General features: G+C 39.7%; 1 long non-coding RNA gene across 5 annotated transcripts; it reads right to left on the bottom strand.

Moving 5' to 3' along the window:
- Positions 1-13,841: 13,841 nt before the first annotated feature.
- Positions 13,842-41,831, bottom strand: LOC121968623. Of its 5 annotated transcripts, none has more exons than XR_006108252.1 (7): positions 41,671-41,831; positions 41,237-41,593; positions 40,264-41,117; positions 39,564-39,693; positions 39,367-39,397; positions 39,184-39,269; positions 35,935-35,953 (listed from the first exon to the last, which is right to left on the bottom strand). It is a non-coding gene; the product is annotated as an uncharacterized LOC121968623 (long non-coding RNA). The 5 variants fall into 5 exon arrangements; XR_006108250.1 differs by lacking the exon at positions 35,935-35,953 and adding an exon at positions 36,157-36,834; XR_006108242.1 differs by lacking the exon at positions 35,935-35,953 and adding an exon at positions 13,842-14,027 and having other exon boundaries at positions 39,184-39,397.
- Between the last annotated feature and the right edge of the window lie 30,258 nt (positions 41,832-72,089).

Genomic DNA, 72,089 nt, shown 5'->3' with positions numbered 1-72,089 from the left:
CCCGGGACATCTCGAGTCCGCTAAACCTTTAGTTAGCCTTAGTAACCGGTGAACCCAGCAGGGTCGTGCTGAAAGGAAAGGGAATCAATTATATTTATAATTGGTTTGGCCGAATTAATTACTTAGTATAAATAGGAAATTTAAGTTGGGGTTTGGTTTATTTTTAGAACTTGGTTCGGCAACCCCTCTCCAAAACCCTCACACCGACGCCAACCCCTCTCCCCTCTCCTTCTCTCGGCGCCACAACAAGGGAAGAACTAGGGTTCCATCCCTAGGGTCCCAAGGTCACTTTCCGGCGACGATTTCAGCACAAGGACGTTCCCCTCCGCGAGTAGAGCACGTGGACGCGAGCGAATCGTCGAGAAGTCGTCTCCACCGGAATTTCTAGCGATTAGATTTGTAAGAAATCTAGCACACAAGGTAAGAAACCCCTCACCTGCAGTATAAGTAGCTCTCGCGTGTTTTCTGTTATGCATTAGATTAGTTTTATTGAATTTTGTCAGCATATAGTGTGTAGTTTAACTCTTCTCACAGATTTAGGGATTAGTGAGCATCTCTAGATGGGCCGAGCACGTGTATCCTCTGTAGATAGGGGTTTAGACGCTGCTGAGTGCCTAGAGGTGGTCTCCCTGATCGAGAGGAGAGTTAGAGAGCGCCAAATGCTCGACAAAATGCCTAGCACAGCCTTATGATACAGTGGGCATTTAGTTAAATGCCATAGAACCTGTTAATTAGCATGATCAATTTTTATTTCAGCTGTTACGAGACTAGATGTCCAAATGGGTGGGCTCCCACAGTCGCCTCTAGGTTCAGACAACCTAGTTCTAGGTTCAGATAACCTAGATTCAGCAAAATAGTAGTAGCTATTTCAGTATTTTACTTTTCAGTGGCACTGTACTGGATTAGATATCCGTTGGGTTGGGCTCCCATAGTCGTCCCTAGGTTTAGCTAACCTAGTAAACCCTACTAGATTCGGAACTTGCAATCCCGGGTCTAGTTAGGGATGCGCGCACAGCAAATACAGTTGTCCGGGCCCATCAGCAGCATGTTTAGTATTTTCACTTACTATATGTATATGGTTTTCAACCTTTCACAAATTAGTTCGTGAATTCAGTACAGTCCTAGCAGTAGCTCAGTATTAGCTTGGCTCAGTTTTTAGTATCAGCTTAGTTCTTCATTGATACCATGTGATTGATATCATGTTCAGCTTTAGATATGCCATGATTGTATGCTTATATGTCATGTCATGTTTAGTTTATTCAGTATACTTAGCATATCCTTTCAAACAGCATCATTTAAAATCATATTTGCATCGTATGCATGTTTTAGTGAGGTAGATGGTTTCTTACTAAGCTCTTTAGCTTACAGATACTATTTTCCTTATACTGCAGATACAGGTAAAAGGAAAATGAACTAGTAGTGGAGGCTGGAGGTCAATGCAGATCAAGATGTGTGTGGAAGGAACTGGAATAAAGATCCTAGGGATCTAGTTTTATTTTATTATGCATTAGAACGTGTTCAGTATGCATTAGTACTTATAGCAAGCGTTACCTTATGTTTCTGTTAGTTAGCAAGAGAACAGTTTAAAACCTTGTTAGTTTTGGTTTCCATATGTTTACATGCCATGAATTAGTATTCTATGCCTTAATCATGTTTAGTATGTTAGTCATTACCTAGTAGAATGTTTCTCTTAGCTTTTATAGTATTGTGTAATGGCTTTGGCACGTATCAGTGCTGATATCAGGGGCCTGATACGAAATCAGAAACCCCTGATCGGTCGGCAGACCGATCAGGGAGTCTCTGGCACGAAATCTGCTGAATCAGAGTTTCGCTTGATCAGAACCCTGGATCGATCCATGGATCGATCGGGGGCCCCAATTGATCCATGGATCGATTGAGGGTTGATTCCTGTGAACAGAATGCAGCTGGATCGATCCGCCGATCGATCCAGACGCATTCTGTTGCGAACAGAAAGGAATTGGATCGATTCGCCGATCGATCCAATACCGGGTCGATCAGCCGATCGATCCAGTGACTTTCTGTCGCGAACAGTAGGTAATTGGATCGATCAGCTGATCGATCCAATGACCTGGATCGATCAGCCGATCGATCCAGGCATTGCCCCGTGCCCAGCATCAAGTTGGTTCGATCCGTGGATCGATCCCAACTATGCCAATCAATCCGTGGATCGATTGAAGTGCCTGAACTCAGCTAGGAATGTTCCATACTTCCTACACACACATCAGCATTGAACCTGCAACTTCCAAGTAAGAATACCTCTACTTTATTTATGCTTTCTGTTTCCTTGTTATAGATCATGTTTATAGATAAACTGCTGCATGATAGTATGTGATAGTATATAACATGATAACGATAGTTATACAATTATGATTGTAATAGTTATTCATGTTCTGTCCTCTATGTCTTTAGTAATGGCACGAGGACGCCTAGCTAGAAGGGCACTAGCTACTGAGCCCCAACAGTGCCTCCTCCAGACCTTACAGCATTAGTGGCTCAGTTACAGCAGCAGCTAGCTGAACAGCAACAGGAAATAGCCACCTTAAAGGCTAATCAGCGAAATACCCCCACAGTCACCCCGGAACCGAACCTGACGACTCCCGAAGTCTTAGAGGTTCCACCAGCCCAGCCTACGGCGCCAGCGCCAGCACCAGTGCCAGCACCAGCAGTCCCAGCAGTTGAGCCAAGAAAGGAAGCCTATCTGATCCAGTGGCAGCGAGTCAAGCCAGAGAACTTCTTAAGCACTAGTGAACCATGGGATGCACAAGCCTGGTTCAAAACACTGGAGAGAACACGAGAAGGTGAAGTGTGCCTCCTTCTGCCTGACAGGAGACGCACGCATGTGGTGGGAAAGAATCAGAACGAAACGCCCAGTGAACCAGATGTTATGGGCTGACTTCGAGAAGGAATTCTTCGAGGAGTTCTTTCACATACGGGTTACAAACCGCCACTACGACGAGTTCACTGAGTTTCGTCAGGGCAACCTTTTAGTTGAGGAAGTCGTGAAGAAATTCAACAGGTTGGCTCGTCTATGCCCAGAGCTAGTCAGCACAGAGAAGGAACGAATCCGGTTGATGCTCAAGATGCTGAGGCCAGAGATAGCAGTGAACGTGGCTGGTGGCATACATAGGCCACAAACCACAGAGGAGTTAGTGAGCAGTGCCTTGACCACATAGCATTACAAGAACAGCATAAAGCAGCAGAAGCAAGTCTCCTCAGAGTCCAAAGGCCAAGGAAACTCTCACACTCAAAAACAGCAAGGCAAAGGGAACTCCAACAGCAAGCGCAAATCAGGGAGTGACCCAAAAGGAGGACCATCTAGCAAGCGACCCAGTTATCCAAAGTGTGCTACTTGTGGGAAATTCCACCCAGGGGTTTGTCGCAAGGGCACACGAGGATGCTTTGAATGTGGACAAGAAGGGCACATGGCCAAGCAGTGCCCGAACAAGACCGGTCTTCCTCAGCCACAGCAGATTCAGTATGCAGGCCAGCCCGCTCAGTTATATCAGATGCAGGCCGCTCTAGAAGGTCCACTTATCAGCCAGGGCAGATTAGAAGCCCCTCCAGCAATGGAGAATGCGAGGATCTACTCACTCACTAGAGAGGACGTAACCAATGCCTCTACAGTTGTCACAGGTCAGATTAGCATTTTACAGTATAGTGCTACTGTTCTATTTGATACTGGGGCAACCCATTCATATATAGCCAGGATGTTCTCCGAAAAATTAGAAATACCCTCAGAGGTACTCAGTGGTCAGTTTTTGATGACACTGCCTTCAGGAGAGATCATGGCATCCACGCACTGGCTCAAAGCAGTGCCGGTCATTATAGCAGTCAGAGAGCTCTTTTGTGATCTGATAGTGCTAGAGATGACCGACTATGACATTATCTTTGGAATGGACTTTATGATCAGATACGGTGCTACCATAGAGTGCCGTAAATAGAAAGTCATTTTCCAACCTGAAGCGGCAGTGCAATTCGAATACAGCGGGGAACCAAAGAGAAAGGCCAAGAAGTTTCTCTCAGCTATGAAAGCACAGAAGCTACTGGATTCAGGATGTACAGGATTCCTAGCACACGTAGTCAACGCCAGCCAGGACAAGAACCAACAGCTAGCAGAGGTTCGAGTCGTATGTGACTACCCAGCAGTCTTCCCTGAAGAGTTACCAGGCTTAGCACCAGACAGGGAGATTGACTTTGAGATAGAGCTCATTCCCGGTACAAACCCTATCTCCAAAGTGCCTTATCGCATGGCTCCAGCAGAACTGAAGGAACTTCAGGAGCAACTACAGGAGCTGCTTGACAAAGGTTTCATACGCCCGAGTCATTCACCATGGGGAGTGCCTGTATTGTTCGTGAAGAAGAAGGATGGAAGCATGCGACTGTGCATAGACTACAGATCACTGAACCAAGTCACGATCAAGAACAAGTATCCCCTTCCCAAAATCGATGACCTATTCGACCAGCTGAAGGGAGCAGCAGTGTTCTCTAAGATAGATCTCAGATCAGGTTATCATCAGGTAAAGGTTAAAGAAGGGGATATACCCAAGACAACATTCAGAACCAGATACGGACACTACGAGTTCGTAGTCATGCCCTTTGGCGTGACCAATGCTCCAGCTACATTCATGGATCTCATGAACAGAGTATTCAGGGAGTATTTAGATAAGTTTGTTATTGTGTTTATCGATGACATTCTTATCTACTCAGGAACTCAGGAAGAACACTCAGAGCACCTGAAACTAGTATTGCAGACCCTTCAGCAGAACCAGCTATACGCCAAGTTCACGAAATGTGAATTTTGGCTAGATCAGGTGTCCTTCCTGGGTCACATCATCTCAAAGGATGGTATTATGGTAGATCCCAGCAAGATAGAAGCAGTAAGTAACTGGAAGAGACCTAAGAACGCCAGCGAAATCAGGAGCTTTCTGGGATTAGCAGGATATTACAGAAAGTTTGTAAAGGACTTCTCCAGGATAGCCTCCCCACTGACAGCTCTTACCAGAAAGAACAGGAAATTTCAGTGGACAGAGGACTGTGAGAACAGCTTCAGCGAGCTAAAAAGGAGATTGACCAGTGCTCCCATTTTGGCTCTACCAGACAACACTAGCAGCTTTGACATCTATAGTGATGCCTCTAAGTTGGGACTAGAAACAGTACTGATGCAAAACGGCAAGGTGATCGCCTATGCCTCCAGACAACTCAAGGATTATGAGAAGAATTACCCTACTCATGACCTTGAGCTTGCAGCAGTAGTGTTCGCTCTCAAAATTTGGAGACATTACTTATATGGAGCTCAGTGCAGAGTGTATATAGATCATCAGAGTCTGAAGTACTTCTTCACTCAGAAGGATCTGAACATGTGACAGCGCAGATGGCTTGAGCTGGTCAAAGACTACGATATAGACATCCTCTACCATCCAGGGAAAGCAAATAAGGTAGCCGACGCACTTAGCAGAAAATCCAGTGCTACCTTGTTATCTCTTACAGCCATGTCACCGCCCCTACAGAAGGAGATCGTAGATTTCGGTCTCGAACTCATCGTTGGACAGCTCTCTACTATAACCTTAGAGTCTACCTTGCTTGGTGATATTCAGTCAGCTCAGGAGCAGGACCCTGAAATTCAGAAAATCAAGCAAGGGCTAGCAGAATCAGAAAGTAGAGAATTCAGAGTGTCCGATAGCGGGGTGTTGTATTTTGGTGACAGACTCTGTGTTCCAGATCAGGAGGAGCTACGGAGACAAATTTTAGATGAGGCTCACAAGACTCCCTATGCGATGCATCCAGGTTCCACCAAAATGTATCAAGACCTGAAGAACCATTTTTGGTGGCCCGGGATGAAGCGAGACATCGCCAGATATGTTAGCATCTGCCTCACCTGTCAGAGGGTCAAGGCAGAACATCAGCGACCAGGAGGAGTCCTGCAGCCTATACAGATTCCAGAATGGAAGTGGGAGGATATCTCTATGGATTTCATAGTGGGACTGCCCAGAACCACGAATGGTTTTGACGCCATCTGGGTAATAGTCGACAGGTTGACTAAATCAGCCCACTTCTTAGCTATCAAGATATCCTACTCCATGGAGAAGCTAGCTCAGTTGTATCTCCAGGAGATCGTCAGACTACATGGAGTCCCACGAACTATCATTTCAGACAGAGACAGTAGATTCACATCACACTTCTGGGAGTGTGTACAGTCAGCGTTGGGCACTAAGTTAAAGTTCAGCACAATATTCCATCCTCAGACAGATGGTCAGACAGAGCGAGTGAATCAGGTACTCGAAGATATGCTCCGAGCGTGTGCCCTAGACTTCAAGGGAAGTTGGTGTAAATATCTGAGCTTAGCAGAATTTGCATACAACAACAGCTATCAGGCCACTATCGGCATGGCACCTTACGAGGCTCTCTATGGGCGGAGGTGTAGATCTCCAATCTGTTGGTATGAGAGTGGTGAACAGAAAGAACTAGAACTTGAGCATCTAGTAGCGAGATACCACAGCTATCTGAGATCCTTGAGAGGATAAAGCATTTCAGAGCCTTGAAAAGCTATCTTGATACAGTATGAGACCCTTAGAGTTTTCGATCGGGATACAATGTTCCTCGGAGTAGCTCCCATGAAGGGTGATGCGTTTTGGGAAGAAGGGCAAACTTAGTCCCGATATGTGGGATCATACCTTATCGTGAAGAGTGGGCAAGGTAGCATATGAGCTAGAGCTACCCGAGGAAATGTCATCTGTCCACAACGTATTTCATGTCTCTATCTTGAAAAGCATCAGATGCCACCGGTGATTGAGCCCCGTCGGTGCAGATCCCGAAGACCTCAGCTATGATAGTCGGCCTATTCAGATAATAGACCGAGTAGTTAAGAAATTACGGAACAAGGAAGTACCATTAGTCAAAGTCATTTGGCATAGTCCTGACGAAGAGGCAACTTGGGAGAAGCAAGCATGAGAGCAGTACAGATTATTCTAAGTTAGGACTAACTTTTATAAGGTATGGGGATTATAGCAGAAAATTCTCAAAACTATTTTAGGAATATTCTATGATTTTTCTGGAATTATTAGATATTTTTCCAGAATTTTCCGAGTAGCGGAAGTAGCAAAAATTATTAGAAAAGTAAAATGGCTTAAGCGGGAATCGAACCCGGGACCTCTCGGGTCCGCTAAACCTTTAGTTAACCTTAGTAACCGGTGAACCCAGCAGGGTCATGCTGAAAGGAAAGGGAATCAATTATATTTATAATTGGTTTGGCCGAATTAATTACTTAGTATAAATAGGAAATTTAAGTTGGGGTTTGGTTTATTTTTAGAACTTGGTTCGGCAACCCCTCTCCAAAACCCTCACGCCGACGCCAACCCCTCTCCCCTCTCCTTCTCTCGGTGCCACAACAAGGGAAGAACTAGGGTTCCATCCCTAGGGTCCCAAGGTCACTTTCCGGCGACGATTTCAGCACAAGGACGTTCCCCTCCGCGAGTAGAGCACGTGGACGCGAGCGAATCGTCGAGAAGTCGTCTCCACCGGAATTTCTAGCGATTAGATTTGTAAGAAATCTAGCACACAAGGTAAGAAACCCCTCACCTGCAGTATAAGTAGCTCTCGCGTGTTTTCTGTTATGCATTAGATTAGTTTTATTGAATTTTGTCAGCATATAGTGTGTAGTTTAACTCTTCTCACAGATTTAGGGATTAGTGAGCATCTCTAGATGGGCCGAGCACGTGTATCCTCTGTAGATAGGGGTTTAGACGCTGCTGGGTGCCTAGAGGTGGTCTCCCTGATCGAGAGGAGAGTTAGAGAGCGCCAAATGCTCGACAAAATGCCTAGCACAGCCTTATGATACAGTGGGCATTTAGTTAAATGCCATAGAACCTGTTAATTAGCATGATCAATTTTTATTTCAGCTGTTACGAGACTAGATGTCCAAATGGGTGGGCTCCCACAGTCGCCTCTAGGTTCAGACAACCTAGTTCTAGGTTCAGATAACCTAAATTCAGCAAAATAGTAGTAGCTATTTCAGTATTTTACTTTTCAGTGGCATTGTACTGGATTAGATATCCATTGGGTTGGGCTCCCATAGTCATCTCTAGGTTTAGCTAACCTAGTAAACCCTACTAGATTCGGAACTTGCAATCCCGGGTCTAGTTAGGGATGCGCGCACAGCAAGTACAGTTGTCCGGGCCCATCAGCAGCAAGTTTAGTATTTTCACTTACTATATGTATATGGTTTTCAACCTTTCACAAATTAGTTCGTGAATTCAGTACAGTCCTAGCAGTAGCTCAGTATTAGCTTGGCTCAGTTTTTAGTGTCAGCTTAGTTCTTCATTGATACCATGTGATTGATATCATGTTCAGCTTTAGATATGCCATGATTGTATACTTATATGTCATGTCATGTTTAGTTTATTCAGTATACTTAGCATATCCTTTCAAACAGCATGATTTAAAATCATATTTGCATCGTATGCATGTTTTAGTGAGGTAGATGGTTTCTTACTAAGCTCTTTAGCTTACAGATACTATTTTCCTTATACTGCAGATACAGGTAAAAGGAAAATGAACTAGTAGTGGAGGCTGGAGGTCAATACAGATCAAGATGTGTGTGGAAGGAACTGGAATAAAGATCCTAGGGATCTAGTTTTATTTTATTATGCATTAGAACGTGTTCAGTATGCATTAGTACTTATAGCAAGCGTTACCTTATGTTTCTGTTAGTTAGCAAGAGAACAGTTTAAAACCTTGTTAGTTTTGGTTTCCATATGTTTACATGCCATGAATTAGTATTCTATGCCTTAATCATGTTTAGTATGTTAGCCATTACCTAGTAGAATGTTTCTCTTAGCTTTTATAGTGTTGTGTAACGGCTTTGGCACGCATCAGTGCTGATATCAGGGGCCTGATATGAAATCAGAAACCCCTGATCGGTCGGCAGACCGATCAGGGAGTCTCTGATCGGTCGGTAGACCGATCGAGTCGCATTCAGAAGCAATATGACTTATGACGAAGCTTTCAGTGGTTCCGATCGATCCGTGGATCGATCGGAGCTGGTCGCGAAAAAATGGCTCGCGATCGGTGCGGACCGATCGATGCCAACGATCGTCTCATTGACCGATCAGGGACCAGCCGGATCGGTTGGCGACCGATCCGGCGTCATGGATGCGATGTAGTTTATGGATCGGTCGGTTGAGCGATCCGGAGTTTCCTACCGTAAAGAGGTGGATCGGTCTGTGGATCGATCCGAAGTTTATTATCAGTTGTAAACACCTTCCCTAACATGTGTACAACTCCTAGGTACACCCAGAATACTAAGTTAAACTTTACAGCATTTAGTTCAGTAAAATTTTAAATTAGCCAATTTTCATTCCGCATTAATAGTCCAGCACAGCATAATGTAGCGATCGGCTTCGCAGCCTAGCTAGTAGGAGGCGGGTCGTTACAAACCTAGATTACTAGGACACAGTTTCATTCTATAATCAATAACACACCATATAAATAATATCATTTCCCAACTTATCGGCCCTATTGATTTAACGAGCTAAATTGCACCCTTTGATAAATTAAAGAAATACATATTAAATATGCGTCTTGTTATTATATCATGATTAAGAGTACACACTTTCATAATAACAAAGGTTTTGTTCTCTTATATAGTCAGTATAAAAAGAAACTACCTCAAATGGTCCTGCTCAATACACTCATAGTGTACTAGTGTAATTTATTAGCCAAGATAAACTAATATCTAATTACACTACAACCACTCCAATGGTTTGTCTCATTTCATCTTGGTTGTGAGCAACTGTTTATAATTTATAAGGAACTGATAATATGAACTTCTGTGTGTCTCCTCACACCATGTTATCTACAATTTAAATTAAACGGACAACTACACTTAGCATAAATGTAGATATTTGACCAATGTGATTCTTATTTCTAAATAAATATTTATACAAAAAACTAGGCTTTTAGTATACATTCCAACAATTTGAACTTCTATTAGGGTGAATAAATTAAGTTTGAGTTTATCTTTTGAAAATAAATTTTTAATATAATTTTTAAGTAATTTTTAAATAATTTTTTAAGTAATTTTGAAAATATTTTTTAAATAATTTTAAAAATAAATTTTTAATATAATTTTTAAATAATTTTTTAAGTAATTTTGAAAATAGCTTTTAAATAACTTTGAAAATATTTTTTAAATAATTTCGAGAATACATTTTTAATATAATTTTTAAATAATTTTTTAAGTAATTTTGAAAATAGTTTTTAAATAACTTTGAAAATATTTTTTAAATAATTTTGAAAATAAATTTTTAATATAATTTTTAAGTAATTTTTTAAATCATTTTAAATCATTTTAAAAATTAATTATACATTAATTAATATATTTGAATAAATTTGATTTTAGAGTTTAATTATTGATATTTAATTACTCGTATTAAATTTTTGTTAAGTTATTAATCATCTCACCCCATCTATATTTTCAATCAGGAAATTCTATAATTTTATGAAATGAGTTAAGTTCAATTTCAGGATTTGGTTTAACTTTGTGTTAGATTCAGGTTTAGCCTTGGGTTCAACAAATAGGTAATTTTTAGATAAACTTCTGGCTATGGTGAGTCACCTGGATATCATTAGAGTAACCATGCCTTCGAGGTTTTCCAAATAGTCCTATCCACTGAACTTAGTAAAAATCTTGGTCTAACTAGTTAGGATTCGTAAGGGGTAGCTTCAATTAATTCCACTAAACTAAATATACCAGGTCGAAGTCATATCTTCCTAGACATGCATAGACAGAGTTTCCCTTAACCTACTATCATCCAAAACTTTACCAATACTTTTGTCAAGTTAAACTGTTGTCCCTATTTTAGCTAGTCCTAATTACCCTGTCAGATAAGTTATTATTTTGGAGGTGCCAACTAATTTGGAGCCTCTCCTGAATTATTGAAACTATTGGGTTAAGTTTTGGGTTTATGTCGATTAGTTTTATAATTGTAGTATGTTTGGTTATAGTTTTTGTTTATATTGTTTTTATTTAAGTTAGGTTTAAATAACTTAGGGTTTTCTTTTGTTTTGTATTCATTTTTAAAGGTTTAACTTTAAAGTTTAAAGGAAAGTCTTTTGATTTATATAATAAATTTTATCTTTAGGTATATAATATTGATTGAGTCCTACTTGTGTGGTTAGACACGCTTTCGAAACCCAAGCTTTACTTTGATTTTTAATTTGGTTAACTAAAAATATAAAGGATTTGTTGGTTGAGCTGAGCTTATATCCAAGTCCGGACTTATTGTACATAGCTCTTTGTGATCCAAGTATCATGTCAAGGTACTTGGATCTAGTTGTGAATTTTTCAAGTAATTTCTTTAGTTTAACTATTTTATTTTTCAATCTGAAATTATCCCCCTCAGTCGTTGCACTTAATTTTAATTGTTCATTAAGTTTGTTATTTTCTTTTATTAGTTCGTTTATTTTATTCTCAGATATAGTTAATTTTTTATTCAAGTATGCAATAACTTTAAAGAACTTTCTGTTTAATCTAAAGTATACATCATCGGAACCTTCGGAAATGAGTACAGACTCGTAACTTGATTCAGGTTAGGACCCCTCTTCCGATTCGTTCTCCGATTCTGTTTCGTAAGCCATCAGCGAGAGGTAGTTGGAGTGCTTTGGTTCTCTGCCATCTGATTCATCTCCAAACGATTCGTCCCACATTGCTTTGAGGGTCTTCTTCTTCTTTAAATTAGGGCAGTCGATCTTGTAGTGCCCCTTACATCCAAAGCAGGTCACATTTTGTTGTTAGAGTTGGAGGTGGACTTGATCTTCTACAAGTCCTTGCTAGTGAAGTTTTTCTTTCTCCTGGTGAATATTTTTCTTACCAAGTTCACCAGGTGTTCTTCATCATCTGATTCTGGGTCAGACTCGACTTCAGGTTCCGGCTTGGATTTGGACTTGTCTTTTAATAATCCTGCAATAAGAGCAAGACCTTTCTCGGATTTGACATTAGTCTATTCGTGCAGTTCTAGTTCACAAAATAATTTATCTAGTTTTAACTTTGACAAGTTCCTCGAAATCTTATATACATCCACGATGGATGCCCACAGTACATTTCGAGGAAATGTGTTTAAGGCATACCTTGTCAGATCCCGGTTCTCTAATTGGTGGTTGATTGTGTGGAGTCCGTTAAGGATGTCTTTTATCCTCGCGTGCAACTGACTGACAGTATCACCTTCCTGCATTTTAACATTAAATAATTTATTTAAATATAAATCTCTTTTTGTTACCTTAGCATCGTTGGTTCCCTCATGCAGTTCTATGAGCTTGTCTTAAAGTTCCTTTGCATTTCCGTGTGGGCCGACACGGTTCAGCTCTTCTTTTGTTATCCCGCATTGAATTGTGTTGAGAGCTTTGAAATCGATTTGCGCCTTTTTCTTCATTTCCTAATTCCAATGTTCTAGATCCATTGGAATTTCGACGTTGTCGACGGGAGCTTTGTAGCCTCTAGTAATGTTGAACCACTGGTCAAAATTGATCTTCAGGTACACCTCCATCCGCTTCTTCCACTACGGGGAGTCATCACCGTTGAATAGGGGAGCACGAACGGTGTTGTACCCTTCAAGTTGTGTCATTTCACAGCTATAGAAAAAAAATTAAAACGAGGTATCAAGACTTGGTCTTGGATTAGCAGTATTTGAGATATATTTAAAAATGTAGAAAATTTTGAGAGGTGTTGCATCAATCTCAAATTAAAATCGAACAAAAAAAATTATCTGAACAGTTAAAGTTTTACCAACTGAAATAGAATGGGAAAAGAAAGAAATCTAAAAATAATTCCCCCGGTTTGATTGGTGGTTGCACCAATTTTGAGCACAACCTCGCTCTGATACTACTTATTGGATTGATCGCACATGAAAGGGGGGGGGTTAATCACGTGGTTTTCAAAAACTTGTTTTCTCGTTTTGAAATCAAAGTATACGAAAACTAAAAAGAACGAGAACACAAGAAGACACGAACGGTTTGTTGGATCGAGAAGCGCTAGAGGTGAGTGAATAACACTCGTGGCTTTCACACGTTTCATATTCGAAAATTCGAGTAAGAGCAGTGGAAATTAAACAAGACACAGCAAAGGCACCAAGATTTACTTGGTTCGGAGCCTATGGTGACTCCTACTCCGAGGCCCACGCTCGTTGAGCGTTTATTTTAGGCAACAACTATAATCGTGTAAATCGTTTACAACTTAAAGATACAAGTACTGAACAAAGAATTACAATACCGACAACACAAAAGATAAGGAAGGTTAGTCGTCAGTTGTTGGAGCAGCAGAGCGTCGTTTGAGCATTCAGAGCAGCATACAAGTGCACAGGATGTTCTGTTCGAGATCATTCTGAAGCTGCTTCCCGAGGCTCCTTTTATAGGCTCCGTAGGACTGATCCAGATCCTCAAAGCTCGGGATTAGGTTTGACCCGAGGCGGATCGGTCGACCGATCCCCACATTCAGTCGACCGATCAGATGATCTCCTCCTCATCTGATCTGAAACACCCCACCCTCCACTCTACTAGTATGTGAGGGTGGGGCGTTACTGTACTATCAACTTTTCTTAACTAGTGTTGCTCACATGTAAATATCAATACTTAAAACTCTCAAAAACTCAAAGGATACAATAAGTAACAGCTGGAAATATAAATAACTCATCCAATACATTCTACTCAATTATTTATTCTCAAATATATATATTAATCTGAACATGCTAAAACTAGATATTAATCTGAACATGCATGAAACAATAATACAACTCAGATAGCGGAACTAATATGCATAGCAAATAAAAGGAAGAATTCTAAAACTTAAAATATTCAATGAACAAATCCAGCAATATGAAAGAATAATCCCAACAGTCTAAATACAAAATCTTAATGAATTCTTAAGCAAAATCTCAAGGCTTTCATAGTCCAGACATCACACATCCATCCACACCTCCTTATCGCCTTCCTTCACTATAGCTTTCCTTTTCCTTTATCTGCAGTAAGAGGAAATGCAACTATAAGCAGATGCTTAGTAAGCGTTATCTAACTCACAAAACTCGAATATGCATGTGAACAAGAAGGAATTTAAAAACTGAATGTTTTAAAAGAAATACTACTCATGCTCATCTAATAGCAAGGAAATCAAAACAAACTGAAATGCTAAACATGTAAAGCTGCTCATGCTCATCTAACAACAATAAGAAAGTCTAAACATGTAAGAATAAAAGAGCTAAGCTTGCTGATTTTTAAACTTATGGGAAGCTTATTCTATTTGTTCAAATCTTATACTTTTATACTTCAAAATAATAATCTCTTGGGCCCAGGCTTAGTACCATTTGCGCACTCCCTAATAGAAACTGAGGTAGCGAGCCACCAGTCCTACAAGGGTAAAGACCTTGGTCTTACCAGGGTCGAGACCTCGGAAACTGTCACCTGGATTTATTTAACGACAACCTCGGAAGTCGGGTACTAGCCTCTTTAAGTAAAATACTTGTCACTTGTTAATACTTCTAATAAAAGATTGCCTCATAAATTAAACAGTAAGCTAAAAAAAATATACTGATCATATTCATTGCATAGCACAAACTGAACACAGCACAAATCTGAACTGCATAGCAGCTCCAAGGGTTGTTTGTGTCCAGCAAATTCCAAAAGAACCAAAATCTGTAGTGCCAAATACTAAGGCTCTTCACATTCAAACCAAACTAGCAACAAAGATAAATCAGCATGGCTACGAACAGGTTGATCACGCCTGTTTACTGTCAACTAAACAAATTTAGAAATGCATACTGAAAAGAGAAAACTATTCATGCTCAGATTTAACGAGAAAATTCTGAAATTGAAATTCTAAACTACACAACCAATGAATCTAAAAACTGCATGTACAGAACCAATAACAAAAGTTCTAACAGCAGGTTACCCAATTAATAACGCAAGGTCTAAATAAGCCACTGTAATCCATTGAACACTTCAGAACTAAAACTATTCATGCCCTTTCCATAGCACAAGCCGAAACTTGCAAAGCTCATCATGAGCCGGCTGTGCCCATTGAGGTAACCACAAATAACAAAATCCAGATATAAGATGCTAATTATAAGAATTGAGGAGTATAAACTACACGCCTAATCCAATCAAATCACTTTCCATTTTCTTTATAAAACTCACGGCAGCAAGCTTCAAAACACCAATCTTTACAGATGCTTCGAAATCAAGAAGAAACAAAGGCCCGAAACTACTCCTACTGCAGGTGAGAAGCACTTACCTTCGTTCTTGGACTCACAACCGAACAAAAAGGCTTCTAGGGTTTCGGAAAACTTGAAATCTCGGCCTCTCCTTTGTGCCTACGGGTTCTTCTCGACGAGAGGGTCTCGTATTTGTGAAGAACTTCACGAAGATCCCCTTGGTCGGCCATCGGAGACGAAGCCCTAGTTTCGGCTTCGTTTCCGCCCGAGCAGAGACGTCGCGTACGCGAGAGAAGGGAGGAAGATTTAGGTCACGGGGAAAGATAATCCCTAAGTTCTCTCTTTATCTCCCTTTATAACTAGAGTACTCTGTTATCTACTATTGCTTAAAATAATTTCACTATCTATTTTATCAGCACAACCCTACTAGGTTCCTGGTCATCCGAGACAACTTAAGGATTTGCTTAACTAGAGGTCTCCGGTTCGAACCTCGGCTCAACCTCTTTATTTTTTTGCAACTTGTTTCTTTTGGTAAAAATACCAAACGAACTCCGAAAATTACATAAAAATACTCTAAAAAATTTCTAAAAATCTCTAGAATATTTCTAAACCATTTCTAAATATTTTTAATTACTATTAGGACTCGAAATAAGGAAATTTGGGTTGTTACATGATCCGCCCGATTCGCTCACTCCGCTTCGATCGGTCAACTCCTATCTCCGGTTCGATCGACCGATAACCAAGTTTGGTCGATCGATCCCCTAGTCGAGCCCGGTTCACTCGCTAGAAAACTATCCTGCTGCTTGGGGGTTCGATCGACCGATCCAAACGTTCGGTCGATCGATCCTGGTCAGTTCTACCCCTGCACAAAATGTTAGTCTCCTGTAAAACAGAGTTACAACATAACAGATAATATATTAGAAAACTAAGTTTGACAGTCTTCGGACTGTCTGGTTCTGACTTCGGATTTCTTACCGAAAATTCTAGGTCGAACCGACGCCTACTGTTCCCTCCGTGGGGAACGCATCATCACCTATTGCACTCGGGAGAGCATACCTGATGTCAATCCGGTCCTCCAGCCCGACTGGACTTTCTGCTCAGCGTCCAATGCTTCCGGTCTTCATGCTGGGCATCCGGTCCACGATCCGTCCAGACTTCCACCTGGTTCGCGACACCAGGATTTCAACCTAGGGTTTTTGCCCGAAGCTCCGACCCGCCAAAACTTTTTGCCTAAGGTTACCACCCCCTAGGACCTAGGGTTACCGCCCCCTAGGGTTTTTCACTTACCTAACTGCAGTTAGGACTTTTGCCTAAAAAACCTTAGGGCTTTCCTGCAAAGTTCATTCAACATATCAGATAACAAAACACCTTAACTTTGAACCCTTTGACATAATCAAAACATAGGTTCGATCGTCGGATGCTTCCGGCACCAACAATCTCCCCCTTTTTGATTATGACAACACGGTTCAAAGTTAAGTAAAAATATGACAACAATATAAGGAATTTTAAGCATAAGAATAAATTTAATGAAATAAAACAAACTTCCTTATGCTCCAAAAAAAAAAAAAATCTTATATTCCCCCTTACTTAATTTTGGCTTTTCTCTTCCCCTTTGACATAACTTAAAAAGAATAAGTAGAGAGAAAAAAATAGAAGAATATTTTATTTAAATCTAAGCTCCCCTGAAGGGTAGTACTTAGCTAAATTTTGGGTTTTGAAAATAATTATTTTTTGAGAAAACTTAGTTAAGTACTTAGCTTAGCGAGATTTTTCATAAAAGCATAGTTAAGTACTTTTAAAAAAAAACTTGGCTTGAATAACATAACATTTTCAAAAGTATTTTGATTTTTCAAAGAAACTTAGCCAAATTTTGAAGATAATTAAATTTTTAATTATTAATAATTTGAAATTTAATTAAGATTTGTAAATTATAATTTTATAAATAATGATTTTGAACTATGATTTGAAAATTATAGTTTTGTAGATAATGATTTTGAAAATTAAATTTTTTATGATTTGAAAATAATTATTATTTAAGATATCGAATAAAACAATATCATTTCATATTTTGAAATATAATTTAAAAGATTTAAAAGAAAAGGATTTTTAAAGAATTTTTAAAAGGATTTTAAAATAATTTTTAAAGTAATTTTTAAATGATTTTTTAAAGAATTTTTAAAAGGATTTGAAAATAATTTTTAAAGAATTTTTAAAAGGATTTTAAATAATTTTTAAAGTAATTTTTAAATGATTTTTTAAGAAATTTTAAATAAGATTTTAAAAAAAAATAAATAAGGTTTTAAAAGATTTAATTTTTTAAATTCAGTTAAATAAATTTGATTAAGTTAATTTAATTAAATTGATTAATTTGACTAAATCCATTTTAGATTCATCTCACCCGTTTTTAAGTTATCAATCAGGGAACCTTAAGTAATTTTGTGAGATGGTTATCTTTAATTTAGATTATTTCTAAGGATTAATTTACATTTGAGTTAAACTTAGATTTTCCAATTAGTTAATTAAATATACATTTCAAAAATTGTCTCCTAGATTGTGGCGAGGCACTAGGCCTTCTTGTGTATGGGATCATTCACCACTTCTAGACAGAGTCTTTCAAAGAAAATATATATTTAATTTCCCTTTTGAAACCCCTAGGTTTAACTAAACAAGTGTAAATTATGCCTAGGTCATTAAACTATCCTAATCTAAGCATGCTTATTAAAAAAAAAAATACACAAGTGTCAAGCAATTTTATCTATTTATTAAGATGATTTTTCTATTGGCTCCCCCTGGATCATAGCCTCGATATGGTCTATCAAGGTAATGTACTTGATCCTTGGGGACCCAATATTGACCAAGTCCAACTTGATTGACCAAGTTGGACTTAGGTACCCATGCTTAGACTATCTTTCTATTATTTCTATTAACTAGGGATAAATTTGATTTGTACTTTCTTTTAGTTTTAAATCCAAGTCTGAATTTGTTGTAAATGGCTCGCTGTTTTCCAAGAATCAGATTAAGATTCTTAGAACCCAAGGTGAACCGTTCCAATATGTTCTTGAGTTCTTTAACTTGAGTTTTCAAATTAGAATTTTCTTTCTCAAATTGTTGGACTTGAGTTGAACTTTCAATTTGAACCAACTCAATCAAAGAACTTGAGTCAGTCGCTTCCTCAAGGGTTGTTACCTCCTTTTGGAGTGACTTGACCCGGACGTTGGATTTAGTCAATTTCTTTAACAAATAAGGAACTAAATTTTGTAAATCATCTAATTGAGTCTCAGCGAGTAGAGAACTTACAGTGGGGTTAAGTCCTTTGGAAATGGATACGGATCCATGACTTTGCTCGGACTCGGTTCTGATTCACTCTCGGATTCTGAATCAAACTCGGTTTCAGCAACACATGCTTGCATTGGTAAAGCGAGGAAGCTTGTCGGTTCTTCTTTGTCAGACTGGGATTCATCTGATTTCTCGGACCAAGTTGCCTTCAACATTTTCCTTCTTCGTTGCTTCTTATTTCGACAATTCAGCTTGTAGTGCTCCTTCTGGTTACAGCCGTAGCAGGTGACTCCAGGCTTAACTTTCGTGTTCGTTGGAGTCGCCTTTTTCATTTTTCATATCTTTCGTACGAGCCTTATTAGTTCGGAGGTAATCTCATCATCGTCTTCTGAGTCTGATTCATCTTTGGACTCGGGTTTGGTTTTGTGCTTTGTTTTAACTTCCCGGGTTCTGCTTGTACCTGCAATCAAAGCAATACCCTTCTCTGTTGAACGTGCATTAGTCTGTTCATGCAATTCAAACTCAGAAAAAAGTTCATCTAGTTTAATTAAAGATAAATCCTTGGAAACTTTGTAAGCATCAACCATGGATGCCCATAAAGTGTTCCTCAGAAAAGCGCTAAGTGTGTACTTTATTACATCGCGGTTTTCTATTCTCTGGCCGATTGTGTGAAGACCGTTCAGCAGGTCTTGGATGCGCGCGTGAAGTTGGCTCACCGTCTCTCCTTACATTTTTAAGTTATACAATTTATTAAACAATAAATCACGCTTGCTTACCTTCGTGTCAGGAGTGCCCTCGTGTAGCTCGATTAGTTTTTTCCATAGCTCTTTCGCGCTTGAGAATGGCCCGACTCGGTTCAGTTCTTCTTTTATCAGCCCACATTGTAGCATGCAAGTTGCTTTGGCATCGACTTCAACTTCTTCATTATGCTAGCATCCCAGTTGATGCATGAAACTAGTTCTCCAGTGTCGTCACGTGGAAGCCCGAGACCGGTCTGGATAATGATCGACATCTCGACTTGTGTTTTGAGGTAGTATTCCATCCAGTTCTTCCAATAGCTAAAGTCCTCGCCAGAAAAGAGCGGCAGGCGGACTGTGTTGTAGCCTTCTTGATGGGCCATTAATCAAAAACAAATGTCTCACACACACAAAAATCAAATAAAAAATTATTCCAAGACTTGATCTTGGATTAGTAGTGTGGGAGTAAGAAAAAGATAAATTACGATCTCGAGTGGTGTTGCACCGACTTCGAGAAAAAAATTTGATTACGAAAAACTAGATCGAAAGACGGCAAAAATACTGATTCCGATCGACTCCGAAAAACTTTAAAACGCCACGAAAAACATGTTTGATTGGTGGTTGCACCAAATCGAAGCGACCCCGCTCTGATATCAATTGTTGGATCGAGAAGCGCTAGAGGGGCGTGAATAGCGCTCGTAGTTTTCACATGTTTCGTATTCGGAAATTTGAGTAAGAGCGGTAGAAATTAAACAAGACACAGCAAAGACACCAAGATTTACTTGGTTTGGATCCTAGGACGACTCCTACTCCAAGACCCACGCTCATTAAGTGTTTACTTTGGGCAACAACTATAATCGCGTAAATCATTTACAACTTAAAGATACAAGTACTGAACAAAGAATTACAATACCGACAACACAAAAGATGAGAAAGGTTAGTCATCAGTTGTCGGAGCAGCAGAGCGTCGTTTGAGTGTTCGGAGCAGCGTACAAGTGCACAGGATGTTCTGTTCGAGATCATTCCGAAGCTGCTTCCCGAGGCTCCTTTTATAGGCTCCGCAGGACTAATCCAGATCCTCAAATCTCGGGATCAGGTTTGACCCGAGGCGGATCGGTTGACTGATCCCCACGTTCGGTCGACCGATCAGATGATCTCCTCCTCATCCGATCCGCCCGATCCGCTCACTCCGCTTCGATCTGGTCAACTCCTATCTCTGGTTCGGTCGACCGATAACCAAGTTCGGTCGATCGATCCCCTAGTCGAGTCCGGTCCACTCGCTGGAAAACTGTCCTGCTGCTTGGGGGTTCGGTCGACCGATCTAAACGTTCGGTCGACCGATCCCGGTTAGTTCTACCCTTGCACAAAATGGTAGTCTCCTGCAAAACAGAGTTACAACATAACAGATAATATATTAGAAAACTAAGTTTGACAATCTTCGGACTGTCCGGTTCTGACTTCGAATTTCGTACCAGAAAGGTCAAACCGATGACTACTGTTCCCTCCGCGGGGAACGCGTCCTCACCTACTCTACTCAGGAGAGTATACCTGATGTCAATCCGGTCCTCCAGACCGACTAAACTTTCTGCTCAGCATCCAATGCTTCCAATCTTCATGTTGGACATCCGATCCACGACCCGTCCAGACTTCCACCTGGTTCGCGACACCAGGATTTCAACCTAGGGTTACCGCCCCCTAGGGTTTTTGCCCGAAGCTCCGACCCGCCAAGACTTTCCGCCTAGGGTTACTACTCCCTAGGACCTAGGGTTACCACCCCCTAGGGTTTTCCACTTGTCTAACCGCAGTTAGGACTTTTGCCTAAGAAACCTTAGGGCTTTCTTGCAAAGCTCATTCAACATATCAAATAACAAAACACATTAACTTTGAACTCTTTGACATAATCAAAACATAGGTTCGATCGTCGAATGCTTCCTGCACCACATGGTTTACTTGATTCGGAGTCTCTAGCAATTCCTACTCCAAGACTCAGGTCCCGCAGACTTATCGACGGGTAATCCCCTAAAGGTCTCTTCTGGTACCACCAGAAGAGGAAATTGAGTACAAAGTAAGTTGAATAAGTGCAAGACACTGCACTTGTCCTTTTGTAATAATTAATTACAAAAGTAAATTACCGACACTTAGAGATTCAAGTGGGAGCGCTTGTGTCGATGTCGGTCTACCGACCGCGATCAGAAGTCCTCAAAGCAGTCGTCGGGCAAAGTAATTTTGCAGTAGAGTCATAGCAGGAGCCCGGAGCAATCGAAACCTCAAAAGAACGCGTAGTAGCTCGAATATGTGTTATGCTACAATGCCTTCTCGAGACAACCTTATAATTAAGGCATGGAAGGCACCTTCCATAGTCATGGAAGACACCTCCAATGAGGCAAGTTCGATCCCAAACAGCCCAGTGCTTATCCATAACTTCTTCCAAACATTATCCCTCGAAATATATTATAAATATTCTATGATTTTTCTGGAATTTTAGGATATTTTTACAGAATTTTTAGAGTAGCGGAAGTAGCAAAAACAAGTAGGGAAGTAAAATAGCCTACGCGGGTATTGAACCCGAGACCTATTGGGTCCTACGACTTATAGTGAACTCTAGTAACCAAGTGAACCCAGCAGGGTCGTGCTGAAAGAAAAGAGAATCAATTATATTTATACTTAAGTTGGGTAAATTAACCACTTAATATAAATAGGGAAAAATAATTAAGTGAGAGGTTATTTTGGATCGTGACTTTTCCTCTCCTCAACCTAATTCCGCCGAACCCTCTTCTCTCCCTCATCCTCTCGGCGCCCAAGCCAAGGAAGACCTAGGGTTCCATCCCTAGGGCCATAGGAGTATCTTCCGGCAACATCAAAGGCACGAGGACGCTCCTCTCCGCGAGAGGAACACGTAGACACGAGGAGATCGCCGAAGGGATCTCTCCACCGGAAACCTAGCGTCTAGATTTGTAAGAAACTTCGAGCAGGAGGTAAGAAACCCCTCACCTGCAGTATAAGTAGCATTTTCGAGGTTTTACGCATTGGTTTAGTTGTATGCAGAATTTTGGTATGTAGGGTGTGAACCAGTGCACACCATATGTTTGATGAAATGTGTAACTCAGTTAAATGCCACCGTAGACATTTTAATAGCTCAGTAAATGCAATAGAAGCATTTTTTACAGCATGTCCAGTTTATTACAGCTTTTATGGGACTACGGTCCAATGGGTGGGCTCCCACAGTCGCCTTTAGGTTCAGACAACCTAGCTCTAGGTTCAGATAACCTAGAAATAACAAGATAAGAAAATTCAGCTATATCCAGTATTTTATTTTCAGCAGTGGCACTGTACTGGACTAGATGTCCATTGGGCTAGGATCCCATAGTCGTCCCTAGGTTTAGATAACCTAGTAACCCTACTAGATTCGGGACTAGCTACCTCGGGTTTAGTTAGGAACGCGCGTATAGCAAGTACAGTTGCCGGGCCCATCAGTAGCATGATTAGTATTTTGATCTATTATTATAAATAGTTTTCAAAATCTCACAATCAGTTATGTGAACATAATTTAAATTCAGTATTAGCTTGGTTCAGTTCAGCTTAGTGTAGTATCAGTTTAGCTTCTTTCCATTGATACATGTGATAGTTACATGCTTAACTCTGGATATTCCATGACTAGTTTGGATGTCATGTTTTAGCATACATGATTAGTAACTTCAGTATTTAAATTTCAGCATGTCAGCATGTATATCAAATAGCATGTTTAAAAAGCATGATTCCATCGTATGCATGTTTTGTGAGGTAGATGGTTTCTTACTAAGCGAAAGCTTATAGATACTTCTTTTCCTTATACTGCAAATAAAGGTAAAGGAAAGATGGACTAGCGGAGGCTGGAGGTCAATGCAGTGAAGATGTGTGTGGCAGGAACTTGGAATAAAGATTCTTGAAGATTAGCAAATGTTAAAGAATTGAGTTTCTTATAGTTCCTATTTCTTCATATCTTTAGAATGTTTAATATTATGAGTTATGGAAGTATGCACTAGATTATGGTTAATCCACTAGTATCTCGATGTTAGACAGTATATCATACGTATTGGTAGGTCTAGTAGCTTTCTTTTTTTGTTTATAGAGTTAATATATGTGATTTGGCACGAAACAGTGTTGAAATCAGAGTTTAGTAGCGAAATCAGAAACTCCAATCGATCGACCGATCGATTGGAGGAACCTCAATCGATCGGTTGATTGATTGAGAGCTTATTTCCGTGAACAGTAAGCTCTGGAATCGATCACTGGATCGATTTGGGAATTAGCCTCGCGAACAGAGAGCTTCTGAATCGATCACTGGATCGATCAGTCATAGCTGGATCGATCAGCCGATCGATCCATAAATTCTTCGTCCACAGTAGCGTGCTGAATCGATCACTGGATTGATCAACAAGGCTGGATCGATCAACCGATCGATCCAAACAAAGCTTTTGTATACAGTAGCCACCTGAATCAATCAGTGAATCGATCCGAACATCCCAATCAATCAGCTGATCGATTGAAATGCCTGTTTCAGCTAGAAACCCTTAAGTTCAGTCCTTAATCATATGTGAAGGCTAGATCTTCTCTTTTAAGTAAACGTACAACTTTTAAAAGGTACTTTAAAGCATAAGTTCAGATTTAGTAGCAATTGGCATGAGTTTAGTAAATTTTAAATTAGTTCACGTTCCGCGCCTTAAAATATAGCTTAGCACAGCATATTGTAACGGTCCGACCTCGCGGCTTAGTTAGTAGGAGGCGGGACATTACAGAGTGGTATCAGAGCAAAATTTCATACTTCCTACACACACATCAGCATTGAACCTGCAGCTTCCAAGTAAGAACATCTCTTACTTTATTTATGTTTCATGTTTTCATGTTTAGAGATAACTAAAGTATGTTTATTCATGATAGTATCTAACATGATAACCATAGTTATGCAAATATGATTGTCTTAGTTATGTATGTCCTCTATGTCTCTAGAAATGGCACGAGGACGCCCAGCTAGAAGGGCACCAGCTACTGAGCCCCAGCGTGAGGCAGACAGTTCAGTGCCTCCCCCAGACCTTATAGCAGTAGTGGCTCAGTTACAGAAGCAACTAGCTGAACAGCAATAGGAGATAGCCACCCTCAGGGCTAATCAGCAGAACACTCCCACTGTCACCCCAGAACCCAATTTAGCGACCCCAGTGGTGATAAAGGTTCCACCAGTCCAACCTGCAGTACCAGTAGCCCCAGCAATAGGGGCAAGGGGAGAAGCCTATCTGATCCAGTGGCAGAGAGTTAAACCAGAGAACTTCTCAGGCAGCAATAAACCATGGGATGCTCAGGCGTGGTTCAAAACACTAGAGAGTACGATGGAGCTTCTGGACTGGCCAGAACATGAGAAGGTGAAGTGTGTCTCCTTCTGCTTGACAGGGGATGCACGTATGTGGTGGGAGAGAATTAAAGCGAAGCGCCTAGTGAACCAGATGACATGGGCTGACTTCGAGAAGGAATTCTTCGAGGAGTTCTTTCACATGCGGGTCACAAACCGCCACTACGACGAGTTCACCAAATTTCGCCAGGGCAACCTTTCAGTGGAGGAAGCCGTGAAGAAATTCAACAGATTGGCTCGTCTATTCCCTGAATTAGTCAGCACTGAAAAAGAACGAGTCCGGTTGATGCTCAAGATGTTAAGGCCGGAAATAGCAATGAACGTGACCAGCGGCGTCCATAGGCCGCAAACCACTGAAGAACTAGTAAGCAGTGCTTTGACCACCGAGCACTACCAGAACAATATCAAAAAGCAGAAGCAAGTCCTCTCAGAGTCCAAAGGTCAGAGAGGCTCAGGTACTCAGAAACACCAGGGCCACAGCTCCCACGGCTCAAATTGGAAAGGGAACTCCAGCAACAAACGCAAACCAGGGAGTTACCCAAAAGGAGGACCAGCTAGTAAACAGCCCAGCTATCCTAAGTGTTCTACTTGTGAGAGATTCCACCCAGGAGTTTGTCGCAAGGGCACACGGGGATGCTTCGAATGTGGACAAGAGGGGCATATGGCTAAGCAGTGCCCGAACAAGACCGGTTTTCCTCAACCACAGCCGATTCAGCATGGAGGCCAGCCAGCCCAGTTACACCAGACGCAGGCTGCTTTAGACGGTCCATCCATCAGCCAGGGCAGACTAGAAGCCCCCTCAGCCACGACGAACGCAAGGATCAATTCCCTCGCCAGAGAGGATGTAGCGAATGCCTCGACAGTTGTTACAGGTCAGATTAGTATTTTACAGCAAAGTGCAACTGTATTTTTCGATACTGGGGCAACCCATTCTTATATATCCAGGGCATTTACCGAAAAGTTAGCAGTACCCCCAGAGGTATTCAGTGGTCAGTTTCTGACAACACTACATTCGGGAGAAATTATGGCATCCAAGCACTGGCTCAGAGCAGTGTCAGTCATTATAGCAGACAGAGAACTCTTTTGTGATCTGATAGTGCTAGATATGGCTGACTACGATGTCATCATGGGAATGGACTTCCTGATCAAGTACGGTGCTTCCATAGAGTGTCGTAAACATAAAGTTGTATTCCAACCCGAAGCAGGAGTGCAGTTTGAGTACAGCGGAGAGCCAAAGAGAAGAGCCAAGAAGTTTCTCTCAGCTTTGAAGGCACAGAAACTACTAGATTCAGGATGTACGGGATTCTTAGCACATGTAGTCAATAGCAGTCAGGACAAGGACCAAAAGATAGAGGAGGTCCGAGTCGTATGTGACTACCCAGCAGTCTTTCCTGAGGAGTTACCAGGCCTAGCACCAGACAGGGAGATAGAATTTGAGATAGAACTTATTCCCGGTACAAATCTCATTTCCAAAGCACCCTATCGCATAGCTCCAGCTGAACTGAAGGAACTTCAGGAGCAACTATAGGAGCTGCTTGACAAGGGCTTCATACGTCCTAGTCACTCACCATAGGGAGCGCCTGTATTGTTCGTGAAGAAAAAGGACGGGAGCATGCGCCTGTGCATAGACTACCGGGCACTGAACCAAGTCATCATCAAGAACAGGTATCCTCTTCCCAGAATAGATGACATGTTCGATCAGCTAAAGGGAGCAGCAGTATTCTCTAAGATAGACCTCAGATCAGGTTATCATCAGGTGAAAGTTAAAGAAGGGGATATACCCAAGACAGCATTCAGGACTAGATACGGACACTACGAGTTCGTAGTCATGCCCTTTGGCGTGACAAATGCTCCAGCTACTTTCATGGACCTCATGAACAGAGTATTCAGGGACTACCTAGATAAATTTGTTATTGTATTTATCGATGACATTCTTATCTATTCAGGAACTCAGGAAGAACACGCAGAGCACCTGAGAATAGTATTGCAGACCCTTCAGCAAAACCAGCTGTACGCCAAGTTCACGAAATGTGAATTTTGGTTAGATCAGGTGTCCTTCCTGGGTCACATCATCTCAAAGGATGGTATCATGGTAGACCCCAGTAAGATAGAAGCTGTGAGTAATTGGAAAAGACCCAAGAACGCCAGTGAAATCAGAAGCTTTCTGGGATTAGCAGGTTATTACAGAAAATTTGTAGAGGACTTCTCCAGAATAGCCTCCCCACTGACATCCCTCACCAGGAAGAACAGAAAATTTCAGTGGACAGAGGACTGTGAGAACAGCTTCAGTGAGCTAAAGAGGAGATTGACAAGTGCTCCCATTTTGACTCTACCTGAAAACACAGACAGCTTTGATATTTATAGTGAAACCTCTAAATTGGGACTAGGAGCAGTACTGATGCAAGATGGTAAGGTGATCGCCTATGCCTCCAGACAACTCAAAGACTATGAGAGGAACTATCCTACTCATGATCTTGAGCTTGCAGCAGTCGTGTTCGCTCTCAAAATTTGGAGACATTACTTGTATGGAGCTCAGTGTAGAGTGTATACAGATCATCAGAGCTGAAGTATTTCTTCACTCAGAATGATCTGAATATGCGACAACGCAGATGGCTAGAGCTGGTCAAAGACTACGACATAGACATCCTCTACCACCCAGGAAAAGCTAATAAGGTAGCAGACGCACTTTGCAGGAAGTCCAGTGCTACCTTACTATCCCTAGCAGCTATGTCACTGCCCCTACAGAAGGAGATCACAGATTTCAGTCTCGAACTTATAGTGGGACAACTCTCTACTATGACATTAGCATCTACCCTGCTTGGTGACATCCAGACAGCTCAGGAACAAGATCCTAAAATTCAGAAAATCAAGCAAGGGATAGCAGAACCAGAAAGTGGAGAGTTCAGAATAGTCGATAGTGGGGCAGTATATTTCGGTGACAAACTATGTGTTCCAGATCAGAAGGAACTACAAAGGATGATTTTAGATGAGGCTCACAGGACTCCCTATGCGATGCATCCTGGCTCCACCAAGATGTACCAGGACTTGAAGAGACATTTTTGGTGGCCTGGAATGAAAAGAGATATCGCTAGATATGTCAGCACCTGTCTAACATGTCAGAGGATCAAGGCAGAACACCAGAGACCAGGAGGAGCTCTGCAGCCTATCCAGATTCCAGAATGGAAGTGGGAAAATATTTCAATGGACTTCATAGTGGAACTACCCAGAACCACGAATGGTTTTGACGTCATCTGGGTAATAGTCGACAGATTGACTAAATCAACCCACTTCTTAGCTATCAGGATATCCTACTCCATGGAGCAGCTAGCTCAGTTGTATCTCAAGGAGATTGTCAGACTACATGGAGTCCCACGGACCATCATTTCAGACAGAGACAGTAGGTTCACCTCACACTTTTGGGAGTGTGTACAGTCAGCATTGGGCACCAAGTTAAAATTTAGCACAGCCTTCCATCCTCAGACAGATGGTCAGATGGAGCGAGTAAATCAGGTACTCGAAGATATGCTCCGAGCATGTGCCCTAGACTTCAAAGGAAGTTGGTGCAAATATCTGAGTTTAGCAGAATTTACATACAACAACAGTTATCAGGCCACTATCGGCATGGCACCATACGAGGCTCTCTATGGGCGGAGGTGTAGATCTCCAATCTGTTGGTATGAGAGTGGTGAGCAGAAAGAACTAGAGCTTCAGACAGATCTAGTAGCAGACACCACAGCAGCTATACAGCAGATCCGCCAGAGGATAGAGACAGCTCAGAGCCGCCAGAAAAGCTATGCTGATACCCGGCGCAGACCTTTAGAGTTTTCAGTTGAGGATACAGTATTCCTCAGAGTGGCTCCCATGAAGGGAGTAATGCGTTTTGGGAAGAAAGGCAAATTAAGTCCCAGATATGTGGGACCATACCTTATCACTAGAAGAGTTGGCAAGGTAGCCTATGAGCTAGAGCTACCTCAGGAGATGTCAGCTATCCACAATGTATTTCATGTCTCTATGCTGAAGAAGCATATCCCAGATGTCACCCAGGTGATTGAGCCCCAGTCGGTACAAGTCCGCGAAGACCTCAGCTATAATAGTCGGCCTATTCAGATAATAGACCGAGCAGTTAAGAAATTACGGAATAAAGAGGTACCATTAGTTAAAGTTATTTGGCAAAGTCACACAGCAGAAGAGGCAACTTGGGAGACAGAAGACAGAAGACAGTATGAAACAGAAGTACCCAGAGTTATTCTAAGTTCGAGGACGAACTTTTTATAAGGTATGGGGGATTGTAACACCCGAAAAAATTCTCAAAATTATATTAGAAATATTCTATAATTTTTCTGGAATTTTAGAATATTTTTACAGAATTTTTAGAGTAGCGGAAGTAGTAAAAACAAGTAGGGAAGTAAAATAGCCTACGCGGGTATTGAACCCGAGACCTATTGGGTCCTACGACTTATAGTGAACTCTAGTAACCAAGTGAACCCAGCAAGGCTGTGCTGAAAGAAAAGAGAATCAATTATATTTATACTTAAGTTGGGCAAATTAACCACTTAATATAAATAGGGAAAAATAATTAAGTGAGAGGTTATTTTGGATCGTGACTTTTCCTCTCCTCAACCTAATTCCGCCGAACCCTCTTCTCTCCCTCATCCTCTCGGCGCCCAAGCCAAGGAAGACCTAGGGTTCCATCCCTAGGGCCATAGGAGTATCTTTCGGCAACATCAAAGGCACGAGGACGCTCCTCTCCGCGAGAGGAACACGTAGACATGAGGAGATCGCCGAAGGGATCTCTCCACCGGAAACCTAGCGTCTAGATTTGTAAGAAACTTCGAGCAGGAGGTAAGAAACTCCTCACCTGCAGTATAAGTAGCTTTTTCGAGGTTTTACGCATTGGTTTAGTTGTATGCAGAATTTTGGTATGTAGGGTGTGAACCAGTGCACACCATATGTTTGATGAAATGTGTAACTCAGTTAAATGCCACCGTAGGCATTTTAATAGTTCAGTAAATGCAATAGAAGCATTTTTTACAGCATGTCCAGTTTATTACAGCTTTTATAGGACTACGGTCCAATGGGTGGGCTCCCACAGTCGCCTTTAGGTTCAGACAACCTAGCTCTAGGTTCAGATAACCTAGAAATAACAAGATAAGAAAATTCAGCTATATCCAGTATTTTATTTTCAGCAGTGGCACTGTACTGGACTAGATGTCCATTGGGCTAGGATCTCATAGTCGTCCCTAGGTTTAGATAACCTAGTAACCCTACTAGATTCGGGACTAGCTACCTCGGGTTTAGTTAGGAACGCGCGTATAGCAAGTACAGTTGCCGGACCCATCAGCAGCATGATTAGTATTTTGATCTATTATTATAAATAGTTTTCAAAATCTCACAATAAGTTATGTGAACATGATTTAAATTCAGTATTAGCTTGGTTCAATTCAGCTCAGTGTTGTATCAGTTTAGCTTCTTTCCATTGATACATGTGATAGTTATATGCTTAACTCTGGATATTCCATGACTAATTTGGATGTCATGTTTTAGTATACATGATTAGTAACTTCAGTATTTAAATTTCAGCATGTCAGCATGTATATCAAATAGCATGTTTAAAAAGCATGATTTCATCGTATGCATGTTTTATGAGATAGATGATTTCTTACTAAGCGAAAGTTTACAGATACTTCTTTTCCTTATACTGCAAATAAAGGTAAAGGAAAGATGGACTAGCGGAGGCTGGAGGTCAATGCAGTGAAGATGTGTGTGGCAGGAACTTGGAATAAAGATTCTTGGAGATTAGCAAATGTTAAAGAATTGAGTTTCTTATAGTTCCTATTTCTTCATATCTTTAGAATGTTTAATATTATGAGTTATGGAAGTATGCACTAGATTATGGTTAATCCACTAGTATCTCGATGTTAGACAGTATATCATACGTATTGGTAGGTCTAGTAGCATTCTTTTTTTGTTTATAGAGTTAATGTATGTGATTTGGCACGAAACAGTGCTGAAATCAGAGTTCAGCAGCGAAATCAGAAACTCCAATCGATCGACCGATCGATTGGAGGAACCTATATCGATCGGGGGATCGATTGAGAGCTGATTTCCACGAACAGTAAGCTCTGGAATCGATCACTGGATCGACCGGAGAATTAGCCTCGCGAACAGAGAGCTTCTGAATCGATCACTGGATCGATCAGTCATAGCTGGATCGATCAGCCGATCGATCCATAAATTCTTCGTGCACAGTAGCGTGCTGAATTGATCACTGGATCGATCAACAAGGCTGGATCGATCAACCGATCGATCCAAACAAAGCTTTTGTATACAGTAGCCACCTGAATCGATCAGTGAATCGATCCGAACATCTCAATCGATTAGCTGATCGATTGAAATGCCTGTTTCAGCTGGAAACCCTTAAGTTCAGTCCTTAATCATATGTGAAGGCTAGATCTTCTCTTTTAAGTAAAGGTACAACTTTTAAAAGGTACTTTAAAGCATAAGTTCAGATTTAGTAGCAATTGGCATGAGTTTAGTAAATTTTAAATTAGTTCACGTTCCGCGCCTTAAAATATAGCTTAGCACAGCATATTATAACGGTCCGGCCTCACAGCTTAGTTAGTAGGAGGCGGGACGTTACACCTTCAGACATTGTTCATCCGAAGGCAATTTTCTTCTCTTAGCTCTGTAAAACAATGTTAGTCCAAAATACCCTGCAAAACAAGTATTATGACAATTTAATAATAATACATAGTAGTAATTAGTTCCTGTCCTCCTAGGACAAGGAACTAGTCAAGGTCTCATCTTAGGAATCCCAAATGGACCTAAACTGGATCAATGACTACTGTCCCTTCAACCGGGGCGCGTCCTCACTTGGTCACTCTCCTGTAGTGACTTACATTAACTTATCAATTTGCCAGACATCCGGCCAGTCCGTCGACATGTCTGGACTTCGTACCAGCTATCCAGTCGGCCCGTCAACCTAGCTAGATTTCATACCAACTATCTAGTCAGCCCGTTGACCTAGCTAGATTTCGTACCAGCTATCCGATCGGCCCGTCGACCCAGCTAAATTTTCTGCACACTTAATCAAGTGGTTAGATCATAACATAACCTAACTTAACTTACTTCTCATTCATCAAAATTCGAGTTACACCGTTAGTGCAAACCGCACCAACAACATTCACAGAATGCGCCACGCGTTGCAATTAAGAGTAATCAACAGTATTCACAACGCGCACTGCATACTGCGGTCAAGAACATTTCCAGCACACAGCGCGTGCTACGGTTAAGAGCAATCGATAGTATTCGTAACGTGTGGTGCACGCTAGGGTTACTATCATTCAAATACCACACCACACACAAATTATAATACCACATATAATTATAGTCCACAAAAATTACAATATCACATACATATTGTTGGTGCAGCGAAGACCGGCAAGAGGGGGGTGAATTGCTGAAAACAAGAAAACAAAAACTACCCTCCTCGGATTTCAACTCAGAATTAAATCAGCAATAAAAAATAACAGCAACTAAATTAATGAAACAGAAAAAGAAATAGGAACAGAAAAGTCTCAGGGATTTAACCTGGTTACAACCAAGGAGGTTGTTAATCCAGGACAGTAGAAAAGAGCGTAGTAAGAAAAATCTCCTTCTCTAAAGGCGGAGAAGCTTTTTACACTTTTGAAGCTCACTAGTTGCTTAGGAATTGCTTACAGATTGATTGCTTGAGTTGTTGTTGAATTCCTAGCTCCAGGGGCCTTTATATAGGCCCTGGAAATCTTATCCCGAGTCCAAACGGTCAAGGTGGCCTGCTCGATCTGCGGATAAAACTTTATCCGCAGCGTAAATAGTCAAACTGGCCTGCTCAAGGCGCCTTGAACAGGCTTGAAGGCGCCTTCAAGCCTGTTCAAGGCGCCTTCAAGCTTGTTTAAGGCGCCTTTAAGTTACAGTAACTTTCTACTACAGTAATTTCCAGCTTCTTTTGACTCCTTTTCTTCTTCGCTTTGGCTTCCGAAGCTCCGTTCTTTTGGGTGATTGCGGCCAACCGGAATAGGGCTCACCCGAACCCAATTCCCGGCCTTCTCCTCGAGCAGCCTTCCGTCCCGGCTTAACATCCCTCGAACGCCGTGCACGCTCTTCACGCCCATCGGAGTACTCTTCCGCAACTCTCTCCTCCTTCGGACGCACCGAGCCCGTCGACTCCCTTCCCGTGCCGTCCTTCTCGCTAGCTGTGTCTTCCGCTCGACTTCCTGTGCTCCTAAGAGCACACTCAGACACAGCAGGACCTAACCAACTTGGTTGATCACATCAAAACTACCACGGGGTCCAACAATCTCCCCCTTTTTGATGTGCATCAACCCAAGTTCAAGTTAGGGTTAAAAATAGACAAAAAACAGTAATTTTAAAGAAAAATTACTAAACTAACAAGTTAAGAATAATTTTTACAATTAGTAAAATTGCAACACTTTTTTTAAAAAAAATAAATTTTAAGTTTTCTCTAACTCTCCCTAAACTTGTACTTTTCTCTCCCCCTTTGATCACAGCAAAAATGGGGTCTTAAGAATATTCAAGTAAGATTGAAGTTTTTTGAAAATTTTCTAAGTTAAAAATGAATTTTTGAAAAAAATTGCTAAGTTAAAATAAATTTTTCAAAAAAAATTTCTAAGTATAAAAAATCCTAAGTAAATATTCAAATGTTCCCAAAAAAAATTTCTAAGTCAAGTGAATAAACTTTTAGAATTTTCCAGAAGAAAATTTCTAACCCAAAAAAAAATTCTAAGGAATTTTTATTTATTTTAATAAATATTTGATAAACTTTCAAAGCATTATTTAATTTTTGTTTAATGTTTTTTCAGAAAGTTAATTAAACATTTTCTTTCAATATTTTAACTTCCAGGTCGTGGCGAGGTACTAGGCCTTCTTAGTTATTGGAGCAACAACCACTTCCTTAGACAAAGCTTCCATAAAGAATTTCAATGTTTAATTTTCTCATTGTAAGCTTTTAATTTTTGAAAAATTAATTAAGCACAGATTTTGGAACCCAATAGAGGTTCCTACCTATTTGGTTATTCAGATACTTAGGGGGTACATAATTTTTGGGTATTCTTCTAAGTTGACCTTGATGCTTCCTTATATACCAATTTAATTTACCATAAATTCTTAATTTTGAATTTGGAAATTGATTTAAGCATGCAGCATATTTTAGTTGTTCAATTTCTAATTTCAAATTTTCATTTTTCTGATTTTAGATGATCATACATTTCTAACGGGCATGCTCTTGCTAGGTTCAACTTTAGTTCAGCATTCTCTTTTTCTAATTAATCTAACTCTTTAGAAAGAGACTTGATAAATTTAAAAGATTGAGTTGGGGTTAGATTGCGTACCTTACTTACCTGGTCTGGTGACGCTCCCCCTTCCCTGCTGCTTTCTTCTTCTCAGGTTTCTCCCCCTTCATCGATGCTCATCTCTGAGCTTGAGTCTTCTTCCGGTTGATGGTTCATGATAGCGCTAACCACGAGAATTCTTGATGTCCGACTCGAGAGGTTGTGAATCGACCAAGTAGCCTTGATTCTTGTGTTTGGAGGTTACGGCTTCTTGTATTTTGACTTTTCCTTTCTTTCTCCTTTCTCTTTAGCTTTGGGCGTCATCTTTGATGTGCTCTTCGTTGCAGTTGCAATAGCAAACCGTCCTCTTCTTTCGAAGATGCCTCTACGGTTTAAATTTATTAATCTTGAAAAACTTATCGAAGCGTCTTACCAGTAGTGCCGCTTCGGATTCGTCGACTGAGGCTTCGGAGTCAGAACTGTTCATCTTTGCCTTTAAGGCAATATTCTGACTTGTCTTCTCTGCTCCGTTGGGTTCTGAAACTCGAGACTCGTGAAGTTCGAAAGTGGAAAATAATTGTTCTAACGTACTTACCTCGAGGTCCTTAGAGATGTAATCTACTAAGGAGGCCCACTCTGGAGTTCTCGGGAAGGCATTGAGCGCGTATCGGATAGAATCCCGGTTGGTTACCTCTTCTCCAAGGTTCGTTAGTTGCGTTATCAGCTCCTTGATTCTCGCTTGGAGTTGTGCTACCTTCTCGCCTTGGTTCATCCGGAGGTTCGTTAACTGGTTCCGGAGGATGTCGCTAGCTTCGCTTCGGAAGTACCTTCGTGAAGCTCCGTGAATTTCTCCAAATCTTTCTTTGAGTCGTAACTTCCGATCCGATTTACCTCCTGCGGCGGCAGAACGCTGAGTAGGTGGATTCTGGCGACGAAATCGGCTTGCTCCTTCTTGCTCCATGTGTTTTCTTCTTTATCTTTCGGCGCTGCAAAGCCATATTTCATTGTAATAAGAATATCAAAATCCGTTTTAAAAAATACCTCCATTTTGCGCTTCCATGTGGCGAAGTCTCCGTCGAACTTCGGGGGATGGATGTTCGCTCCGGCCATCGTCTTGATCGTAGTGCTTCAGTTAGCGGTTAGTCCTTCTGAGGCGATCAGGCTCTGATACCACTTGTTGGTGCAGCGGAGACCGGCAAGAGGGGGGTGAATTGCTAAAAACAAGAAAATAAAAACTACCCTCCTCGGATTTCAACTCAGAATTAAATCAGCAATAAAAAATAACAGCAACTAAATTAATGAAACAGAAAAAGAAATAGGAACAGAAAAGACTCAGGGATTTAACCTGGTTACAACCAAGGAGGTTGTTAATCCAGGACAGTAGAAAAGAGTGCAGTAAGAAAAATCTCCTTCTCTGAAGGCGAATAAGCCTTTTACACTTTTGAAGCTCACTAGTTGCTTAGGAATTGCTTACAGATTGATTGCTTGAGTTGTTGTTAAATTCCTAGCTCCAGGGGCCTTTATATAGGCCGTGGAAATCTTATCCCGAGAGTCCAAGGCGCCTCCAACAGGGTTCAAGGCGCCTCCAACTCGATCAGCGGATAAAACTTTATCCGCAGCGTAAACGGTCAAACTGGCCTGCTCAAGGCGCCTTCAAGCTTGTTTAAGGCGCCTTTAAGCTACAATAACTTCTGCTACAGTAACTTTCTGCTACAGTAATTTTCAGTTTCTTTTGACTCATTTTCTTCTTCGCTTTGGCTTCCGAAGCTCCGTTCTTTTGGGTGATTGCGGCCAACCGGAATAGGGCTCACCCGAACCCAATTCCCGGCCTTCTCCTCGAGCAGCCTTCCGTCCCGGCTTAACGTCCCTCGAACGTCGCGCACGCTCTTCACGCCCACCGGAGTACTCTTCCACAGCTCTCTCGTCCTTCGGACGCACCGAGCCCGTCGACTCCCTTCCCGTGTCGTCCTTCTCGCTAGCTGCGTCTTCCGCTCTACTTCCTGTGCTCCTAAGCTCCTGCACACTCAGACACAGGGATCAAACACAGCAGGACCTAACCAACTTGGTTGATCACATCAAAACTACAACGGGGTTCAACACATATATCACACACATATACCACACACATATACCACATACACATAATTATCCAATCAAACTCAAGCAATTATAATATCACATTAACCATAAACATCACACTTAAGTAAAAAAATTCAAACTAGTAACAAAAAATTCACTTAGTAACATAATTTCTTTCCTACAAAAGAGTATATGACTTTAAAATAAGTAGAATCTATATCAGTCATACCAAACCATAAACTTAAATAACCAACGACTATACTTTCTATTGCATCCTCAAGAAAATGGATGCATGAATGCATCATCAAACTTCTGCTATTGGAGATGTATCGTGTGAGTTGGTTTTGTGAGGAGTAGTCTAAGATTGGATGTTTGAGCTATATGTTCCCCTATTTCATCTTCCGAGTCCTGTCCATTCTCCATGAACAACAATAGGAGAGATTTGGGGGTTGATGGATTAAAGGATATGTTGCTAAAGTGCTTTGGATTATGCGACAATAAGAATCTCAAGAGCAACTTCGTCATCAATCCAAAAACCTAGGAGGCATCATAAGGTACTAAAAAAATAAAAAATTCACTCCAAAAATTTTTTAAAAAAAACTGCTTGTGCATTTGATAATCACCAAGTTGATTATTTAGTTAGCTTGAATATTGCAACAAATTTAAATTCAGAAGGTGGCAAACATAACAGGATTCAGTATGTATTTTAGACTTCCCTAAACACAAAGACTTACCACAGTGCTGAAGAGCACAACAAAGTTAGTTCTAGTGATCATAATTGCATTTGCTCACAGTTAAGTGTGTCCAGATCTTGCAAACTGTAAGTTCAATAGATATATACTATCAAATTTATTAAATTAAATGAAAATTGAAAATACTTTCATTCTTCAAATCATCTATTTGAATTAGATTATCAAAAGAACTGCATTGTGATAAATATCAGTTGAATATATAAAAATGTATTATAATGTAACATTACTATTTTGATTGAATTAGACATATAATAAATCAGGGAAAGCATTTATGCCTCCTTATTTAATATTAATTGATCTATCATGAAAAAATATAAAAAAAAAAACTTCAAATTTGATAACCTGATTATAAGCAAGTGCACCTCTCATGAGATCTACCCACCATATTATAATCTATCTAAATTTGTGTGAAATTATTACTAAATCAATCTAATGAACTTAGTGAAAATGATTTTATACGCACTTGTTGTTTGAAAATGATTCTATCATCTAGAGATTTCTTTGTTAGGTTGGATAGAAATGAGAATGGAAATACAAAAGCAGCTCGACTAACCAAAACTAGCCCTAACAAGATTGAGCTGATCTAAACTAATTTCCCAGGGCTAAAATAAGTACATGAATGTTACATTAGAATCAATATTAGTTGGAGGAAAGAGAATCAGAAATGTTATTAGGTATTAGGTGCAGTAGATTAAGTCCTATATTATTAGCACTTGTAGGTGTGTTTCATATCAAGACACATGGAATGTTTTTTTCCAAACCATATCAGCTACTAACAAACCTTCATTTTTCGATGTCCAATGCATCCATTCCAACATAAAGAAATAAAAAGGGATAAAGTGGCAAATGCGTGCCTGAAATTGCAAGAAAGGAAAGCAAAGAGAGATGGGCAATAATTATTTGACTCTATTTAATCAGTGGGATGTTTTGAAACTAAGTTAATCAACAAATACAAAATAAAGGCATTGAGATCATTTGTAACACACTTGATAGTAATTTTAGAGCCCTATGTGACATTCACTACAAGAAATTTAGGATTCAACAACACCTAATAGACAACGATTTTTTGAAAAATTATTTTTTTTTTATTTAACAATGATTTTATTAAAAACTATTGCCGTTGCCAGTGATTTTAAGAAATTATTTTTTTTATATATGTCAAAAACAACGATTTTTTAAAGACCGTTGTCTTATATATGTCAAAGACAATAATTTTTTTAAACCATTATCTATTAGCTTGTTTTTTTTAACTTTGAAAACTCCATGAATAACCTTGTACACTAAACAAGGTTGCTCGAACCTTCAATTATTTGTAATCTATCCAACGAGAATATATTATTTATATGAATATAGAAATTTTCAGTGATTCATGATTGTTTCTAGTTGCAGATAGTTATTGAGAGGACAGATAAAACTATTGGGTGATTTTAACCTATGTTCAAATCTTAAATCATCAAAGCAAGTCATGCATCATCTTCCTATCTAAAATCAATATTTATTCAACCTAGATCTAATATTCGGATCAGATCAAGTCATTCATCATATCTGAAATCAATATTTATTCAACCTGGGTTTAATTTTTGGACTTGAATCTATATATGGTTGGGGTAAAGAGGATATATTTACATTTTTCTTAAGAAACATTAAGAGGATACAAAAAGAGTTTCAATACCTAAATTTCCTACTCATCAAATATGTAGTCTAATATACAAGGAAAAGTTATAATAAATATTCACAACATTTTCCTAATGGTACTCCAGAAGATCATAAATGTACCTTTAAATTAGACTAATAAGGAGCATAGTGCATGGACAACTAGAAGTCATGCGTGATATTCCAGATATATGGGCTGATTAAGACTTTGTGAATCATAAGAACTTTTGTGAAATAGACAACAAATAAGTCATAAAATGATATTATTATACACACATACATTTATTCATGCCAAATTTTATCTGACCTTTAATCACATATTTACATAATCTACAAATAAATAGGCGTGCTCAAGTTTTCTTGTCTTCATGAACAAACTAAGCATTTTATCTCTACCTATGGGATACATATTTGCAAATCGGCACGTGATTTAAGTTCCATGTGCATTCTAAGTGATTAAAAAAGTTATGCTACTATTCAAATGACTTGTTTTTACATAATTAGAATTCTACTACTACTAGTGAACATAAAGAAAAACTAGAATTTTTAATGCGGAATTACTAGTAGTATCATCTTTGTCATATGCAACTAAAGAAGATCCAAACTATAAAAGGAACTATTAAATAGTTCGATTTCTAGTGAGCAAAAACATTTTTATGCCTAAAATTGTTAAAACTTTCATACTAGATACCTTAATAAAAATTTTAGTATTTGAAGAAGTTTGTTTCTAATCTAACAAAACTAAATTTGATGAAAATATACCTAAGGAATTTGAAGGAACTGAGAGCTTATTCCATGCTGCTCTAAGACTCGTGGTGTAAGATGCTTGAGAGCTATCTTTAGTTTTTCTTCAGGTGTATAGCCAAGAAACTCAATGACTTTCATTCGATCTAAGAGTGGAGGAGGAATAGGTTGAATTCTTTTTGCAGTTGCAACAAAAATTACCTTTGATAGATCAAAAGGAACATTCAAATAACTGAAAAACAAGTTATGGAATTTTTGCAATAAAGCAATTAAGAAATAATTAGATTAACATGAGAATTGAAAAGACACTCATTTAAATAGTATTTTACTAAATGTATCCTTCCAGCTAGTAGGGAAGTTGTACATAATAGAAATTTAGCTAGCATAATTGAGGATACTGATCATTGAAAGTTTTATTTTGTTCGGGATCAAGAACTTCCAATAATGCGGATGTTGGATCCCCTCGATATTAGAACCCATTTGATCAATTTCATCAAGCAGCATAATTGGATTGCTGACAACCACTCTCTGCAGATTAATTAAATGAAATACGGATGGTGTATGTTAGGTGAAATAACAAGCCAATATGTAATCAAACATATTTGGTTACTAGTATTTACTTCTCAAGAGGTGATGTCACATTAGGCCAAGGCTAAATAGACCTATGCCCTGCCAGTGGTCCATCGACACATTTACTAGTATTTATTTCTCAAGAGGTTTTTCTTAATCCAACTTTTCTATTAGCTCATGATTTATCTTAATAGACAACATATATCCCTTCTAAGTCATTCATCATTGAGTTATTTAATACAATGAAAAACATTAACATACCAATATTGTTGGCCAACGTACAGCTATCAAACATTTCTATGAATAAATGCTACTGCAATTTATATCTGAATAGTTATGAGCATAATCAAGCAATAAGCATAAAAAAATGTAGCTCACAACATCTAATGTAAAGGTAGAAAAGAAACAAGTCAAGATGCAAATGGCTGCATTCAAAGTAAAGTATTGCCAACAAGAAAATTGCACAAGTTTGAAATAACCATTAGCAATAAGACTACATAAGAAAACCATTAGCCTGGAAGGACTTACTCGTATGCTTCAGAGATTTGCTCATATTCCACAGCAAGACCTGGGTCACTCTTTTCTAAAAGAATTACTACTATTTTGATTATCCTTCCATAGAGCAGCCTCCACTCTAAGGTAATTCGATCCACAAGCACACTGCAATACATGATAAGAAAAACATTTCCAAAATACTTTCTCCACCTTATGAGGTATTCTTTATTTTACATTGGAAAACTATTTAGTATCAATTTATTGTCAGAAGTTTATGAGATTAAAGTGGTAATATTTTCTAGTTGAACGAGCATCTATCATTACATTTCCAATCATTTCATAGTAGATCTGCAAAACAACTACAACATACATAATTAACACATTAAGACTCCTACAGTATACATTAAGACTCCTATAGGCATACAACTACAATATACATATATAATTAACACATTAAGACTCCTACAGTGTTACCAATCCAATTGCTGATCACATTATTTTGATATAATTATAACGCATCCATAAGTAAATGCTCTTAGTTTCCAAACTAGCATTGGAGCTTTATCTAACAGATTTTGTCTATTTCTTCGTCATGGAATAACTAGAATTACAATGACTATAATTAATATAAAGTATAGCTTGGCAATGACAAAAATAAAACAACAAGCCCTCGATTAAGAATAAGTAAGATCAAGCACGAGATGTTAACGAAATAGAGGCTCATCAAACATCCTAGATATCACATTGTGTCCACCTGGAGCTTGGCCACTAGACAATACAACCCCATATCTTCAGGCTTGAGGGCAAATCTGAAGGGTCCGAGCCGGCCAGCACCAGCTTTGCCGATGGCTGACCAAATAGGTTAGGAAATAGCTTGGCGATCTCATCTACAAGTACCAAAGTTGACAGCATTAACGTCCAAAAAAGGAAAATTCATCAAAGATGCAAGTAAACCTCCATCCATCAATCAGATCTGGATGATGTTGTGCAATGGCCAAGTAGGTACCTGAGTTTCTGGCGGTGGAGCTCTTGGGGCCATCAAGGAGCTTGAAGGGAGACTTGAGGACTGAAGGAAGAGGATGGTTAAGGTGGTTTAGACTTCTGTTGAATCTTTGCATCAATCAGTTTGTAGACGAAATCATCGATGGCTTTGAGGTTCTTCTTGATTTGGGTTTCTGAGCCTACATTCAAAAACCTCTTGACTTTCCAGATCACATCAAAGTAGCTCACAAGCACTTAAGCACTTGAATCATCGAAGGCCTTCGCGAAAGCCCTCCCTTCTTTGCTTGATCGGACAGCGTGCTCAGTTCTACCCCCAAACTATTTTGAATATGGAATCCAGTGTGCACTTCATGAACAACTCCTGAAAATGGAAGATGTGAATGAGAAAGCCCCATTCACAATGAACTCAAGAAGACAATGAGTAGAACTAGGGCTCACTTAGATCTCGATTACTTCATTAGATCTGTCTGCGTCTGAGATAACCTAAGCGAGCTTAACGGCGTTGGAAGTCGATCATGAAGCAATCGAAGGCGAAGGTGTGGTCAGCGGCGACATGGAAGTCGATCGCGGAGGGAGGAAGGAGATCGGAGTGGAAGAAGATCGTGGGGCTGAGGAGGTGGAAGGATCTATTCAAATAAACATTTAATTTTATTTTCTTTTTTAAAATAAGTTTTAAATTTTTTTTTAAGATAAATTTTAATAAGACCTTTTCTCTTGAAAATATATTTTATATTAGACCTTTTCTTTTGAAGAGATAATTTAGATTTCTATTTAAAGAGACGTTATGTAATTTTAGAGGATAAATAATTTCTCTTTTAGTTAATCAATTTAAATGATTGGAGGTCGATCCCGTCGAAGTGATCACTCTATCCTCTTTTCATTTTTTTTCTTTCGATTTTTTCACGTGATAGGCCCCCGGGTTCCCATCAACTTGATATCAAAGCACGTTCACTTCATCATTGTCCTATAGTATCTCGCAGCAACTTCAACAAGTGCATGGTCTTAACTCGACTTCAAGAGAAGAAAATTCACTCTGACATGACGACCGAAGGATCTCATCCTAACGCCAAATGGGCTCTGGAATTTGAAGCTAAGCACGAAATAAGGATGGATAAACTCGAAAAAACTATGGCATCGTTGGTCACAATAGTGCAAGAATTGAAGGATCGTTTAGAAGTAGATTCTAGCACAAACATACTAATCAAAAAAGGAATAAATCAGCAATCTCGACAACAACAATATAACCAAGGAGCAAACTCAAATAAAGATCGAGAGCACAACCTTTCATGTATGAAGGTGGAATTTCCTCGTTGGGAGAACAATGATCCGATTGGATGAATTTCAAGGGTTGAAAATTATTTTCGCTTCCACAGCAATGCAAAGGTCGAACTAGCATCTATAAACCTCGAAGGCGATGTCATCCAATGGTATGACTGGCTTGAAGCATGCCATGGGCCTCCAAAATGGGAGGTATTCAAAGAAGAACTCATCAATCGATTTAATCCCTCCGGTTATGAAAATGTTGATGGATAATTGGTCAAAATTCGACAGACTACAACTGTACTGGAGTACCAAGGACGATTCGAGCGACTCTCTAATCGAACTGGTGATTGGTCAGAAAAGCAATTACTAGGCACTTTTATTGAAGGACTTCGCTTTGATATACGACGAGAAGTAAAAATGAATCAACCCCGCACCATGAAGGCTGCCTTATCCTTTGCACGACTACAAGAAGAGAAGATCAATGAGGAAGGAAGAAGAAATAATAAGGCAATTCATGAAAACACATCGCATTGTTCAACATCCCGTAGATTGAAAAAAGAAGAGATCAAGGAAAGAATGACAAAGGGATTATGCTGGCATTGCGATGAAAAGTGGCACCGTAGTTATCAATGCAAGCAAAAGAGGATATTGATGATTGAACCAATAGAGAACTCTGAGGAAGAAGATGATTTCGATGAAGGTGAAACACAAGATAATATCAATGAAGTACAATATGACTCTATGGCAATATCAGTTCATGCCTTAGAAGGACTACAAACTTCGCAAACGATGAAGGTAAAAGGATTCATTAAAAAACAACCAGTAATGATACTTATAGATTCAGGAAGCACCAACAATTTTCTAGACTCAACCTTGGCAAACAGGCTTAAACAAAAAATAGAGCAAACATCTACATTTGATGTTAAGGTGGCGGATGGAAGATCACTTACAAGTCCAGAAAAGTGCAATAGTATTAAAATTTTCTTACCAAATTATGATTAATGACAGATCTCTTTCTTCTTCCCCTAGATGGATGCGATGTTGTACTTGGAGCACAATGGTTGAGAACATTAGCAGACATAATATGCAATTTCTCTCAACTACCAATGTGCTTCTAAGATCAAGGAAAAGAAGTTTGTATCAGAGGCAAGAGACAAGATACTATCACATCAATCAGTAGTTATCACGCAGAGCAGTTATTAAAGAAAGATTGCTCCATTTTTCTCATGCAACTCTCCATCAAAAAAGATCCTAAAGCAAATGTTAGGCCTTATCGCTACCCTTACATACAGGAGGAAATTGAGAAGATTGTACAAGAGATGCTTTAGGCTGGTATCGTTCGCTCAAGTGTAATTCCATATTCTTCTCTAATATTGCTTGTACAAAAGAAAGACGGAAATTGACGAATGTGTGTAAATTACCAAGCACTTAATAAAATTATAGTGAAAGACAAGTACCCCATCATCATCATTGATGAATTACTTGATGAATTAGGAGGTTCCTCATTCTTCTCAAAGTTGAATCTTCGCTCAGGCTTCCATCAGATAAGAATCCATCAGCCAAATATTCCAAAAACAGCCTTTCAGACTCATGATGGTCATTATAAATTTTGAGTCATGCCTTTCGGTTTAACTAATGCACCTTCTACATTCCAAAATTTGCTGAATGATATCTTCAAGTCTTACCTCCTACTTACTCTTTTGCGTGAGCATTCTCTTTCTATGAAAAGAGTTAAGTGCAGCTTTGGGACAACTAAGGTGGAATACCTTGGTCATATTGTAAGCCAAAAAGGAGTAGCTACTAATCCCTCAAAGGTGCTAGTTATGATGGAGTGGTCCATCCTAAAGAGTATCAAGGCATTACGTGATTTTCTGGGTCTCGCAAATGCATTTAGATGATGTCTTGAAGCAAAAAAGGTATTCCAAAATTTAAAGGAGACTATGATGACAATACTAATTCTTGCACTACCTAATAAGCAATTTGTCATTGAACCCGATGCATCCGAAGTTAGAATCTGAGCAGTACTTATAAATTATATGATACCATTCAAGAAAATGTTCCAGAGTTTATTGCTAAACAACCTTGAGGACAAGATTGTTTTGAAGGGCGGTGGAATGATAGGATCCTTTAATGGATCTATTCAAATACATCCTTTAACTTTATTTCCTTTTCTAAAATAAGTTTTAGACTTTTTCTCTTTTTTTTAGATAAGTTTTAATAAGACATTTTCTCTTGAAAATGTATTTTTATTTTATTTTAGACCTTTTCTTTTGAAAATGTAGTTTAGGTTTCTATTTAAAGAGACATTATGTAATTTTAGAGGACAAGTAATTTCCCTTTTAGTTAATCAATTTCATTTGATTATTGGAAGTCGATCCCCTCGAAGTGATCACCCTATACCCTTTTCATTTTTCTCTTTCGATTTTTTTCACATGATAAGCCCCCGGGTTCCTATCAGGCGATGGAGTTCGTTGGCGAGTAGCATGGAGGGAGGAGTTGCCAAGGGGCAGGGAAGGCGTAGATCAAGGACTCGAAGAAGGAAGGGGAAGAGATGAGATCGAAGAGGAGAATCCAATATGGAGGAGGAGGAGGATGGAAGTTTAATTTTTCTGAAAGGGGCACGAGGCTTAAGAACTTTTGCTGTCAAAGTTTTGATGCTGTCAATTTTTGATGGAATTTTTAGGCAAGATTAATACAATAATTATAACAACGGTTAATTGTGGATAAATTTCTAATGTTAGTTTTGAGGTGAGAAAAATACATCTTATAATTTCACGGTTTATAATTGTTGTCTCAATCATTGAAGAAAAAAAAAATATTTAAAGATAATGATTTTGAAAAATCGTTGTCTTTTATCAAATTTATAATAATTTTTCTTAAAATCGTTATTTTTATGATATTGTCTTTTAGCAATTTTGTTATAGTGATAGTTTCAAACATTGATATTTCCCTAATAAAGAATACCTGCCTAAAAGTTTCCTCATGAATGTTAACAGCATAATGAGTACGAAACTATTGAATGCAATAGATTTTACTTCTCAAATCACTAAAAAGACAATAAGAAGCAGTATGAGTACCAAATATTTAAACAGTTGTGACATCTCCCAAATGTTAGATGGAAGTGCAGAGCTTTTATTTTGATTCACAAATTGATGCTAATTTTTAGAAGGAACAAATGGTGCATTGGGGCTAGTTCATTGAAGTTGAAGCTTCTTGATTGACTCGATTTGCTTTGCAGGATTCAATCCCTTGGGGCATGCATGGGCATAGTTCATAATGGTGTGGCAATTAGGGGTGAACATTCGGTTAATTTGATATTAATTTTATATAAATTCTTGTTATTGTTATTTTAAATAAATTTAGTTAATTCGGTGTTAACCGAAATAGCCGATTCGGTTAATTCAATTTTAGTAAAACTTTGATTTGATTCGGTTAGTCAACACTAAATCAGTTTTCGGTTAATTAAGTTAATTTATGGACCGAATGCTCACCCCTAGTGGCAACGTACAACTTGAACTCATCATTTATGGCATCCAGATGCTCCTTAGGTATTTTCACTCATGTATTGAAATTCTTTGGATATACATACAAGACTACACATATGATGTGTTGTAATCTATAAATGTTTTGGTTATGATGAACTTTTAGTATAGTGATCAAGCATCAATCTGATGTGTAGTTATTTTGCTACAAGTATTATGTATATGTTTGTAATTAAGGAGTGATCATTTAAAATGGGATGATATGAATTTATATTTTATATTGCTACAATACACTTGCATATATGTTTTCTATAATTTTTTAATATTGTTGTATGATATATAATAAAAACACAACATTGGTAAATTATTGTATAGACAATGATTTATTGTTCTCTAGTATGTATTAAAAATGACAATGGTAAAAAACATAACGGTTAAATTGTTAATGGTTTTATTCTTTTCAATACAAACGAAAACGGGCTATTGTCTAAGATCAAAAAAATTGTGTTAAATTAACGTGTTGGGAAACATAGGTCGTTCAAAGACAACAGTTATAAACTGTTATCTTATCACTTGAAACACTACGATGAAAATTCATTGTTAAAAATCATTGTAAATCGACGTATTGAGAAAAATAGGCTCCTCAAAGAGGATGGTTATAAACTGTTGTCTTTTCACTTGAAACACAACGGTGAAAAATCGTCATAAAAGGCCCAAAAAATTCATTGTAAATCAACGCATTGAGAAAGATAGGGTCCTCAAAAGATAATGGTTAGTAACCGTTGTCTTTTCCTTAAAATGACAACGGTTAAACATTATTGTCTTTTGTGAGTCCTATCTTTCTGAACGCGTCTATTTACAACGAATTTTTTGGGCTTTTTATAACGGTTTTTCATCATTGTCTTATAGCAGTTTTGTTGAAGTGAAGTGTTACAAATGTGGAGTTACTGAGCACATATCCAAGGATTGCCCAAAGTTGAAGTAGCTCGCTTCAAGAGGAATATATGTAATGCATGCCGAGGAGGTAGACCTAAACACAACACTCATTACAAGTATACTTACTCATCAGCATTAATTTAGTAGAGCTAAAAATTTTACGTTATTAGTGCTTGAATCTTTAAAACTTTGAACCTACTTTAAAATCATGAGGAAAATTGTGTGTGACTATTGACCTGGGTGTAGGAAAAATCTTCATAGCAAGGGTAGCCACTAAGGCATTATTCGATTCAGGGGCTACTAACTCTTTCATATCTGAGACCTTTGTGAAACATAGGGGCATTCAAATAGTTAAACTTGTTGTAGATTATACTGTGACTATCCCGTCAAGGGAAGCACTATGGTCTTCCAGCATGGCCAGAGAGCTTAAGTTTGACTTATATGGCCATCTAATTTATGTCTATCTTATAGTATTATCACTACCAAAGTTTGATGTTGTACTTGGTGTTGGGACCGGTTATGTAGCTAGAGGGGGGGTGAATAGCTCGGTGCGCTCGTCTTGCTCCTCGTTGCTTGTTTCTTCAAGATATGTAGTGGAAAATACAAAGAAACAATATACACAACGCTAACAAGAGGATTTACTTGGTATCCACCTCACAAGAGGTGACTAGTCCAAGGATCCACACCCACTCACGCACCCTCCACTAAGAAATCACTCCTTTTCGGTAACTACCGAAGGCGGAGAAGCCCTACAAGCTCACAGTACAAGAAGAAAGAAAGGAAAACAAGTACAAGCAATAGCTTACAGGTTTTACAACTGAAAACCCTAACCCTAGCTTTCTTCTTCAGCTGTAGATCTGCCTCTTGACTTGGAAAACCTCCAAGAACCTTCAAGAACTTGCGATCTGAACTTTGTGGAGAAACTCTGGGAGCACAGTGAAGATCTGAGATGAATCGGTGAAGCGCTACCGAAGGAATCGAACGCCTGCAGCTAAATACGACGCCAACGATCGGATCCCGATCGATTGAAACTCTCCTAATCGATCGGGGAGGCTTTGGATCGATCGACCGATTGATCTAGAGCACCTCTGTGCTCTCTGGAATAGCCTGGATAGATCGGCCGATCGATCCAGGGCTTATTGGGCGAAATCGCGCCTCCCAATCGATTGACTGATCGATTGGGAGCTCTGGATCGATCGCCCGATCGATCCAAAGGGGCTCTGTTCGCACGACACTTCTCCCCAATCGATCCACTGATCGATTGGGATAATACATGTCGCGGGGACTCACCCGATCGATCGGCCGATAGATTGGGCATGATCCAATCGATTGGCTGATTGATCCAGATCTTGGTTTTTGCCCAAAACCAAGTCCAAAGCCCCCTAAACCAACATCCAGTCAACCATGACTTGTTGGTACATAAAACCTAGCATCCGGTCATCTCTCACCAAGTGTCTGGTCAATCCCTTTGACCCACTTGGACTTTTCTCCTCTTGCCAAGTATCCGGTCAATCCCTTTGACTTACTTGGACTTTTCTTCCTCGTGCTAAGTATCCGGTCAATCCCTTTGACCTAATTGGACTTTCACTAGATGTCTGGTCAACCTTGACCCATCTGAATTTCCCCGTGCCTGGCTTCACTCACCAGGACTTCCCTTCTGCCTAGTTTCACCCACTGGACTTCTCTTCTGCTGGCTTCACTCACCAAGTCTTTCACCTAGCTTCACTCACTAGGATTTTCACCTGGCTTCACTCACCAGGATTTTCCTCTGCCTGGCTTCACTCACCACTACTTTCACCTAGCTTCACTCACTAGGATTTCCTCACTGCCTAGCTTCACTCACTAGGTCTTTCACCTGACTTCACTCACCAGGATTTTCTTCTGTCTAGCTTCACTCACCAGGACTTCCTTTGCCTAACCTTCAAGTTAGGACTTTCACCTGGCTTCACTCACCAGGATTTTCCAGTCAAGTATCCGGTCAACCTTGACCTACTTGACTCTCCATCACAATCTCCACACATGAACAATTGCACCTGCAATCTCCATGTGTTGTCTACATGTATTGTCAAACATGTATTGTCAAACCATCAAAACATAAACATTAAGACTCAAGCTTGACCCAATTCAAGCCCAGTCAAACTAGGTCAACCTTGACCTCGGGAATATTGCACCAACAATCTCCCCCTTTTTGATGTTTGCAATACCTTCTTTAAGTTAGGCTAATCTCATAGCCTAAACATCCTTCATGCCACTAAGTAATGAAGGCATAAGTTAAACCCTTTATTCTCCTCCTAAGAGGGCAAACTCCCTCTTAGATAATGAAGTCCTAACTTAAACCCTACATTTCTCCCCCTATTGGCACACATTAAAACAAACTCTCCCCCTGAAGAGTTACTCAACATTGTTCACAACTTCACTCGTTGTGATCAACCCGATAATGAAAGTCCCATACCTTTCATTTTCCTTTAACCCTACATTCTTCCCCAATGTAGACAAATGTCCATCCTTGAGCATTTTTAACTTAAACAATGAAGATATCCACTCTCCATTGTAAACAAATGCTCAACCTAGAGCATTTTTACTAAAGAAGGTTAATCACCTTCCAAAGTATATGAAAAATAATTTTTATGTCCTTAAAGAGTAACTCCCCCTAAAGACATGGTCGTGAACTTCTATCATTGCACCAACAATGAATTGGAATTCCTAAACCTTTAGGAAACCCAAATTTAGAAGTTTGAGGTTCAAAAATTCAATATTGAAACACAACCTCAACCTAAACTTCAATTTAGTCTTCCTCAACCAATCATCCTTGTTTTCAACATGAAAATACCTTTTTTATGTATACAAATGTATTTTGAGGGGTTATGAATGGTTTCCTAGACTAACCTTGCTTTGGAATGCTGAAATCAGGCTTTCCCAGCCAAAATCAGCTTCCTCAATCGATTGGAGTTGGGTTCCAATCGATTGAACCAGCTTGAATCGATCCACTAATCGATTCAGGAGGGCTGGATCGATCGATGGACCGATCCAAGAAGCTTCTGTTCGTGAGAAGCTTGCTCTCAATCGATCGCCCGATCGATTGAGACCCTTCAATCGATCTGGTGATCGATTGAATGTCTGATAGTTCTGAAATTCACTTGCGGTGAATTTCAAAAACTCCCCAAAAATTTCCTAAAATTCTAAAAATCATGAAAATTTGTGTAGACACTATTTAGGGCATATATTATCATGGAAAAATAGTTTTATAAGAAAATACTTCATATTTTCAAAGATTTACACAAACTACAAAACTTGTAAAAACTTTAGTGTTTTCTTCTAGTTTGTGCCTAACTATTCAATGGTGATTACTATCAAACGATAGCCTTCACCAATGGTTTTCCAAAAGCATTTTAAAATAATTTTCAAAAACCAATATCCCATCATGTTCCTTGGGCTTAATGCACATGACTTGTACATTAGCTTTCCCAATGATGGGAAAACACATAACTATGTGTTTTGATGAACCAAAAACTTAAAAGAATATACTAAATCAATATCTTGAGTTTTATTCATCATTCTAACATCTCACTTATATCTAATGTGTACTAAAGCACATACAAGTCACCTTATAGTTCTTTAGTGAGATGTGAACTTTGGTTTTGCCCTAATCTAGGGATCATGCATATCTATCTAGGCATTTTGAGTTGTAAACATCCACCAAGGATGTTACTTGTTAATAAATTCCATTAGTCCTTAATTTGCAAGAAGTTAAAATAATGCATGATATGTTATGACATACATCAAAAAGAAATAATTTTCAAAAGAAAATTTCTATAACTACATGATGTATGTATGGCATGACATGATATTTTTGTGTTTTTCATACTAAAATATGAATGCAAAAATAAGCATGATGTCATGACATATGATGGACAAACAAAGCATGACAAGTTTTAGCAATAATGAAACACCTAGGTTGTCTACCTAAGTATCCTTAAGCCTTAGCTAAATTAAGATTTAAAACCTAGATTGCCCACTATTTCCCAAGAAAATGCCAATAATCCAATTTTGACATTTCTTTTGCTTTTCCTAATTTGTGCCAATTTAAATTAAACATATTCCTCAAATTTTTGGCACAATTTACTCTTTTAAAGAGTAATCACTTTAAGTTAAGGCAAAACTTGCCTTTAATTTCCCAAGAACATACCAAAATCCCAACTTGGTAGTTCTTATAATTTTTCCAATTTGTGTCACTTAAAATATCATCCAATTTATCAAATTGTGACACATTTTACTCTTATAAGAGTAAATAAAAATTCTTTTCATTTTCAAAGGTTAACAATAACCTTGAAAATGCTCCCCGAGTGTCAACTTCATCAAAGTTGGGTTAACTACCCTTCTAATCGGAGTTGACACTCTCTAACCCATCTATAGGGTAGAGAAAATGCTCCTAGGAACCTAATATCTATTGGTGCTCCTTGAATCCTCTAGGTATTCACTAGGGATAACCTCCCTAGATACCTTCCTAGTGACTTTATTTGGCTTCTTTAAAGCCTTGGTCACTTTTTCTAGGTCAACCCTAGGGATTTCTTTCCTTGTGACCTTTTTAGTGACTTTGTTAGACTTCTTAGAAGTCTTAATCACTTTAGTTGTAAAAATACTCCTAGGGAAAACTTTCCTTGTACTTTTGACTTGACCCTTAGACCTAGACTCGGTTCCATAGCTATATGGAACCTTATGGTAAGAAATTACATCCTTCTTAGCCTTTGGTTTGTATCCCAAACCTCTATGGCCATTGGATGGCTTTTGTTGTCCTAAACCTAGATTATGCTCATTTTTCCCTTTAAGGATATTTTTCATCCTTTTTAGGGTCTTTTCTATTTTATCAAGCCTTGACCTCAAGACTTGATTTTCTATCATTAAATCCTTAGTTTTTGATTTTTCATTAAATCCATGAGCATTTTTATTTTTAGGCTTGTAACTAAAACTCTTAGTTTTCTTGCCTAGATTTTCATCTACCTTCCTAACCCTAGGTGTGATGGTTTTAGCATGAAAAGCTATATGTTTTTCCTTAATGCTATCATGCTTTCTATTTTCATGGTAAATAGTATTAAAATGATAAAAGTTAGAACTACCATGCTCTTTACCATTATTTAAAGGGGTAGGCTCAATAAATGATACCTTTCTTTTTACCTTGGAGGCTCCCCCTTGGCTTATGCTTCCTCCTTGAGCCTTGACCGCATTCTTCCCCTTGGGACATTGACTCCGATAATGTCCCTTTTGGTTGCAAGAGAAGCACACAATGTGCTCCTTGCTCTTCTTTGTTCCGGGAGCGGTCTCCTTGGGCTTCTCCTTGCCCTTTGGTGCCACTTGACCCTTCTTCTTGGCCAATTTAGGGCACTTGCTCTTGTAGTGCCCATGTTCCCTACACTCAAAACATATAATATGGTTTTTATTTTTATTTGAAACATTTATACCTTCATGTGTAGGGATGGCATCTTCTCCTTTTGATCCGGAGGTAGAGGCTTCCTCTTGATCCGACAATAATGCTCTCCAATAGATTTGACTTGACTTGTGGAGGTGGAAGCTTCTTCATCCTTTCCTTCTCTTGACCCGGATGTGGAGACTTCTCCTTCTTCTTGATCCGGTGTCACCGAAGGTCGCTCCCCCTCAATCCTAGAGGTGGAGACTTGTTACATTCCGCAAGTGTACGGAAATGTCGCAAGTAATATAAAAGATTATCGTATCTACAGGGACTGTTGATTAAGTACTAGTTAACTTTGCACGGCGAATTATCTAGACAATCTAAAGTTGTTAACAAACTTTAAAGAGAATGAAAAGAGAAATGTGAGAAAGGAAAGAGCGTAACTGAATGAAAGGGGAATAGATACTAGGATTTCGGTTTCTTTGTGATGTTATTCAATGTAAATAATCTACCAAATCTTATTCCTCAATTGTCTAACATTTGTAGAAAGTTGTCGGTTCTCTCTTGCAATAGACAACCGACTTAGGACTGAAATATGCACCTAAATGTGATCAATTGGATATGAATCTACGTTGTCCTTACACAGGATTGCACCTATTACTATGCTTCCCTCGGATATCAACATAGGAATTCATAACTTCTCAATCCATTAAGATACAAAGATTAAACAAACAATCTATCCTACCCTCTTGAATAATCCATTTCCCCTTTTCAAGGTTATCCCTTAAACGTCCTTACACGGGCTTGCACCTGTCACGTGGATCCCTCGGAAAATCGAGTGAGAAATAATCTCTACGAGATCTATAGACATTCAAACATTCAATCAAGCATGGTCATTAAGCCAAATCACAATATTCCACACAAGATCAAATAGATACAAACAATACAATATCATAGAAATAGGAAATTGACAAATCCACAAGAGTTTTACATCATCATCACATCACAAATACTTCCTACATCCTAGATCTAGAGATCTACTCCATTGCAAGATAATTACAATCAAGAGACAAGAAATAAAGCAATCTACAACTCAAAACATAAGGAGAAGAGAAGAGAAAGTTTATCCATGTAGCACCGGTCTTCTTGGATGCAATCCTTCCTCCGGAGGTAGATGGATCGGTGAAGGATGGAAGATCTAGGGTTCCCCCAAGGGGGAGAACCCTTCCCCAAGCAATGGGGAAGAAGCCCCAAGCAAAGACCAACCCAAGATGTGAGAAAAGGGGAAGAAAACCCGTTTTATAGGCTTGGCACGGGCGCCACACGACCCCATGGCACGGCCGTGTGAGATCCACACGGCCTGGCTCACTCCCTTCTCTGCCACCCTCACATGGTCGTGTGCGGAACACGGCCATGTGAGGTTCTGCTTCTGTTTCCTTTGCACGGTCGTGTAGATTTACACGACCATGTAAGCTTTTAGCACTGGATGTCATACACGGTCGTGTGCAGCTCACACCCCCTTGCATGGCCCTTGCACACCCCCTTGCATGGCCCTTGCACACCCTTTGTCTTAGCTCTAAATAGTTATGTTTCATTGAAATGTCTTTTAGGCTACCAAGATGGGGGTTTATCCAGTTGAAGTCTTCATCAAAGTTGTAGATCTTGAAGTTATCTACAAGTCGGTATAAAGAACAGCCCAAATCTCCAACCGAGCATAAAGTTATGACCGTTTTAGTTTCAGTCTGCAGTGTAGAAAATCTCACACGGCCGTGTGAGGTTCACACGGCCCCAACATGACCCCTACACGGCCTTAACACGCCCATGTGAGTTCTACACGGCCAGAACATGAAGAAAACATAGTTTTGCATGCCCATGTCACTCTGGAAGCTCTAGACCTCATTTAAACTCTATTTTTGCTCCAAATCACGTCCTATCAATCAAAATAAGCAAAGAGTAGATCTCCGAACAGAATATAATGAAAGTATGACATTCTAATGAAATAGGGTGCAATAAACATAGATTATGCCAATGAAATACAAGTAGATGTGCGTCAAAGTATGCATAAAAGAGTATATAATCTACACACATCAAGACTTCTTCATCTTCATCTTGTACATGAAACAAAGAGTATGCCCTCTTCATTGAATTCCTTTGAAGATGAAGCTTCTTGGACTTCTCTTTCGGAAGTTGAGCATCTCTCAACCTCAGAGTCCTCTTCCTCTTGGCCTTGATCCAATGAGTCACCCTCTTTGGATTCTTCTTGATCTTGTACAGTGGAGGGGATCTCATGAATCTTAGCCAACTTGCTCCATAGCTCTTTGGCATCCTTGAATTCTCCAACTTGAGACAAAATATCACTTGGCAATAAATTGACCAAAAGCTTGGTCACTTTATCATTGGCCTCACATCTTTGAATTTGGTCTTGGCTCCATTTGCTCCTCTTGAGAATTTTGCCCTTTGAATTTTTGGGAGCTTCAAAACCTTCCATAAGAGCAAACCATTGCTCTATCTCCATCATCAAGAAATTTTCGATCTTTGATTTCCAAAAATCGAAGCTTGTTAAAATAAATGATGGAGGCACCCTTGTATTGAATCCAAGCCCATCTTAGAATTCCATTTGAAGTTGAGCTTCTTGTTGATGAAGTCTTCGACTTGTAGAATTGCTTCAACTTCTTCACCCTCTAGCTTGTTGACCCTGTTGGAACCTTGACGTTCGCTAGAGGGGGGTGAATAGCTTCCTACAACTGTTAGTCGCAGCGGAAACAAAAATACTAACAAACAAAAAGAAAGCTAACCCTAGAAGATAATAAACAAGAAGCAAACCCAATGACACATTCGTTTACGTGGTTCGGAGATAACTTGCTCCTACTCCACAGCGTGTCCGTAAGGTGGACGATCCCTCAATCCGTCGGTGGATTAGTCCCCGGCAAACTCCGACTAGCTCAACCTCTTTGTGGGTGGAGAAACCTTACCACAACTCTAACCAAGACCTCTTGGCACACAAAGATCTCTTGAGCACAAAAGACTACTAATTAGACTTTAACCAAGTCCAATTTCGCCACCTTGGCCGGTCATACCAAGCTCCTTCTTATAGAGCTTGGAATAAATCAGCAACCTGTTTGCCCGTTACCAGTCGACTGGTCCATGCACCAGTCGACTGGTGCCAGCCCAACGGCTCTCTGCTACAGTGCATCAGTCGACTGGTCCATGCACCAGTCGACTGCTACAGTGACGCTACAGTAAAACCCTAAAACTAGGATTTTACTCCGAGTACAATCTCTCATGCACTCGTCCTCGCCCGACCAACCTAGACCTAGCCTTCTAGCCTCCTCCATCAGCCTCGCGTCCCTCGGATGTCTCCCCATCCTTCACGTCTTGCCTTCTGGAGCTTCCTTCGGCCTTGTCCATATTGTCGGGTCTTCCTTTGCCAAGAGGATCCTCACCTCCGGGGCTTCATCCATTGCCAAGTCACACTTGGACTTACGTTGCCAAGACTACATGCTTGGACTTATACCGCCAAGACTCATCCTTGGACTTTCCTCCTTTGCCAAGATCACACTTGGACTTTCCTTGTTGTACCTGTATCCTGCACACTCACAATGCATATCAAATACAACAATAAACCTAACTTAAACTTTTGCCCAAACATCAAAACTTAGGGCACCTAGATTGCTCCAACAATCTCCCTTTTTTTGATGTTTGGCAACCTGTTTAAGTTAGGGAAACATAAATGCAATACATATTCAAATAAATATGTAAATCAACTCATGCATAAATAATGGAACCTAAATCCCTAGGCTCCCCCTTCACCTAAGCTCCCCCTTGAGCTAGGATTTCCCACGAAGGTAAACTTCTCCCCCTTTGCCTAAACAATCGCTCCCCCTTCACCTAAGCTCCCCCTCGAGTTAGGATTTCTTGCAAAGGTGTATAGGTTTCCCACTTAAACCTAGACTTCTCCCCCTTTGCCATACATCAAAAAGAGCTCCAATAATATCCCAATCGTTGAAAACATGTCATCCAAATTGACCCTAAACTCATGTATTTATCCCCCATGGATCTCATACATTTAAACGAGTTGACACTGTCAAGAATAACGTTGAAAAACACTTTTAGGCTAGTATCAGTCGACTGAACTAGGTACCAGTCGACTGACCCCTTCGACAGAACCTTACAGAAGCATTCTGTGGTCGAAATCTACTGTTACCAGTCGATTGGTATCAACAAAATGAGCTTACAGAAACATTCTATGCTCAAAAACACTGTTATCAGTCGACTGGTATCTGCACCAGTCGACTGGCACCCTATTTCTGCAAAAATCAGCATTTTCAGGCCAACTTCAGAAATGCACCAGAAATTCCCTAGACCTCCAAAAATCCCTAAATTTTGTGGAGAGGTCTATTGTACCCTTGTCTACTTGGGAAAAATATATTACAAAATATATCTATCATCAATCCCAAGATTGACATAAAATCCAAAACTAGCTACATGGTTCAATTGAACTTTGACCTAAAGTCCTAGTTTTGACTTCCTCTTGATGTATTTGCCCATACCAACCCACAATGCACCCCTAACATTGGTTTATATGACATATATACATCAAAAACTAATTTTCATATAATATAACCCCAATGTCATATTTTCATGCATGAAACTCAACCCAATTGTGCCAACCAAGTATAATAGAGACTCAAATCCATCTCTAATCCCTTTAGCACATCTTGGTTCACTTAAGATCATTTACCATATGCCCCAAAGACTCTTTGAGCTCCCCCTTGAGCTCTTAATCTTAGCCACCTCCCTAGGTGACTCATTTACTATGACTAGGCCACTTTGGTGCACTTCAGGTGACACTTGGCCTACAAAACTCTCCTTCTTAACCTTAGACATCTCGTCTTTGGTTAAATTTTTTTCTTGTTCTTAATCTTGGACACCTTATCCTTGCTATAATTATATGCTACCCTAGCATATTCCTTCTTATTGGCCTTGGATAACTCTCCCTTGTCCTTGGTTACACCTCTCATACCAATGTCATGTGTTACCTTAATACTTGACCTCCTTTTGGTCTTGGAAAAGATTTTTATGTTTTCAAAGAGTAACTCCCCCTAAAAACTTGGTCAAACTTCTATCATTGCACCAATAATGACTTGGGGTTCTTAAATAATTAGGAAAATCAAAACTCGAAGTTTTGAGGTTCAAAATTCAATAATGAAACTAAACCTCAACCGAAACTTCACTTTGATTTTTCTTAACCAATCCATACTTGTTTTCATCATGAAAACTCATGTAGACATTATTTAGGGTATACTTTATCAGAGAAAAATAGTTTTCTATGAAAATACTTCCTATTTTCAAAGATTGACACAAATTTGAAAACTCTTGAAAACTTCAATGTTTTCTCCTAATTTGTGTTTAACTTTTCAATGATGATTACTATCAAAAGATAGTCTTCACAAAGGTTTTTCAAAAGTATTTTGAAATCATTTTCAAAACCAATATCCAACCACATTCTTTGGGCTCAATGCACATGACTTGTACATTAGCTTTCCCAATGATTGGAAGACACATAACTATGTGTTTTGATGAACCTAAAACTCAACAAGATGCACTAGATCAACATCTTGAGTTTTGTTCACCATCTTAACATCTCACTTGTATCTAACATGTATTAAAACACATACAAGTCACCTTATAGTTCTTTGTGAGATGTATATTTGGTCTTGCCCTAAACTAAGGGATCATGCATCTCTATCTAGGCATTGTAAAAATCATGATCATCCATCTAGGATGTCACTTGATATAATCCCTCTTGTTGGGACACTTCCATACATAATAAATGCCTTTTGTCCTTAATTACATGAAAATTGACGTACTGCATGATGTTTAATGGCATAAATCAAAATAAGTAATTTTCAAAAGCAAAGCATGTTATAGCTACATGATGTATGTATGACATGACATGATATTTTTGTATTTTTCATAATAAAATGTGAATGCTAAATATGATGTCATGGCATATGATGGGAAAACAATCATGGCAAGTTAGCATAAATAAATTTACCTAGATTACCTATCTAAGTATTCTTAACCCTAGCTAACTCAAAATTTAACCCTAGATTGCCCAATTTCATCAAGAAAATGCCAAACCCCAACTTGACATTTCTTTAATTTCTTTCTAAATTTGTGTCATTTTAAATTAAACAAATTCCTCAAAGTATGGCACATTTTATTCTTTTCAAGAGTAAATGAAATCAAATTAAGACTTAGATTTTCCTTTAACCTTCTAAGAAAATGTCAAAACCCCAACTTGGCATTTCTTATCCTTTTCTAAATGTGTCAATTTAAATTAAGTTCAAAAACCTCAAAGTTTGACACATTTTACTCTTCCAAAGAGTAAACATCTTACATTAGGACCTAGATTTTCCTTTAATTACCCTAAGAAGGTACCAAACCCCCAATTTGGTATTTATTATGGTTTTCCACATTGTGTCAATTTAATTCAAACATAATTCCTTAAGATTTGGCACATGTTACTCTTTCCAAAAGTGACAATTTGGATTAAAGTTTATATTTCCCTTACTTCCATAAGAAAATGCCGAATTCCAAATTTGGCATTACTTTTGCTTCTCTCTAGTGTGTCAATTTAAATTAGATTTAACTCATCAAATTTTGACACATTTTGCTCTTCAAGGCTTTAATCACATTTGATTAAAGCATGAGTTTTCTCTTAATTCCTTAAGAAAGTATCAAAATTCTAACTTGATTTTTCTTATACTTTTCTTAAGTGTGCCAAGTTAGATTAAATTCAACTCTTCAAGTTTTAGCACATATATTACTCTTTCAAAGAGTAACCCTACAATCCTTTTCATTTTCAAAGGTTAACAATAATCTTGAAAATGCTCTCAAGTGTCAACTTTAACAAGTTTGGGTTAACTACCCTTCCAATTGGAGTTGACACTCTCTAAACCTATCTAGGGTGTAGAGAATATGCTCCTAGGAACCCACAACCTATTGGTGCTCCTTGGATGCTCTAGGTACTCACTAGGGATGACTTCCCTAGATACCTTCCTAAGGACCTTTCTAGGCTTCTTAGAAGCCTTGGTCACCTCTAGTAGGTCACTTCTAGGAATAACTTCCCTTGTAACCTTCTTTGTGACTTTATTAGACTTCTTAGAAGCCTTAGTCACATTTGTCTTGTCAAAAGTACTCTTAGGGATTCCTTCCCTAGTATCTTTGACTTGACCACTATATCTAGGGTTGGCCTCATAGTTATATGGAACTCTATGAAAGGAAGTCACATCCTCCTTGGCTTTAGGTTTGTATCCCAAACCCCTATCGCCATTGGATGAGTCTTGTCTAGCTTTTCCTAGGTTATGCTCATTTTGACCCCTAAGCATGTTTTCCATTCTTGCTAAGGTCCTTTCTAAATGATCAAGTCTTGTCCTCAAGACTTGATTTTCACTCCATAAATCCCTAGATTTTGGTTTTTCATTTAATCTTTGATCATTTCTATTTTTAGGCTTATATCTAAAATCCTTAGTGTTATTGCCTAAGTTGTTATTTACCTTCCTAACCTTAGGTGTGGTAAATCTAGCATGAGGAGGAATATATTTATCCTTAAGGTTATCATGCCTCCTATTCTCATGATAAATAGCATTAAGATGATAAGAGTTATTTCTAGCATGCTTTTTATCATGTGTCAACGGAATGGATTCATTAAATGATACCTTGGTTTTTACCTTGGAAGCTCCCTTCTTCTCCCACTTCTTCAAGTGCGCCAATTTCTTGAGCTCTCCTCTCTTTGGGCACTTTGTGTGGTAGTGACCCCACTCACCACATGTAAAGCACCTAATGTGCTTCTTCTCCTTCTTCTTCTTCCTACAACTCACATTAGTTTCTAAATTAACTTTAGTGAGTTTAGGGTTTACCTCCTTTACCTTCTTGAGCGAAGGACACCTACTCTTGTAGTGCCCCATTTTACCACACTCAAAACATTTGATGTGGTCCTTTATGCTCTTCTTGGTAGTTGAGGTAGAGGGTTGAGCTTCCAAGATCTCCTCTTCCTCGGATTTCTCTTCTTCCTCTTCACTTGAAGATGTGGACTCTTCCACTTCTTCATCTCTTGAGGATGTGGAAGATCTCTCCTCTTCCACCTCTTCCTTCTCTTTCTCTTCCTCCTCTTCCTTTTCCTCCTCGAATGTTGACCTCTTGTCAACATCGGATTGGTCCTTCTCTTCTTGGACCAATGAGTCATTCTCCTTGGGTTCTTCCACTCCTTGGATTTTTATAGTGTATTCATGATAGGCAATGATCTTTTTTCCAAAGACCACTTGCATTTGTGGTTTCACCTACACTCAAAATTATGTTAGAGGGTAATAGATTTAACAAAGTTTTTGTTACCTTCTTATCCGCCTCCGCTTGCTCTCGTTGCTCTTCGGTCCAATGTCAAGGTCGGAGGGGCTTCCCCTTTTTGTCCGTAGGAACTTCAAATGGGTCACTCAAGACAACCCATTGGTTCCAATCCATTTGGAACCATGTCTCCAACCGTATCCTCCAATAATTGAAGTCTTCTTTGTCGTACGGAGGTGGAATTCAGATATCCCATCCGAGCGGTCCTTCGGACTCCATCTTCTTCTTCCTCTAGCTTCTTGCTCTCTTGGCGGTTAGTCCGTATAAGAGCACCCTGGCTCTGATACCACTTGTTGGAACCTTAACGTTCGCTAGAGGGGGGTGAGGGGGGTGAATAGCTTCCTACAACTGTTAGTCGCAGCGGAAAAAAAAATACTAACAAACAAAAAGAAAGCTAACCCTAGAAGACAATAAACAAGAAGCAAACCCAATGACACGTTCGTTTACGTGGTTCGGAGATAACTTGCTCCTACTCCACAGCGTGTCCGTAAGGTGGACGATCCCTCAATCCGTCGGTGGATTAGTCCCCGGCAAACTCCGGCTAGCTCAACCTCTTTGTGGGTGGAGAAACCTCACCACAACTCTAACCAAGACCTCTTGGCACACAAAGATCTTTTGAGCACAAAAAACTACTAATTAGACTTTAACCAAGTCCAATTTCGTCACCTTGGCTGGCCATACCAAGCTCCTTCTTATAGAGCTTGGAATAAATCAGCAACCTGATTTGCCCGTTACCAGTCGACTGGTCCATGCACCAGTCGACTGCTACAGTGACGCTACAGTGACGCTACAGTAAAACCCTAAAACTAGGATTTTACTCCGAGTACAATCTCTCATGCACTCGTCCTCGCCCGACCAACCTAGACCTAGCCTTCTAGCCTCCTCCATCAGCCTCGCGTCCCTCGGATGTCTCCCCATCCTTCACGTCTTGCCTTCTGGAGTTTCCTTCGGCCTTGTCCATATTGTCGGATCTTCCTTTGCCAAGAGGCTCCTCACCTCCGGGGCTTCATCCATTGCCAAGTCACACTTGGACTTACGTTGCCAAGACTACATGCTTGGACTTATACCGCCAAGACTCATCCTTGGACTTTCCTCCTTTGCCAAGATCACACTTGGACTTTCCTTGTTGTACCTGTATCCTACACACTCACAATGCATATCAAATACAACAATAAACCTAACTTAAACTTTTGCCCAAACATCAAAACTTAGGGCACCTAGATTGCTCCAACAGACCCTTCCGGCGATGATTCCGGTGAAGAGCGGCCTCACTCTCATACCACTTGTTGGGACCGATTGTGTAGCTAAAGGGGGGGGTGAATAGCTTGGTGCGCTCGTCTTGCTCCTCGTTGCTTGTTTCTTCAAGATATGCAGCGGAAAATACAAAGAAACAATATACACAACGCTAACAAGAGGATTTACTTGGTATCCACCTCACAAGAGGTGACTAGTCCAAGGATCCACACTCACTCACGCACCCTCCACTAAGAAATCACTCCTTTTCGGTAACTACCGACGGCGGCTACAAGCTCACAGTACAAGAAGAAAGAAAGGAAAACAAATACAAGCAATAGCTTACAGGTTTTACAACTGAAAACCCTAACCCTAGCTTTCTTCTTCAGCTGTAGATCCGCCTCTTGACTTGGAAAATCTCCAAGAACCTTCAAGAACTTGTGATATGAACTTTGTGGAGAAGCTCTGGGAGCACAGTGAAGATCTGAGATGAATCGGTGAAGCGCTACCGAAGGAATCGAATGCCTGCAGCTAAATACGACGCCAACGGTCGGATCCCGATCGATTGAAATGCTCCCAATCGATCGGGGAGGCTTTGGATCGATTGACCGATCGATCCAGAGCGCCTCTGTGCTCTCTGGAATAGCCTGGATCGATCGGCCGATCGATCCAAGGCTTATTGCGCGAAATCGCGCCTCCTAATCGATTGACTGATCGATTAGGAGTTCTGGATCGATCGCCCGATCGATCCAAAGGGGCTCTGTTCGCGCGACACTTCTCCCCAATCGATCCACTGATCGATTGGGATAATGCCTGTCGCGGGGACTCACCCGATTGATCGGCCAATCGATTGGGCATGATCCAATCGATCGACTGATCTATCCAGATCTTGGTTTTTGCCCAAAACCAAGTCCAAAGCCCCCTAAACCAACATCCAGTCAACCATGACTTGTTGGTACATAAAACCTAGCATCCGGTCATCTTTCACCAAGTGTCTGGTCAATCCCTTTGACCCACTTGGACTTTTCTCCTCTTGCCAAGTATCCGGTCAATCTCTTTGACCTACTTGGACTTTTCTTCCTCGTGCCAAGTATCCGGTTAATCCCTTTGACCTACTTGGACTTTCACCATATGTCTGGTCAACCTTGACCCATCTGGATTTTCCCGTGCCTGGCTTCACTCACCAGGACTTCCCTTCTGCCTAGTTTCACTCACTAGGACTTCTCTTCTGTCTGGCTTCACTCACCAGGTCTTTCACCTAGCTTCGCTCACTAGGATTTTCACCTGGCTTCACTCACCAAGATTTTCCTCTGCATGGCTTCACTCACCAAGATTTTCTCACTTCCTAGCTTCACTCACTAGGTCTTTCACCTAGCTTCACTCACCATGATTTTCTTCTGCCTGGCTTCACTCACCAGGACTTCCTTTGCCTAACCTCCAAGTTAGGACTTTCACCTGGCTTCACTCACCAGAATTTTCCAGTCAATTATCCGGTCAACCTTGACCTACTTGACTCTCCATCACAATCTCCACACATGAATAATTTCACCTGCAATCTCCATGTGTTGTCTACATGTATTGTCAAACATGTATTGTCAAACCATCAAAACATAAACATTAAGACTCGAGCTTGACCCAATTCAAGCCCAGTCAAACTAGGTCAACCTTGATCTCGGGAATATTGCACCAACAATCTCCCAACACTCGGAATGGATTAGTTATCAAAGAATGGGGTATTGATTGACTACCAGTAGAGGTCAGTGTTGATCAGATTGAAAGAAAGAGAGCAATTCCAATTCGAGGCATCAAGATGTTTGGTTTTACCCAGAGTGATATCCTATATAAGGGCAAGGAAACTCATTCTTAAAGGATGTTATGCTCTCTTAGCCAGTTTAATTCCGGCCACTACTGCAGACAACCTATCATTGGAGGAGATAGAGGTGGCTAGGGAGTTTGCTTATATTTTCCCTGACAACGTTACTAGCATTCCACCTAAGAGAGAGGTGGAGTTTTCTATTGACCTTATGACAGGTTTGGTGCCTTAGAAATTAGCACTGTATTGATTAGCACCTCTAGAGATGAAGGAGTTGAAGGAATAGATTTGTGGAGTAGTTAGAGAACGACTTCATTCGTCCTAGTTTCTCCCTATGGGGTGCGCCAGTATTGTTTGTCAAGAAAAAAGACGGTAGTATGAGATTCTGTATTAATTATCGAGAATTGAATAGAGTCAGAGTGAAAAATAAGTACTCACTACTCCTAAGGATCGAAGACCTATTTAATCAATTATAGAAAGCCACAGTGTTCTTAAAGATAGATCTTCAATCAAGGTATCATCGGCTAAAGGTGAAAGAAGTATATGTGCATAAGAAAATCTTCAAAACTCGGTATGGGCATTATGAGTTCCTAGTGATTCCATTCATGTTGACAAATTCTCCAACAGTTTTCATGAATCTCTTGAATCCCATATTTCAGCGTTAGCTCAATTAGTTTATTATTGTCTTCATAGATGACATATTGATTTATTCCAGAAATAGAGAGGAGCATAGTCAACATCTGAGGATAGCACTACAGATTCTACAAGATCAGAAACTATTTGCAAAGTACAATAAGTGTGATTTTTGACTAGAGAGGGTAGTATTTTTAGGTCGCATCATTTTGAGGGAAGAGGTAGAAGTTGATCTGTCGAAGGTAGAGGTCGTGAAAGAATATACAGTGCCTAGGAATGCATCCGAGATTCGCAATTTCTTAGGCTTAGCTGGCTATTATCGAAAATTCATCAAGGAATTTTCAAGAATTATAGTACCACTGACAACGTAGACGAAAAAGAATGCCAGGTATGAGTGGGGACCAGACTATCAGAGGAGCTTTGACGAATTGAAGCAAGCACCTACAACTGCACTAGTGTTAGTCATGCCCTCAAGGCAAGAGAACTTCATGTTATTTATCGACACTTCTAAGCTTGGTTTGGGTGCATTTTTGATGCAACATGAGAGAGTTATTGCCTATGCATTTAGATAATTAAAGTTACATGAGAAGAACTACTTGACTCATGACCTGGAGTTAGCAGTGGTTTTTGTCGGGGTTGCAAGGTTGCAAACATAGTCCCACATTGAAAACACATAGGAAAGATCATGAATTTATAAGAGAAAGATATCTCCATTGGCATGAGGCCTTTTGGGTAGAGTCCAAGAGCAAAACAATAAGGGTTTAGGCCCAAAGTGGACAATATCATGTAATTATGGAGATATCTAAATTTCTTACGATCCTACAATTGGTATCAGAGTCTAGACTGCCAGAAGGTTTAACTGTCGACTGTGCATAAGAGCTATAATCTGATTGAGCCATGTGGGTACAATATTGACCTCGAATAAAGAAAGTGGGGGCTCCTATGTTCAGATCAAGAGGACCGGATACCAGGCAGAAAGTTCTAGTTGCAGATAGGCAAGGAAGCCCTAGTAGGTCAAGTGGACCGAGAGGCAGGAAGACCTAGTGGGTCGAGGATCGGATGTGGGAAGCCTATGATCCTCTATTTGATGGGGGATTGTTGGGTTGCAAGGTTGCAAACATAGTCCCACATTAAAAACACATGGGAAAGAGCATGGATTTATAAGAGAAAAATATCTCCATTGACATAAGACCTTTTGGGTAGAACCCAAGAGCAAAATCATGAGGACTTAGGCCCAAAGTAGACAATACCATGCAATTGTGGAGATATATAAATTCCTTACGATCCTATAGTTTTTGCCATGAAAATCTGGAGACACTACTTGTATTATGAGAAGTGCAAGATATTCACAGATCACAAGGCTTTTAAGTACTTCTTCACACAGAAAGAGCTACACATGAGGTAGAAGTGTTGGTTAGAGCTTGTAAAAGACTATAATTGTGAGATTAGATATCACCCAGGAAAAGTTAATGTCATTGTGGATGCCTTGAGTCGAAAGACAGTCGTTATACAATAGTGGTAGTACAGAGAGCTCTACAAACATAAATTCAGAGGTTTGGATTAATGATTTATGCAAGGGGCAACGCTCCATGATTGTCCACTTTGACAGTGCAGTCCACTCTGAGAGATCATATTGGAAATGAGCATACCTCCGATGAACAACTATAAAAGTGAAGGTAGCGAGATGAAGCCAAGGGGCATGTACTTTACATAGTTGAGGATGGTATTGTCAAGTTCAGAAGTCGTCTCTGGGTTCTAGGATTGAGCACCTTGTAAGCTGATGTAATGACTAAGGTCCATTCCACCTCGTATTCCATTTATCTAGGAGTACCATGATGTACTGAGATCTATACCATTCGTATTGGTGGTCGGGTATAAAACGAGATATTATACATTTTGTATCTGAATGTCTAACATGTCAGTAGGTTAAGGTAGAACACTAGAGGCCAGCAGGGATGCTTAAGCCACTCCATTTTCTTGAGTCAAAGTGGAAGAATATCATAATAGATTTTGTAGTTGGGTTACCGCAGATAGAGGAGGATCCAATGCTATATGGGTGATAGTTGACCGTCTCACCAAGTCTGCACATTTTATTTTAGTAAAGATGACTTTCTCCATGACACAATATGCAGAGTTATATATTAGGGAAGTAGTCAGATTGCATGTCATTCTGATCTCTATAGTGTCAAACAGAGATCCACAACTCACTTCAACATTCTAGAAGAGTCTCCATTCTACTATGGGGACGAAGTTATTGTTCAGTACAGCGTTTCACCTACAGATAGATGGCTAGTCCGAAAGGGTCATATAGATTTTAGAGGACCTACTTCAAGCATGCGTGATAGACTATCCGAGAAGTTGGAAGAAGAAACTACCGTTGATGGAGTTTACCTACAACAACATTTTCCAGTTTATGATAGGTATGGCTCCATACAAAACCTTCTACGGGAGTAAATGAATATCTCCTATCCATTAGGACAAAGTGGGGGAAAGGATAGAGATAGACCTAGAGATCGTACAGTAAACAATAGCAGTAGTAGTCAAAATCTAAGATTGGATGAAGACTGCTCAAAGTAGACAAAAGAGTTATGCAGATAAAAGGAGGAGAGACCTTGAGTTTGTAGTTGGTGACTACGTCTTCGTGAAGATAGCACCCATGAAGGGTGTTATATGATTTGGAAGGAAGCACAAGCTCAGTCTGAGGTTCATTAAGGCATTCGAAGTCCTAGACAAAGTGGGGATATTGGCATATAGAGTAGCTTTACCACCAAATCTTGTAGGGGTGTTCAATGTGTTCCACATGTTGATGCTGAGGAGGTATATGTCGAACCCTTTGCATGTACTGAATTATGAGTCGTTACAGTTTACACCAAACTTTTCCTATGAGGAGAAGCCTATATAGATTTTAGGTAGGCAAGAGAGGACGTTGTGGAACAAGACGATCAAGATGGTCAAGGTCAAATGGCTGAATCACTCTGATGAGGAGGTCACTTGGGAAACTGAGTCTAATTCAGGAGTTGTTACTCAGAGCTATTTGGTAAGTTTTTTTAATTTCGAGGATGAAATTCATTGAACGGGGAGAAATTTTAGTGCCTAAAACCTAGTTCACGTAAATTTGATTAAATTGAGTTTTAATTTTATTTTAATATATCACAAATATACTTATACTAAAGGGGGTGGGGGTTAAGTAAGTGATATGTTGAGTAATAAATTAATGGACTCGACCTAATTTGGTAGTAAATTCATTATCCCTATCTTTTTAAATATATTCCTTTAAGAGAGAAATTGAGGTTTACCTCAATTCTTGTTGCCCCCCCCCCCCCCCCCAGTAGTAAGGCAAGATTTCAAACATTATTTTTCTGCACTATATGAATTATATTACACTTAATTTGATTATATGATTATGAATTTCTAATGTCATGTATTTTTTGCTAATCTGGTAAGGTTTGACGAATTTTTAATAACCCCTTTCTTTGTCTTTTGGTTCAAAGTTTGTGTTGCTAGAAATTTCAAAAATCTACTGCTGCCTTGGGGATGCTAGAAGGGGTTGAGTCCTGAGAGGGGATGAGAAAAAGGGGCTAGTGTCAAAGGGGGGAGGTTGCATTGTTTTGATGGAAATTCTATCAACTTTTGGTTGGAATTTTGATGTTAGAAATTTCAAAAATCTATTGCTGCCTTAGGGACACTAGAAGGGGTTAAGGGATGAGAGAGGGTGATGCTATGTCAAGGAAAAAGGAGTTGGTGTCAAGGGGGGAGGGTTGCATTATTTTGACTGAAGTTCTATCAACTTTTAGCTAGAATTTTGATGCTGAAAATTTTAAAAATCTGCTGCTACCTTAGGGACACTAGAAGGGGTTAAGGGGCTTAAAGGGAGTATTGTGAGGTCAAGGAATAACGGGTTGGAGTAAAGGGGAGGAAGGAGGGTGGATGGCTGTGTTAGAAGGGGGGTTGTGAGAAGAAGGGTTCAATAAAGAGGGTGTGGAGCTGGGAAGGTGAGTGAGGGTGTGTGGCAGTAGTCCCTAAAACAACATCCTTTAATTCTTTTATCATAACTTTTAGTAAGGTTTTGAATGCATGAAAATTTAACAAATATTTTAGCTTGCAAATTAAATTATCTTATTTTTTTTACAATGACGGTCAAAGTATGAAAAGTAAACTATTTTGTTAAATGTGGCAATGTGACAGGTAAAGTAATCTAGCTTAGAGGATACTGGAGTTCTTTATCAAATTAGAGGTAAAGGGGTTGTGGGATCAGACTTAGAGGGTATCAGTGAATACTACCAAACCTAGTACTAGGGTAAAAATTTGGCCAAACGAATAGACGTTGAAGAAAAAAAGGTACATTCAATGTTATGAACTCACTTAAATGTTTTGATAATGAAAGATAATGGTTAATGTTAACATATTAAAATTGATGGTCAATGGGACTAAATATGAGCAAGGTTTAGATATTCTTTTAAGGTTCATGGTATTTTCATAAAAATATATATGTAAAAGCATGTGAATGTATGTTGATTTCTTGCTATAAAATGTTTGAACTTGCTGAGTCTTTAGACTCACTAGATCCATATGGTGTAGGTAACAAAGTGACGAAGGGGACTTGATGGATGAGCTAGTTCGTAGTAGGCAGTGCACACCCGATGGTTGTGTTCTTCTCTTTTCAGTTTAAGTTAATCTCTGCGTTGGGATATTGAGTTTGTTTTTCCTCTCCTAAGTCGATGATATAATTGTTAGTCAAATGTCTTAGAGTCTTTGTTTGGGGTGGTTGTGTTAGAATGTATACTAAAAGTCTAACTTTTTGTATAAATATTTATTTTGAAATAAGAATCGCATTGGTCAAATGTCTACATTTATATGCTAAATGTAGTTGTTAATTTAATGTATATTGCAGATAACATGATGTGTGGTGTCACACAGAAGATCATGTTATCAGTTCATTAAAAATTATAAAGAGTTGCTCACAACCAAGATGAAATGGGACAAACTATTGGAATGATTGTAATGTAATTTGGTATTAGTTTATCTTAACTATAAAATTACACTACTACACTCTGAGTGTATTGAGCAGGATCATTTGAGGTTGTTCTTTTTATACTGAATGTAAAAAGAACAGGATCTCTATTATTACGGAAGTGCATACTCTTAATCATGATATAATAACAAGCACATATTGTAAAATACTGGAAAATAGGCGAATATTAATAAGGGATTTTTTCAGGAATTTTTCAGAGCTCGTTTGGACGAGTTAACGGGGATAAAAATGGGACCCGGAAAAACCTGTTTAGGCTACCATATTTTAACGAGGAAAAGTTTTATTTCCTTTTTCTTATTTCCTTTTCTTTTCTTTTTGTTTTTTTTTTCTTTTCCTCCCCGCGTGACCGAGTTCCTCCCCAACCCCGACGCCGATTTCCCCTAATCCTTCTTCCTCCGAGCCCTAACCGCCCTAACCGGCGATCTCTTCCACTTCTTCTTCTTCTCCTCTGCCCGAGCCGGATCTTTCCTCTTCCTCCTTCGTCGCGACGCCCATCTCCACTGCCAGCACTGCCGACGCACGGAGCACTGCCGCCGGCGACGCACGGAGCACTGCCGCACACCCCGGTGCCCTAGCATCTCCGCCGACGCCAATGACCCCCTTTCTCTGTGCCCTAGCATTTCCGCCGACGCCGAGCAGCGCCGGCCTCTTCTGCTCGCCGGCACTCAAGTCGCCGCTATGCCCACAGGTCTCACTGAGCAGAGCCCTAGCCGACGATCCACCATCGCCGATCTACCCTTGCTGAGCTTAGTGATCTGCCCGCAATCACCACCGGCTGCCAATTGATTCTCTTCCATCTACTTCCCATCCCTTAGTTCCTGGTGATGAGATTTTCTTCCTCGCGCATCACAGCAACATCCGGATTTGCATTAGAGAGGAAGCTCGAGTTGGTATTCAGCTCTGGCGAGGGATTAGCTGTTTATGGCAAATTAGTCGGCTAGCAACACCTCTCCACTGATCGCGGCGGTGCTCTACTACCTGCTGCCACTATAGAGGTAAACAATTAAACCTAGCAAAGGATTTAGGTACTGGATCTAAAAGTGGTGTTGGTTTAGGGCAACTGTGTTGGATGACGATCGTCCAATTTCCTCTCGGATTTGATAAGAGATGTTTTACTTCATCACAACTGTATTGGAACTATCCACCGAGATGTGCAAATTTGATTTGGTGAGATTCGGTTTGTTAATTTCTCATATGTTTGATAATTGATGCTTACTAATATGAGATGTTTATGAATGCACTAGTTTTAGAGTTGGCTAAGTTTGGATTGATTTTTGTGTGAAGCAAAATCCTCATTGGAAGGTGAAATGGTTTAAGATTTGCTTAATCTACTTGATTATGGGTTAAAGATTTATTTGTTGGTTGACATCTCTAGTTGATTAGTTCAAAGATATCAACTATGAAGGAAGGTTAAGATTATCAAATAGAATTGAACCATAACTTTCTAAATCGGATTAGGATTTGGTTTAGCTATTTTTGTTATAATGAAACTTAGCTAAATGGTACAATTTATGACAGGACTTTGACGCGAGACGAGTATCTCGACTACCGGTTTGGACTTTTCGATTTGGAGGCGGGTACTTTTGACTTATTATCTTTGATATGCATAGTAATGAAATTAACAAGTTGCGTTAATTATGTTCCTCATTTGTTACAGTTAATCACTACCCGATTACCTGTTACCTGCTTGATTGATTGTTTGGTTTGCATTTTGTGTTGTTATGTACCTGATTACACATGCTCATAGGGGTAGTGATATAACCATGTTTCACCATGTTCAGGAACTAGGTTTGATACCTTATTTGATCAGTGTACTTTGATATGATTTGTTCATTATGGTGCACATCATTATATGTCCATAGATTGGTTTAGTATATTATCATGCTTAGTGTCATGCATCATTCGCATGATTGCATGTTGTGTGATAGATTGCTCCATTATTATCGAGCACATCGCCAGTTTCATCACTGTTCGGTGCTCCGTTGTTGACGCTCGTGGGTAGCGTGACGCAGCGTGATAGCACGTCAGTTTGCTCTTTCGGTGCTCCGTTGATCCGCTCAGGGGTAGTGTGACGCAGCGTGTAGCACGTTAGAGATCCCTCCCCGTCATAGTGTACCGGGAGATGAGAGCATTGCGCTCCCCCATTTATGATTTGGGGTAGGAGTATGTGTGTACTCCGATAGCATCCCGTCCACTCGGTCACTCATCAGGGGTAGTGATGCAGAGTGCACGGTTGTCACAGCCCTACCCACTCGGTCCCACTTTTGGTTGTGAGTTGGCTGACTGGCGTCAGGGGTGACCATGACATGGGCTTCATATGCATGATGCATTTATTGCTTGTGTTTGTGTTTGCTGCATTTATATGCTGCATATTGTTTGGATACCTATGTTTGACATGCATACAGGTCTTCTATACCTTTCGGACTGTTTGTCCTTATACCCAGGTCCTGGTTAGTACAGTTTCTCTCCTGTTTACTTCAGTTTGTATTCACCTTTATTACATTAGGAGACTGTATGCATGATTAGTGTTAGGTGTTATTTCCTTACTTTGCATATCAGTTATACCTGCTGAGTGTTAGACTCACCCCGCCTCCATTGTTGATATTTTCAGGTTGAGGCTGTCCGGAGCAGTTCTAGTCGCTAGTCCCCATCTGC

The sequence above is a fragment of the Zingiber officinale genome, chromosome 1B (assembly GCF_018446385.1).
Source record: "Zingiber officinale cultivar Zhangliang chromosome 1B, Zo_v1.1, whole genome shotgun sequence".
Classification (NCBI taxonomy): Eukaryota; Viridiplantae; Streptophyta; class Magnoliopsida; order Zingiberales; family Zingiberaceae; genus Zingiber; species Zingiber officinale.
The sequence above is the reverse complement of the archived record's forward strand: the minus strand, read 5'-3'. Positions and strand labels throughout refer to the sequence as shown.